Source organism: Lutjanus erythropterus, chromosome 6, assembly GCF_056507025.1.
Source record: "Lutjanus erythropterus isolate fLutEry1 chromosome 6, fLutEry1.hap2, whole genome shotgun sequence".
NCBI lineage: Eukaryota > Metazoa > Chordata > Actinopteri > Lutjaniformes > Lutjanidae > Lutjanus > Lutjanus erythropterus.
This window is the reverse complement of record NC_139322.1, coordinates 25896977-25953164: the sequence shown is the minus strand read 5'-3', so window position 1 is coordinate 25953164 and position 56188 is coordinate 25896977. Positions and strand designations below refer to the sequence as shown.

The 56188-nt window shown below is 39.3% G+C and overlaps 1 protein-coding gene across 1 annotated transcript; it reads left to right on the top strand.

Moving 5' to 3' along the window:
• Positions 1-2637: 2637 nt before the first annotated feature.
• Positions 2638-54423, top strand: cntn3a.2 (contactin 3a, tandem duplicate 2). The gene is made up of 23 exons (XM_084720019.1): positions 2638-3086; positions 6423-6560; positions 7977-8112; positions 14759-14934; positions 18150-18245; positions 19222-19425; positions 20307-20409; positions 20770-20954; positions 23412-23548; positions 25955-26084; positions 26569-26719; positions 28490-28617; positions 32210-32379; positions 33809-33926; positions 40750-40908; positions 43185-43334; positions 43807-43877; positions 44540-44774; positions 45286-45395; positions 48504-48690; positions 48926-49038; positions 49212-49380; positions 53437-54423. Exons 2-23 carry the CDS (start codon positions 6506-6508, stop codon positions 53532-53534), a joined length of 3081 nt encoding a protein of 1026 aa, XP_084576145.1. The 5' UTR covers positions 2638-3086; positions 6423-6505; the 3' UTR covers positions 53535-54423.
• The last annotated feature ends 1765 nt before the right edge of the window (positions 54424-56188 follow it).

The following is a 56188-nucleotide window of genomic DNA, read 5'->3' as shown; positions in this document are numbered from 1 at the left end:
CACAAAGATGAAGCCACACTCACACATTTTTGAGTAATTTTAACACCCCACTCTGCACAGCTCTATGTTTTCAGCCACTTGCAGCTCATTATATTGGTTTTCTGGTACATGTATACTTGAGTCCCAATGGCTCTCACTGACCCCACATATTATAACTGGCAGCCACTCCTAGCTCATAAGCTCACACAAGCTGATTTTATGCTGCCTGTCTAGTGAGAAATGAAGGCTTGGTGAAGTAAACAAGCGTCTGGTGAAGAAAGACAAAGCGAAGCAACCCCAAACCATTAGTTAGTTTTGGAGACTCTCCTAGTGGGCAGAAATATCTTAATATTGTTTTAAAACCTACTAGATAGTAGATAGTTATCACAAAAGGTGAGAAACGTGTGATATTAGAAGTTGCAGAGCACTACATCTCTTCACAGTGATTTTACAATCATATATTCTGTTCCGGGAGTTTCTGAGGTGTTCCACTATACATATATTTAGATGCATTTAGTGATACTTTTTTTATATTAACAAATAAAATCAAATGACAGGACAACCATATGTGACACTCATATGTTCCACTGAAGTGTCACAGAAAGTCATACCAGTGAGCTGTCATGCAAGGCACATAAAAACAGTTGCTGTGAATGAGGTTTATGTACTTTATGTTGTCAGTACCATTAAGAACCACAACTCTTTTTTTGCATGTCCACATAGCTTTTGATTACTGTTAAAGGAATAGTTACTCTGGGAATTAAATTTATTGACTTTCTTGCCTGGAGTTACATGACAAGATTGATACCGCTCTCATATCTTTTCCATCATATAAAGCTCAAGCTCGCAGTCTTTTAGCTTGGCTTAGCACAAAAGCTCCTGTCTCTCCTTAGCCTCACCCCGCTATCTTCCAGCCTTCATCTCGGCCTGCTAGCAACCAATCTGCACGCTTGTCAATTAGGCTCAGATTTTTGAGGCTGTACTGAGTCAGCTAGCTGCTACCTCCCTGTACTAATCTGGCATTCCCTGAACCCCAGGAGCCTTCTATGTAACAACTGTGGTACCGTCTTGATACCCACCCTTTGAAAGGACTCGCCTTGCTATTTTTACAAGGTACCATGAAGTCTCCATAAGGAAGTGTGGTCCCGGTTGCTCTCGATGCCACTGGCTCTCTCAACTGCCCAGCACCACAGAGACTGAGCCGTTCAGTGGCACAGAACCCCAGTTGGCCAGTCCTTATCAATACCTTGCTTGTGCCCCAGCTGACCATCCAGTCAGCTGTGTCTACTGACACCCAGCCAGACATCCAGTCAGCAGCGCCTGCCAACCCACAGCCGCATTTACAGTAGGTTGTCTCCAAGACCATCAGTCAACTGTTTCTGCTGACCCACAACCAAACGTCTAGCTGCCTGTCTGTCCTGCACCCTGCCCCGACCCTCAGTTGCACATAACTGTTGAAGCCAGTCCTGCACCCCAGCAACCAGCTTCTGGTCCTGTGCTCCAGACACTGGATGTTTATCCCACAGCTCAGCTCCAACCTGCAGCCATCTTCTTGTGACAGCTGCCTTTCCTGACCTCCAGTCTTCATTGCTGACCTCCAGAGCGGCCCAGCCTTAGTTTCCAACCTCCAGAGTGGTCCAGTGTTTGTCGTCAGCTTCTAGAGCAGCCCTGCCTTCGATGCCAGCCTCCATGATATCCAGCTGAGTGACTCCACCTATCTGGTCGTCCTTTACTGCCAACCTCCAAAGCAGCTCAGCCTCAATTTCCAACCCCCAGAGCGGCTCCGCCTACATTGCCCAGATTCAGGCTGTCATGCAGAGCCGCGCTGCCCTCTGGCCCTGCCTCCTGGTTGCCCTCCAAACCTGCTCTATCTGCTCTGTCTTGACCCTGGGTCAACCATAAGATCCTTGGCTCCGTTCCTCAGGCCCCAGGCCACTTCCACACTACACAGGCTTAGATTTGACTTTTTAATAATTTAACACTATTGGTCACATTTTGTGCTGATGAATCAATTGAGCCAAGCCTCAGAGGAGCTCCAACCGCCAAAATGACGTGACTTTTACTTCAGGAACTCCAGATGTCTGAAATAGCTCCAGTTTGTAACTCTACTGCTGTAAGTTTGGTTTGAAGAATATCACTCTTGTGGTCAAATTTGCTTATTGCAGCTTTAATATTCCACTTTTATGAACGAATCATTAATTAATATTAATAATTCTGCAGACTTGCTCGAAATTCAGCTCAAATTTCCATCAATTTTAGTCAGTGTATTATTAATTTACAATTCATAATCTGAACAAGAATTTAAAAAAAAAGTTCTGTAGGTCTTCCCTATACATGCGGTCTTTGGCTTTGTATTCCCAGACTGCAAGAGTGCCAGAGGGACCTCACCGAAGATTTCTACATGTATAATCTTTTGTTTTTTGACTTTTGTTTGTTAAACCTGGGAAAGACGCTCTAAAAAGAAAACACAAATGACCCCACTGACGGTGAAACGCTCATTGTTTCGTTGCAGTGCAATAATGCGGTCTGACGCAGGGGGGTGCAGTTCTCCGCCAGGTGCGTCTTCCTCCCTCCTGCACCTTCCCATCCCAGCGCTGCTGGTTGTAGCTGCTCCATCGCCTCCTCGCCGCCGTGCAGACCACTTCTTCTTCTTCGCAGGGGGATCCGACTTGATGCGCATAATAAATCATCTCTGCAAGATCCCTTCTTCAAGCCCAATTTCAGACCTACGCGTGTTGGATTTGAGAGCGTAAACACAGAGAGAGTCGAGCCTGTTAACTGGGGGATGTTTCAAATGTGATTCAGCACGGCAAACAACGTGGGTGTTGTGTGTGCGTGTGTGTGTGTGAGTGTTTTTTTTTTTTTTTTTTTTTGGTTGGTGGGGAGTGGAGGAGAAGGGGCAGCGATATGAAACGCGTGTGTTTATGCCTCCTGCGCTACCCGTTCTCTCTGACTGACCACCGGCTCTGTTTTTCACCTGTATGAACGACCTTGCGATTGTGACCGAAATTTTTCCTAACAAGGTTTCCATGGAGGATCAATGTGTCGCTTTTTCCGTGAGGGCTGAATTTGGTTCCTGCTGGTCTCAAGATATTTCAAGATAAGAGGTAAGATACACACACACACACAAAAAAAAAAAAAACAGCACATGGGCGCGCTTTGCAATTGTGATCGTGTACAAATACAGAAATCTAAATTATTTACACAGTGATATTGATATGCTAAAATATTTATTCACTCTAACAGGCTCACACCTCGGCCTGTCTTGCCTACTATCCCGAACTGGCCCATCCGTTCCTCCTGTATTTGATAATTGTTTATTTAAGGCTGGAGTAACGTGACGTGCCCTCCCAACTGCAGCCAATTCCTCCACACTGAGTTGTCTGCTTTCGCATCCAGACACATGCACTTTGATTTTTTTCTTTCCTCTTGAATAAGGAGTTGTTGTGGCTCAGCCATGCTTTTCTTTGTCAAACTGATGTAGAGATGCTGTTGCATTCCTCACACAGTGGCCTCTGACTGCTCCTCTGGCTTTCACCTGGTGTGATGCCACACTGCAGCCTGGTTTCACTTCATCCCACCCTCTCAGATGTGCAGCCACAGGCCAACAATATTGACATTTTTTGTATTTTATTCATGTCCATGACCAACACGTTTTATGGCTAAACCAGCCTTGGGTGCCTGAATAGTGTGTGCATCCAAAAGAAACATAAATGTAACACAGGTGTTCCTATTCCAAATGTATTAAAAGAAAAAAAAAAAACATCTGCAAACCTTGAGAAGTGTCACGGCAATAACTGGTTTTATGTGTCCTGACACACACTCACACACCATTTTTGACCTGCAGCATTCACCAGGTAATTGCATACTGGTATGCCACAATGTCAGCTGGAATATGTGTGATGAATGCAGCTCAGGCCTTCAAAGTAAGTACACTCCCACTCTGCCAGCTGGACTATTTGTTCAACCAGCGTGTTACTTGGATGCAGGCGTAGTGTGATGGAGGTGGTAGATATCGTGATTATACATTATTTTTTCGTGTCAGTTAACCCAGTGGTGTGTTGTTACAGGAGGGTACCCTCCTTGATTGAGAGTGATTCACCCTGCAAAGCTTTCTCACCACCTTTTATCACCGTCATCGTTAGCACCATTATCCATGAGTGCAAGCTGAGAAGGTGTGTGTGTGAGTGTGTGTGTGTGTGTGTGTTCATGTGGGTGGGTGCCTACGTGCTTGTGTGTGAACAGTCTTATACAGTACACACATGTGAATCACTGGGTGATCTGCCTCTGTGTAATATCACTGACAGGATTCTGTAACTCAGTATTTTGCTTTTGTAAATGATTTATTAGATCTTCTGCATAAAAAAGGAGCACATTGCATCCTCTGTTAGTAGCTGACAAAACCCCATTACAAATGCAAACCATAACATGCAAAGTCGACAGTAGTGTAATACCCACTGTACCTTCTCCACACACCAATCCTCAGTCCTGAGGTGCCAGCAGTTTGCACACTGTGGGCCTATCACTGAGGTATGGCATGCAGGACTCTTTTTGAGAGGAAGCGTACCAATCCAATTTTGCAGACTTTGGGGGAAGAGAAAGGACCGAGCGAACATGAAAGGTAGGGAAGAAAATCCTGGCTGAGACCCCACGTGTCTGATTTGACATCCAGGCAGCTGACAAACAATTAGACCCTCCATAAGTAGCGTTCTGAACCAGGCTCGCCCCGGGATTAGGCCACAAATGAGCCGCACATCACGGCTTATGTCTTCTAAATGGAAAGCGAGTGTGTGTGTGTGTGTGTGTGTGTGTGTGTGTGTGTGTGTGTGTGTCTATGTGTGTGTGTGTGTGTGTGTGTGTGTGTGTGGAGGCAGGGTGTTAAATGTGTTGTACACTGTGAGAAAGTGAGTTTGATATGTAGGTGTGTGTGGGCTGAGTGACATTTAGCAGATTGGTGTTATTATCAGTCTGTGCCCTTACTATATCTTGAACACCTCTTGGAGAAATTTGTGGGTTGTGTGTGTTTCCATGTGCGCAGACTGGCTTGTTCATGTGCATGTTTTCTAGCTGTGAAACTCATGAATATTTTTCCCATTAATTAAAGGAATAGTTTGGATTATTTGATGTGCGGTTGTATGAGATACTTATCCATAGTTAGTGTATTAGCTACAGTAGATGCCAGCCAAGTCACACAGTAGCACAAACAAACTAACAGATCAAGACAGTGGTAGTCAAGCAACTCCTGTGTTCTACCAGGCAAAATTAGTGATTTTGCTCATAAAGTTTGATTGGTTTGGAGAGAGCAACATTTGGCAAATATAATGGAGGTTTCCTGCTTTCTGACAGTAAGATAAAATTGTTAAAATATTTGAAACATAGCATACACAACAACTGATATTAATATTTTGAAGTGACCCTTTTTTAAGTAGGTAAAATGCCTTTTGTTGCTGACACCGTCTACAGCAGTTCATTGCTTAGGTTTTGTGCTGTTGCCCCTCCCTGCTTCAACTGACTGGGGGCATGTAGGTTAGGGTTAGGGTTAGGGTTAGGGTTAGTAATACACTGACTATCGTTAAGTACCTCATATAACCCCACATCAGATAATCCAAACTGTCTCTTTTTATTTAATTAAAAAATGACTCAAAATGATTAATCCATCATCAAAATAGTTGCCGATTAATTTGATAGTTGTCAACTAATTGACTGATAATTGCAGCTCTAATCTTTTTACGCAGGTTCATACTGGTGCACACAGATCTGCATGCACTGGACATGTGTGTGTGTGTGTGTGTGATTGCTCTTCTATTGCTGGTTCTCCATTGTGTGTATGTTTGACATTTCATAATTGCATCATTACTCGCTCAGTCTCCTCCTGCAAGAAGTGGGTGCATTGCAATTTGCAACACATGCTACGAGCAGACAGACACTTGCCCTTGATTATGGACCTGGGTGGAATGGCTTCCTCATCAGGCTGTCTTGATTCACCCCAGCATGTGGGGAGACACATGCTGCTGTGGGTGAATCTAATTGATTGGATGGCACCCAATTCCCAGGTCCAAGTCTCCTCAGGCAGCCAGAGTGAATCCGTCCAAGTGAAGGATGAGCTTAGGCGTTGGTCGCTCCCCTAATAGATTGGCATGGGCTTCCTCCCATATGCCTCTGGTATCACCCTCAGACATCTCCGGGTGCAAGTCGGCCAAACCACGGGGCACAAACTAGTGACACTGCCTGGATCTTCACTGATTAGAAATGTGAGAATGTGGATGGAAGAAATGTGACACATCCTGCACCAAACTCCTCATCCAATGTGATCGCAATCATAGTTACTACTAAATTTTAAACTTCCCCTTCTTCTCCAGATTCTTAAAAGGCAAAGTGGAGTAAAAATATGTTTGGGGTTTGCTGAAGTTGGTGTTTGACAACAAAAATTCTCGCTCCAACAGGTCAAGCTCCCCTCTCTCGGTGAACACGAGTGCCATTTCAAAGCTTATTGGATGAAAGTCTCATTTGCCCTTGGCTGCCAAAGATGACGTTGCCATGGAAACAGCTTCTACTGTTATCAATCATCGACTGTCTGGCAGGTAAACCACCTTTTTATATGAGTAATGATTCTTTCACGTTTGGACATTTACAGTTGCGAGATGATAGCTGAAGAGCCGAAAATCACGTCAGTGTCAGAGATGATAGGGTGGACCCGGGCTTAAAGGAACACTCCTCAGTATCGACTTCCATTCACAACACAGAGGCAATACTCTCAATCTTCCTCTCACCACTCTGTGATTGTAACCTGATGGAGAGATGTTAGCTGTTGTTTCCTTGTCTTTTATATTTTCTCCTGGCATCTAGTATAAAGTTTTAAGTATCGCAAACCCAGAGCAAATACTACCGCTTCTGTTACTTAAGAAATGTATTGTTAATAATGCTTTTCATTGTGCTTATCTTCAGAACAGAGAGCAAGGATTGCTCCTATAAATTCATGACAAAAACTTTTTTTTTTGACATATAGTGTACATCAGTTTACTAATGAATGATTAAATTAATGATTGTCTATTTTCTTCCTGATGAGAATAGGTACACAGCATCTATTTGGCTATTTATACCCATCCCCTTTGTTTTATCTATAAAGAGTGATGAATTCTTCATCAATGAGAGATTGCATTGGATGACTTGATAAGACAATGGTCTGTCCCATGGGAGATCTGGGTTTGAGTCCTGTCCTGGTAGACTTGGGTTCCGTCTAGTGTGAAATTAGAGCTATGTATATTTTTCAGTTATTAGCCTTAATGAAGTTTATTTACAGTGTTTTTAATTAGTATTTTTAGTTTTCAGTTGCGGTTAGGTTTAGGCAACTAAAGTACTTTGTTAGGTTTAGATACAAAATCTACTTGGTTATGTTTTTTGAAAGATCATTTTTTGTCTCTAGCCACATTGGTTATTTACGCCCAGGTTGCAAATAGTGTTTTTGGCAGTGGACACCTGGATGCTTGTCTGTGTCATGCTAGGTTATATAAACTCTGGTGTAAATAGCTACATTGGTTATTCCATCCCATGTGCAAATTGCATCTTCCCTAAAAAAAAAAAAAAAAAAAAAAAAAATCACCTTTTTTCTCTCAAGCAGTCAATCGGTCGTTTATTAATGACCTCATGACCAAGGTCAGTGGAATTGGAGTGTTTTCGGCACAGCATTTTCCATGAGGTCAAAACAAGCGTCAGTAACATCAAACACAGGCAGACTTCAACATCACAATAGACACTATATGAAAATACAATTATTTTTATTTCTGGAAAAACAACATACATTCTCAGGTGTTCATTTTAGTCGTTTTAGTGTTCATTCAAGTGACATTTCCCAAGTTTACTACCAACTTCACATTTACAAAGTGTCTCCCTGTTAGAACTGGATACCGTCTTTTGTTCAAACTGACGTGGAATTATTACAGAAAATGACACTTTTTTTTTCAGTCGTTGTGCTCAGGCTGTTACTGTTTCTCTGACAGATTGTCTGGACAGTGGATCATTCCATGGTCCAAGATGGAGGATGGAACCAGGTGACTTGTTCATTCCTGTGGACTCCATAGAAGAAGAAGCTACTCTGACCTGTGATGCAAAGGGAATACCCCCACCCCAGTACAGGTAAGAGCACATTCAAATTAAGTTGTGCGTTCATGTTTTAATAAAGGTGCAGCTCAGTATTTTAGGTTGTCAAAAAACCAATTTATGTTTATTTTGGCTATTGAAACAGGTGAAAATCTGATTTACAAAGATATAATTCACAGATCTGTTTGAAAACTTGATTATAAAAATACCATTTCCAGTACAAACACTCTTGTTTTTTCACAATATGTTTATTGTCACTTTCTTATGACAACTCATCAAGAAACATACTGTAACAACAGTTTAAGACCAGAAATACATACATTACATAGACACACACACATATATGATAACAGATAGAATACAAATAAAATGATACATTCCCCTACATGGTTTACAGTTTACATTCAGGTAAAGTCTACATTTCCATCTTTCATATATGGTTCCCAGAGCTGCACAAAATCCTTTTGCTTGCCCTTAGCAAAGTAAGTTAGTCTTTCCAGACAGACATAATCCAAAAGCTCCCGTATCCACATTTTCAATGATGGTGTGGCCATATTTCTCGTATCGTGCAACAGCCTTCTTGGCTTTAAGAAGTCCAGAGTCCAGAAGTTTAGTCAGTTTTGATGTTTGTGTAAAGCCCTTTGAATATATTCCGAGCACACAGATTTTGACATTCAAAGAGACTTTGATATTAAACATATGTGACAAATATTTTCTAACGTCCTTCCAGTAGTTTTGGATCCCTGAACATTCCCATAGTCAGTCAAATGAAATATCTTTCTCATCCAAACATGTAGTACACACATCAGAAATATTAGTTGACATACTGTATGTTGGAGCTTGACTGGAGTTATGCACTTTCTCAGCTACCCATCACCATCATGGCTGTATAATTTACCTATACATCAACCTAGCTAACGTTAGCATGAGTTACGCATCGTAGATGTAGTGACTTAGACTCATCTGCAAACATCTGAAACGTACTTCTCAGTGGATGCTGACTGGCTCTCACCAGACTTACAGTGTTAACTAAGTTTAACTCAGCTACAGCAACAGCTCACTTGTCCTCCTGAACCTCTCCGGAGCAACTGAAAAGAGATGCAGTTTACGTCTGCTAAAAAAGAAAGGCTGTTTTACCAATAGAAAAACACAGTGAGCAGGACTTAGCAAATAATAGATATTCAAATATTATAAAACTGAGTTAGAAACACATTAGGATATAAAATTGTCTTTACAACCATTTTATGTTTTTTTTTTTTGACAATTTAGAGGGACTCAGGCAGATCAACAGCTCTCATGCACTTTCTCTAATTTCCTCTCTTCATTTTCGTCACTGAATGCATTATCTGAGCTGTTAATGTCATAAAAGGACCTTGTTTAATGTCAAGTACTGTGATCAGTGCAAGAAATATAAGGCTTGGGTGCACAAGGACATAAAAACAGCGTAAAATCTCTTTAAAATGACTAGAGTTTGAACGATAAATCACTCAATTGTCAACTATTAAGTTAACCACCAACTCTTTTGATATCAATTAATCATTATGGGTCTTTTTTTCAATTAAAAAATGTCCAAACCAGCTTCTTACATTTTCTGGTTTCTTTAGTCCTCAGTGACAGCAAACTGAATATCTTTTGAATTGTGAACAAAACAAGATATTTGAGGACGCTCCTTGGGCTTTTTGAAACAGCGATTATCATTTTTTAAACTATTTTCTGACATTTTATCAGCCAAACAACCTCTTAATTAAATCAATAATAAAAACAGTCATTTGTCGCAACCCCAACTTTTAAAAACAACTGGATATTTTTTGGCGCAAATCTTTAAAAACCAAAACATATATAGATATATTCATATTGCTGTCAGTCTTGCTCATTTATATAAAGCCTATTTCAGTCATTACAGTACTGTAAATAAGGATTTAGAAATTCCAAGGTTTTACACATAGAATAGAGAGGTACTTAGACTGAAATGCAAACAGACATTCAAAGCAGTGGCATCATTATGGCTTCACTAATTCTTATTGACTAACACGTCGGCAATCTGCCGCTTGTCTCGCCAGATATTATCTTAGTGACACATGTGTAGCATCTTAATGCATCTCAAATCTCCCCTTATAGACTGATGCACGTTGGTAGACACCAGTTGGCACCAACAGACATTGATTACAAGTGTCTTTGGCGTTCAAAAGTGGAATTATTGCGGCACAGACGAGCTGAATGATAATCGCTCATTATCTCAGGTTTCTCACATTTCTTGCCTAAGACCAGGTATTTCCATGTACTGATTAAAGGTGAGATGAGCATGTTTAATGTGGCGTCTTCTCAAGCTGGCTGTGCTCGGCTCTGCATGCCCTCAGCACCTCTCCGGCTCCTCTTCTTGAAGTGTAAATGGGCTCACACTGCTGCCTCCCCCTTCTTCTCCTTTCCTCTGCCAGCCCTGTCACTCATAAAAGAGACGAGACCTTCATAGTATGCACACTGTAGCGGCATAAAAAATGCTCAGGAAAAAGCCACATCTTGCACGGAAGAGCATCCTCTCCGCAGCGGGCCGTAAAAGTGGTGCAGTTTTAAAAATCTAAACAGAGGGTGACTTTCCTAACCTTTTCCTGACCTGAGATTTGAAGCCTGTGGCTCTGGACTGCAGGATCATCTGGAATACTCAAGTTTCTCTGTGGTCAGATGGTCAGACAACATGTGTTCACAAAATGACTCTCAAGCAGAGTAATTCGGTTTTTGAGTGGCTATTCAATCACCTGCACGATGTTCAGGGGACCACTGAACAGCAGAGGCACTACAGAGCAGGTCAAAAAGAGGTGAAAGTGGTGAGGACAGGACACAAACAACTAAACACACACAGGCGTGTATCACAAGCGCATCCAACCTTTTAGATAATCATTGTGCAAACCGTTTCTCAAACTGTTGGCTTAAAGGGATAGTTTGGATTATTTAAAGTGGGGTTGTATGACAGTAGATGCCAGCTGGTACACCCCCAGTTTGGAGAAGCAGAGAGGGGCATCAGCATGGAGGCTCTGCAATGAACTGCTGTGGACAGGGTCAGCAATAAAAGGTGTTTTAGCCACTTAAAAAAACTCCACCTAAAAAAAACTCATTATCAGTTTTGTATTTATAATATTGCCACTGGGCAGCACGGTGGTGCAGTGGTTAGCACTGCTGCCTCACAGTAAGAAGGTCCTGAGTTCCCCCCGCTGGTTGGGGCAGGGCCTTTCTGTGTGGAGTTTGCATGTTCTCCCCGTGTCTGCGTGGGTTCTCTCCAGGTTCTCTGGCTTCCTCCCACAGTCCAAAGACATGCATGCTAGGTTAATTGGTGACTCTAAATAGCCTGTAGGTGTGAATGTGAGTGTGAGTGGTTGTCTGTCTATGTGTCAGCCCTGCGATGAACTGGCGACTTGTCCAGGGTGAACCCCGCCTCTCGCCCAATGTCAGCTGGGATAGGCTCCAGCAGCCCCGCGACCCTTACGGAATAAGCGGTTACAGAAAATGAATGAATGAATATTGCCACCACTTTACGTTGCTGTGAGACTGTCTTTTCTGATGGGAAACTGCAGAGACAAATATCGCTCTCTGCAAAGCAACCAAACTCCAGTGGTGAAATCAGTCATTTTACCTTGGAAGATGGGGGAGTGTCTGCTCTACTGTTGTCTCTATCTGTTAGTTTGTTTGTGCTATATCCAAACTGTCCTTTTAAAACACCAAAGTCACACAATAGCACAAACAAACTAAGTGAGATTGATTGAGACAGCAATAGATCAGCACCTCTTGTGCTCCGTGAGGTAAATCCACTGATTTTGCCTGTGGACTTTTATTTGGAGGGAGTGACATTTGGGTTATATAATGGTGGTTTCCAGTCAGTCAGAAGCTTTCTGAAAATATTTTAAATATAGCATACTTAGCTTTTGTTGCTGACCCCGCCCACAGCAGGTCATTGCTTAGCTCCCGTGCTGGTGCCCCTCTCTGCCTCTCTAAACTGGGGGCATGCCGACTAGCATTTACTGTAGCTAATACACTGACTATCGAAAGGTACTTCAAACAACCCCACATCAACTATTGCAAACTATCCCTTTAAGAATTAGTAGGGTTAATCTCAATTCATGCAGAAACACAGCTATCAGTTATAAGTGCCTAGAATATGGCAGCAAGCACTCATCAATATTCAATGGCTTGGATTATTCTTTAAGAAATTATTTTGGTAGTTAGACTTGAAAGCATTTGCAAAGTTGCCCACCATGGCCTCCACGTCTTTCATTTCCTCTTAAGGAAAGCAGAATAGAAAAATGTGGCTGAAGGAATAAAATTATTTTGTGTGCTTGCAGAGAAATGGGACTTTCTTGAAAAGTGCTCTGCCCTTGAACCCATCAATGTTCCATTTCTGAATAGCATTTAAAAAGAGACGGTGTGTTGTGGTGGCGGAGAAGGAAAGTCTTTTCTTTCTGAATAATAGGACTTGTTTAAATCAATGAATTAACCTCGTGTTTTTAAGAGTTCTTTTAGGTGTTTCATTTGTTTGATAGTGCAATCTGAACTTGGTGTGCAAAAGTATTATTTTTTAAATTCCCACGCCTGCTAAGTGTAGAAAAGATGTAATGGAAGGTGAAAAGGAGTGTAAAAGACATCCTTTGTTACATCAACCCACTGTTACCTCTTGCCAAGTACTAATGTCTTATCCTAATGAGAAGTCAAAGGTGGAATAATGTCACATTATGTAAATATAATGTGGCAGAGAAGGGGTGATTATGGTTAAGACTGATGATAATATCTAGGATGGCTTCTAAAACCTTTATCTTCGTCTTCCCTTAAATAGCAGAGGACAGCTTTGTATATGATACTCTAAGATTAAACTTTAATGATCCCTGTGGGGAAGATGGGATAGCTGCAGCAGGAGCAGTAGTGATAGTGCAAAATAAAGAAAACTAGAATAAAAGCAGAAACATACACTATAAATAAGGCATTTGCATGAGACACATAACCAATAATCCCGTAACATGTAAGTTAAACAAATTACTTAGAAGTATGGACACTGCAGCGTTCTGCATTATCAGATTAAATATACAATAAAAACAAGTATGAACAAATGCAGAATATAATAAAGGTAGAAGCTTCTGTGCAACATAATAAACTTTAGTTCATCAGTTAACAGATGCTTTTCAGTAGAGCTGCAACCAAAGGATTATTATCAGTATTGATAAATTTCTTGATTGATCAATTATCTGATTGGTCCATAAATTGTCAGGGAATGGTGAAAAATGTTGATCACTGTTTCCCAGAGGTGATGTCATCAAATGTCCTGTTCTGCCTACAACCAAAAGATATTCGGTTTACCTTCAACAGAGGACAAAAGAATCCAGAAAATATTGAATTTTGAGAAGCTGAAATCACAGAATTTAAAAAAAGTGACTCAAAATGATTAATCCATTATCTAAATAGTTGGTGATTGATTAATTGAGTAATCATCTGCTGCTTATTTACTTTTTAATATTCATTTAATGTTTTATTTTAATGTATTTCTAAGTTCTTGTAAAGCACCTTGAATTGCCTCGTGTCTGAATGGTGCTATATAAATAAAGTTGCCTTTGCCGTTGCCTCTGAAAAATGTATGTGCATTTATCGTCTGTCCTGTCTAAATAAATACTTTTGTACTTTTGTTTGAAATTTTGTTTGTTAAATTGAAGCGCTGCAGAAAAAAAAGTCAAAATTATAACGGCAAAGTTTGTGCTGTTGTGTCATTGTTGATCAATCTATTGATCCATTTCTCCATTAATTGTTTAGTTGTTTTGTTCATAAAAAAGACTACAGTGTCTTAAAGCCTAAGGTGATGTCCTCAAATGTCTTTTTTGTCCCCAACCCATAGATGTTTGGATTATTGTTTTGTCAAAGAGAACTAAAGAAACAAGAAAATACTCACATTTGAGAAGCTGAAATCAAAGAACTTTTTTTTCTTAAAGAATAACTCAAAATGATTAGTTGATAATCGTAATAGTTTCTTATTAATTCAATAGTTGATAACTAAATGATTAGTCAACTAACTGTTGCAGCACATTTATCACCTGTCTTCTCCAAAGCTCTGTTTCCACCAAAATACCAAGACTTTTTAGTCCCCAGGAAAAACTTTTCAAGGAACTGAACGGTTCCTTCAACCTGTCGTTGTCTATGTATTAAAAAAGTGCCAGCTATTTTTTTTTTTGCATGCATGAACAAGAAAAAAAATGGTTTGGGTTTCAGATTTTTTAAAATGGTGGCTAAAATAATAATTAAATCACTCAGCAGTGTTCTGTACTTCAAGACCCCCCCCCCCATCCCCCCACCCTGGTCCTTGCAAAGCTTTCTTGTCCCTAGGGAAAGTTCAAGTGCTGGAAGCTCGGCCCAAGATTCGCTTCATAACTTTATAAAAAAAACTTTTGTTTGAAAGTTTGTTTATTTGTCAGGAAAGTTGAAGCACTGCAGGACAAGAATTAATGATAAAATTGATAAAGTTCATGCTGTTCATGCTTCGAGCCTGTGAATTCCTCCACACCAGTGCAGCACAGCACATATACAGTATATTATCCTCGGTGAGTTACTACAGTGAGTTGTGTTCTCAGCTCACCTCCTGTCAGACCACCTTGCTTGGTGGAACGAAATGGACGGTGTGTTTTGCCAGGGACTGATGGTGTCTTTGCCCTCACAGATGGTCATTGAATGGGACTCTCATAAATCTGGGCCTGGATCGCCGGCGGCGTCTGTCTGGGGGCAACCTCATTATAAGCAGTCTGGACCGCTACCAGGATGTAGGGATGTACCAGTGTATGGCGTACAACACTGTAGGAGCCATCCTCAGCAGGAGAGCGAGTCTGCAGTTTGCCTGTAAGTCGAAGTCAGTGTTTGTCACTTTTTTTACTTTACTTTTCATGGAAGTATAACTGCACTCAGCAAATAATGCAGATACACACTGAACTGGGTGGGCGATATTTGCAATATTTATCAGGGCGCTGCAACATGAGCGCCATGAAACTACAGAACAGGTAAACGTTGAAGTGGAAGCAGTCTGAGTGAGACAACTGTTCTTTACTGATGCTCATACATGAAAACAAAGAATGGCTACTTCACTCTTTGTGGTTTAGCTTTATCAAAAGTCATTGGTGTACGTACTCTGTAGTCAACTAAATTGACTGTTCGCTAAACCCTTCCATTTCTTAGCAGCTGTAACTTTGCACCACAGGCCTGTCAAGCTTTGCATTTCTCTACAAGTTGAAGCGTTGTACATGGGGCTCTCATGAGTTTGGACAGTAGTGTCTGTTTTGTTGTCTTTCTCCAACCTAAAACACAAGCAAACGTGTGAGGAATAGGTTAAACTTTGTCTTCATCTAAATGTGAGCACAGTTTGTGAAACTCATACTTTTCGTAGTATCTGTTGCAGAAGGGAAGCATACTGTTTAATAATGCTAACATTAAGCATAGCCCAAATATAACCCATGTATTGCTTGTCCAAGTACATTTCTATGTAGTTAGCATAACAATTCAAGGGTTATGTTAAAATGAAAAACACTGTAATATTTTTACATCAAATTTTTAATACCATGCTATGAGGCTAACTGGCTCTACACTGAAATACACAATTCACCATATTCCCACAGGGTGGGAAATGTTCTAATCAAGAGGAAAATGGTAATTGCAGGTTGCAAGTCATAAACGCCACTCCCCTATTGATCAACAACTGAAGAGACAATGGATAGTGAAAATCTGGAGGGACATTGGGCCATATTTCAAGCTAAAAGAGCATATTAAATTGTTAACAGCTAATGTTAGCATTCAGCTACTTCCTAACTAATAATACCGTTTGATAGTGTGATCACATCCAGTATGTTTTACTTACAGGTTTAAGTGAATGCATCCAAGACGTGCATTGATATTTTGGCATTCATTTACAGTTTTGCTGTCATATCATGTAACAGTATCAAACAGTCATGTTAGCTTGGAGATGGCTGAGTGTCAATGTTAGCGGTTGTGTCACAATAGGTAATGGGATAATATATTGTTTAACTTGATGGCCTGATATTTCTCCAGATGTTCATGTTCCATTGTCTTCTCAGTTGTGGATAAATCAGGAATCAATGTTTGGATTCACTACGTTCATGCAATTTGCAACATGCAATTATCATCCTTTTGATAACAGCATTTGAGCTTCCATGTATAGACTACAAATACTTTACATGGATCAACAACTGGTGAGAATGCTGATGTTATGCTGGGACATTAACTTTAACCACAGTCCTTTAGTCAGCTGGCTTTTGTTTATTTATCTGTGGAATTGAAGATCTGCTCATGTCAATGTTAAATCTACCTCCGTTATCACTGTAAACTGTGCAGTGCGAAAATGGGAAGCTTGACATTCATGGCAACAGTAACTAAGGACAGCTTAACAAAGGGTCAATTGCTTGGTGTATGGAGAAAATTTGAACAATGACTGAATGCTGTAGAAACCGACGTTTACATTTATTGGAGCATAATATACTTGTACTTATAAAAAAGAAAGTGATTTAAATGAATAGAAGGCACTGCAAACATTGCTTTATATTACAACTGCATTGCCACAAAAATGAGATGTTGGACTGCCTATAAACTCTGATTTCTTCACTTCACATATCTTTGGTGAACAAAAACCTCCAATGAATAAAGTCACGAACACTTACTATTTAATATGCGCCATTCATTAATGCTTCTATTCATGATCTCAACAAAACATCTTTTCACACCTTCTCTTGGTGGTATCTGGCCATGTGGATATTTTTGGTTTTATTTGACAGGCTTTTAAATTATGCAAACCACGGCAGGGAAAATTGAATAATGACATTTAATAATAACTCAACAACAATGAGTCTTTGCAGAATTAATGTCCCGGTTACACTGGATAATCCACACACCTCACTGATAAGAGTTTTACCAATTTTCACCTTCAAATGAAAATAGTCCCAATTGAAAACTGACTGTAGTGAAGTCTGTGGATTATACAGAGAGAAGATACTTGCATGGCTGCATACCACACGGAATAAATGGGAAATATTTGTATGTTTTTCATGATCCAGACATTTTTGTCATTATTTATCAATGTTATTATGCAATGTGATGTTTTATCTCATTCTCTATCTATTTGGATGTAATGTCAGAGATTAATAATAAACTATAGTTACTTTTACACCATAAAATAGTTTCCTTTTAACCAAACACATCTCATAGTACTACTTTAAAGTATTTCTTTTGGGTATTTGATTTACTAATATGGTTAGTAAAGACGCAAATACTATACTTTTTACTCTAGTACATTTGTCTGACAACTCTACTTACAAGTTACTTTTGAGGTTACAATTTTTATACCCTTCCTGTTAACTGAAAACCATGTATCTCCAAATCTGAAAACTGAAGGATGAAGTGTTAATGGATTGAGATAATTCTCCTATTTCTCATGCTAAGTAAAGTCTCTCCTGGATTAGCTGGAAAATGCATCGACATAAAGCTGGAAACAGGGCTGTTTTTCTGAGCTCATGATAAGTTGACTTTTTAGAGATAAATGGTTCTCGCAGGACAGCAACACAACACACATATGATAATCTTAAAGAATATTATGCTTTTCTGTTGTTTAAACTACCCATTACTACATTTTGCTGATAGTATTTAAATACTTTCACTTAAGTGAAGTTAACTTAAGTTCTTATAGTGGAGTATTTTCACAGCGTGGTATTGCTACTTTTACTCCACCAAAGGGTTGGAAGATTTTTTTTTCCTCCACTGCTAGTTTTCATAGCATAAAAGTTTTATCCAATATCTAATTCAGGGCTAAGGTTCAAATGTCTGCACGATATTTTGGTCTTTTACAAACCCCCTCATATGTACACCCTCTTTTCTGTCTTGTCCTGACTCTCTCTGTCTCTCTCAGACATCGCAGAGGTGCAATTCTCATGACAATTTTCTTTATGGGCTTTTGTCAGTGTCTTGCTGAGAGCTTTTACTCAGCTCTGTTCCTCTCTGATATGTGAGATCCTGTGGTGATCTTTCTTCTTCTTTTCATTTTTTTTTTCCCTCAGATTTAGATCATTTCAAAGTCCACACCAGAAGCGCAGTGTCAGTCCGAGAGGGACAAGGAGTGGTGTTACTTTGTGGCACGCCCACTTCCTCAGGAGGTAAACTGTCTGGACTTTGTCTTAGCCTCCGACACTTGAATTATTTTAAGTTAAAGGGATAGTTTGGATTATTTGAACTGTAGTGTGTATTACCTACAGTAGATAGCTGGCATCCAAGTTTGGAGACGCAGCAGGAGCACTGGTGTAGGAGCGCTATAATAAAAATATCAATATCAGTTAAGGTTAACAATATATTTAGAATATTTCTACTGCTTTACCTTGCTGTCAGAAAGCCTTTTCTGACAGAAATCTGCCATTATACAAGCCAAATATCAATCTTTCTCACTCAACCAGAGTCCATTGGCAAAATCTGTAATTTTACCTCAAAGTACACTGGAGTTGCAGGTCTGCTGCTGCTTCAGTTGGTTAGTTTGTTTGTTTCATTGTGTGACTTTAGTGAATCTAAAATAACCTTTTAAAACACATACGTCACACGACAAACTAACCAATCAAGGCAGTGATAAATAAGCAACTCCTGTGTTCTGTGCAGTAAAATGATTTTTTTTTTTTAGCGTCACCTGTTGAGATTGGTTGTGTAGGAAAGAGCAATATTTGGCTTATATAACAGTGATTTCCCACCGGAGAAAAGCTGTCTAAAGCAGGGGGAATATTCTAAATATAGTATACGCTTAAACTGATATTGGTTTATTCTTAGACTGGCCTTTTTTAAGTGGCTAAAATACATTTACTGCTATCTTAGTTCACAGCTATTTTTTGCTTAGCTTCCATGCTGGTATTCCCCCGTGCTTCTCCAAACTGGGGGCATGTCGACCAACACCTACTGTAGGTAACACATTGACTATCAATAATTAATTCTTACAACCCCACTTCAAATAATCCAAAATATCCCTTTAAAGATTACTGTAAAATCTTACCACCATTGATTTGTCCTATTATAATCACACTTAAGACTCTTAATCACATTTAATATCACATTATTTGGTGTCAGTGATCTCCATCTTTGTTTGCCTTCCAGACCTTACTTATGCATGGGTCTTTAATGAGTACCCGTACTTTGTACAACAAGACAATCGACGCTTCGTCTCCCAGCAGACGGGAAACCTTTACATTGCCAAGGTGGAGCCCTCTGACGTGGGCAACTACACCTGCGTGGTGATGAACAGCATCACAAAGGGCAAAGTTCACAGCTCGCCCACGTCCCTGATCCTCAGGACAGATGGTAAGGCAACCGCGTCTGGCCGTGATGTGACAAGTGTGCCTTTCAGCCGCATGTTAAGGACCTTCCCTTTCAAGGTGGCTTTAATCATCATACTAGCAGGAGTGCTCTTTGTCCTGTCGTGCCTCACTGTGGTTGAGTCACCGTGTGCTAATGCCTGTAAGAAAATAGTTGCTCCTCAATGTAGGCCAGCAAACAAAGCACCCAAATCTCGTCTCTGCTGACTTAGCTTTCTTATAATTCGCATTCCCTTTAAAAGCTTTCCCTGTGCTTTCACATGAATTCTCAGGCCAGCCCTCAGTGCTCTGTTGTTCTATTCTCTGTTACGCTTTCATGGAAAGAGTGAATAAAGATTGCCTTCAGAATGAATTAAACATAAGCTATACGTCATTGGACCATTACATTGAGTGTTCTGGTGGCTCAACCAGTTAGTTTCCACTCAGTGTAACTGTACATGTAGCTGCATAAATTTAAATCCCATCGCATCACTTTCTGATCCAGAGCTTGCCTGTCTCCCCCTGAATACTGATATTAACAATAAAACAGCAGAGATTGGGAACTGCCCACTCAAGCTTTGAGATAATAGACAAACAGCCAGACTAGCTGAAAAAAAAAAAACCCACAAGATCTCAAACCTACTCCGTCTATTCCACCAAGCAGAGATTTAAATTATTCCTTGCTGGTATTTCTCTGCACTCTGGCGACTGCACGCTTAAGTGATGTACTACTTTGAGTTTACCCATGAGAGAATGTTTGCTCATGTGTCTTTTATTTCTCCTCTGTTAGTTTTACACTGCTATTGTTTGGTCCATAATGCGAGCCATATTGCTTGTAAGTCATGAATAATGGAGGACTGAGCAAGTTCTTGTGCTTGCTCTTCATAGGAGTGATGGGTGAATACGAGCCGAAAATAGAAGTTAATTTCCCAGACAATGTACCCGCTGCAAAAGGATCAACAGTTACGCTGGAGTGTTTCGCCCTTGGGAAGTAAGCTGGATTCCTTGAAGCATGTTTTCAATCTTCTGCTGTCTTTCATTCCAGTCGAGGAACCTCTGTATTTCTATATAGTAAAGTTACTGTGGCAATTATATTTCTTAGAGAGTGGCATCAAGCCATGATTGGTCTGAAAACCATGTGAGACGTTTTTTTTTTTTTTTTGTTGTCGTTGGATTGAGTTAACTCTAAAGCATTCATCCGCAAAAAATACAGTGAAAAGACTTTAAGCTCCATCAGACACTTTATTGCAGGATTATTTCAGACACCTGCAACCTGAGCGACAATTTTAAAAGTTCAAAGGAATGTGAATCATGATTTTCTGCTGAGCTTTCCTTCCTCTGTCTCTTACAGCCCCGTGCCAGAGATTACCTGGAAGAGGGCGAATGGCGTCCCCTTCCCCAGCAAAGTCAAAATGAAGTACTCGAACGCCGTGCTGGAGATCCCCAGCTTCCAGCAGGACGATACAGGAGGATATGAGTGTGTGGCTGAGAACAGGATGGGCAAGAACACAGCCACTGGTCGACTGGCCTTCTATGGTACCTTTCATTCATCCTGTTACGGATTTAAAGTTCCTCTCCTGACGATGATTAAACCCCTAAAAAGTAATCTCTGCTCATCAGTACTTTATATCTAAAAGTTTTTTTTGGCAATACTTTGTTTGAAGGGGTGTGCATAAGACTGACATCACATTGACATAACAATGTCATGACACCTATCTTAAATGTGAACGAGTGTTAATGAATGTTTATGACTGTTGTCATGGAGTGTTTTTTGGTCAGTTTGATATTGTTGACATTGTTTTTGAGATTTCTTTGTTATGACAACTTGACATTATGAAACATAAAGAAACTGTGACATTATTGGCTTAATTGATATCAAGTTGTCATAACAAAGACATCTCAAACTATGGCAACTTTGTACTTAAAGTGACATAACTGATGGAATGACACTTAATGACAACAGCCATAAACATTAGAATGTCATAAAGACCCCTTCATGTTCATGACAGGTGTCATGACGTGGTTATGACGGTCTTATGCACATCCTTTTAAATAAAGTGTTGCCATTTTTTTCAATGAAAAACACCCTTCATACATTAAAATAGCTTAGATATAACTCTGCACCTTTGCCTCAGTAAGTCTCCAGCATTGATATAAAACATATCTACGTCTATATCGATGATCTCCACTTCTGTCTCTACCCACCCCTCCACTGCCTGCACCTCAAACGTACCTGCTCAACTTCTGGTCATCAAATGCTGTAAAACTACAGTATGCTACACACACACAGGTTGTAATTTTAATTTAGCCATACATGTTTGAACAGAAAATCCCAGATTATGCATATGAATTCCAGAAAGCTCTCAGGACTAAATGTACTTGAATTATCTTAACTTGCTAATGCTGTACTAGCAGCTTATGAGGATGGCCTTTATCATGACATGCTCTCTTCGTGAACAACCCTAAACCCCACCTGAAGTCTTCTGTCAGAATTATCATAACAAATAAGGCCATCATCCATTTCAGCAGCATAGCTACCTGTCGAAATGTTCTGAGTAACGTTAGGTCCTGCTTCTTTCATCAGCATCCCCAAGGTATATAAAATACCCTGTCAGAATTTGAATGATGACGTAATATATCAGGCTAACATCGGCTAACGTTATCTACCACACTGCAGATTTGTTGGACACGTAAAAAAAAAAACTGGCAGGTTGACCATGATGGTGGGTAGAATAAATGGATGGAGCAGCGCCAGGCTTCAATATGTTTCAAAATGTGTAAAAATCCATCTGTTTTGGGGTAAAATTTTAAAAAAATGTTCAAACCTGACTTTGGCTGGAACATTACTATTGTTCCAAATAAACTGCACCCGTTTCTCACAGATTTTCAGATCCTTTGATAATAGATTAACATTCCTCCGTCTGCAACTGTACAACTGAAAACAACTTGTCCCTGCCAACAGTCAAATTTAGTTCGCAAAATGCCAATATGTCCTCCTCTCAATTTTCCAGAGAGGATAAGAAAAGCCCCATCCTGCAGGTTGATGGGATTTGTTATGTGGTATGTTTCATATGAAACCCAGGCTGTCTGTGTTTTTGAGTCGCTGGTACAGTGCAGTTTGGCGGAGATGCTCAGCCACAGCTTTGACTGCTTATTTTGCTCATGATATGACTTATATCCAATAAAAAGACACCATATGGACATGTTAACAAGCTTAAAAACTTAAATTTCATTGAAGAAGCTCTTTAATGGCAGTAAGATGTGACATCGACAATTGGTTTAATTGGTTAAGAATTGTTATTCAGTAATATGATAAATGTAATAAATTTAACAGCCCATTGTTATATATAGAGCCCCTTCTAAGCGGATAATAAGCACTGTTGGTTTTAATTTTACTGCAGTTATTACATTTCTGGGTTCTTGGCTGAGTGTAGCTGTGAATTTTTGTGAGAGTGAGGCAAAATGACACTTGTGAAATCGGAGCTGACGGTATGTACAGTGCCTGCGAAGTGAGCTGTGCTTATTATGGGCACAACACTCTACCCATGAAAATTCCTGAAAGGCTGTAAATATGTAAGAGGTAAGATGCAGGGGGAGTTGTGGGAAACAGACAGGGGTGATGTTTATTATATGCAGAATTAAGGTGACAGGTCGGGGTGAGCAGCGGTGTCGGCTGCACTTCAGCCATCAGGAGAGCTTCCTGCTTTGTGGCACAGTCTTCGGAGCTAATCTGAGGTTGCCACAGGCTGCTGACACATTTAAGTGATGAAACTGAGTGATACCCTACATTCGCTTGTCTCTCTTCTATTCTCTTTAAAGACAAACCCATTCTCCAAACGTTTTTATGATTTGCACTTATTTAAGCTGTCATGCATGCTTTTCCTTTGAACTATTTTGGATGCGGCATATTTAATGAGATCATTCTGCTCCTTCAAAGTCTGTCCTCTCGCTTCTCGTCAGATGTCTCACTAGAGTGTATTTCTGTTCCCTCAGCCAAGCCTCAGTGGATCCAGGCCGTGAAGGACACGGCCCTGGCTATAGAGGAGAGACTATACTGGGAGTGCCGGGCCAATGGGAAGCCCAAACCCTCCTACACATGGCTGAAGAACGGCCAGCAGCTGCTCTCAGAGGTAAATTACAGCCCATCTTCTGCCACCTACCAATATTTCATTTTAAAGACTTAATCTTCAACTTCAGCTCATCCTTTCATCTCAGAGAGCCTGGCGTCAAACACATTGCTGTTTTTCCAAGTGCAATTTAGAGTGAGATGAGAGGAGAGTGTAAACATCTTGCTGAGGTGTGCCAATGATGAGACATGGATGAAACTGTCTCTTATTCTGCTCTACCTTGGCAGATTACACAGTCTTAGAGAGTGGATCAGTGTAGTCCCTGGGAGATTGCTCCATTTCATCTGAATGGAGTCAGTGGTTGTTTTTCATTATTCATGGTGCATATTTAAGCTCCTCTAGATTTAGGGACAATGGACTTAATCTGCTGTGAAATATACTGTATATAGCAGCACACCTTACTCCAGACCACCAGAGACATACATGCTAGAAGCCTTGCGTGTTTTTAGATCCATTGCTTTAAATTTTCTTACCAGCATTTAATAAAGCTCAGGGTGGCTTCTTCTTTTGTGTTAGACTGCAAATATAACCTGTCCGATTTCATTTTTACAAAGACGTTTTTCTAAATGTCATTCTTTAATTTGATTTCAAGATATTTAATGTTGCAGCATATAGAATATGATTGGCATGCACTGTGAAAAGGGGAGTATCTCGTTTTCATGATTTCAGAGATATTAAGTGTAAGATTTATGGCTGTGAAAGTGTACTTTCCATACTTAATGAAGTTATTCTCAAAGGGGGGGTCTGGGGATTATATTTTAAATTATGTAATAAATCTCTAGCTCTAAGGCTGGGTTGTATTATGGTTTAATTGTAATTTATGTTGCACCAACCTTTTAAACTTAAGATTAAGAAAGACTAAATTTAAACCTCCCTCTAAACCACAGTTTAGTTTTTACTCTAACCATCAATTATCACTCTGTTGTCCCCAAGCTTTAAACTGTGAGCCAGTATTGACGTTAAACGGACACTTTAGGAGGTTTAACTTTTAAAACGTCTGCCTTTTTGAGACAGAGTAAGCAAAGTAATTGTCTGCTAAGCCATCGTGAATAGACTGACTTTGCTAACCAAGTTTTTTTTTTTTAAAATAGTTAGCTTAAAACAACAGGCTGTGACAACAAAAGAATTACCATGCTGAGCACCACCAATATGACTTTATGCCTGCAGTGTCTTGCCAATGAAGCAATGGAGGCTGCCAAATAATGTTTTTTTATTTAGCTAATTTGCAACATATGTGCTAAGAATGAAAGCCTGTGTATGATTTACAGCTGCACTGATTATTCACTTAGTTTTCAACGATTAAATTAATTGACAACTCTTTTGATAATCAATTAATTTGTTTGGGTTTGATGTTTAAAAAAAAAAAGTAAAAATCATCTGATTCCAGCCTCTCAAATATGAATATTTTCTAGTTTATTTACTCCACTACAACAGTAAACTGAATATTATTTGGTTTGTGGACGTTTGATGTTGTCATCTTGGGCTTTTGGAGACACTGGTTGACATTTTTCACAATTTATAACATGTTATTGACCCAACAACTAATCAATTAATCAAAGAATAACAGATTAAGCAATGTAAATAACTGTTAGTTGCAGCCCTAGTATGTCCTGAAATACACTTCAAATTAGCCCTCCTCTCCTGATCTGCCTTTAATATTTTGCTCAGGTACAGTATTAGTTGGAGCTAACTGAATTAATGTCAGTTGCATCATTTTATGGATATTCTGTATTTTGACGGTGCAGATATGTTAAATAAATGTCTGATATTTTTCTACTACATTTCTTTAGCGTTGTACTTTCACATAACTAAGATTGTAGAAGTGTAATAAAAAAAAACTACTTGAGAGGGTCCCCAGTATATTCTTTATCTTGTAAGGAGTCTTTGACTTAATTAAAATGATGATAATGAATGTGAGAGCGTAATGCTCACAGGCAAAACATAAACAACATAAGATGTGTTTTGTTTTATTGATCAAAGAAAATCTGTTCTGGATGAATCATTCATCACAAATGTTTGATGATGCATGTATATGGATCAAAATTGAACTTTTATGACAGGCTGATGATTAATTTACCCACGCAGACACAAAGAGAGACAGGCTCAGTTTTCACTGCCGGATGTTAGTAATAAGAACGTCCCTTTAGCTCAGACCAGCAGGACCAAGCAGCACGCTGTAGTTTACATGATGGTGAGAACAAGCATACATGGAAAACCGAAGTGTGTTTTTTTTTTTGTGCTCTGTCTGATTCATTCCCTGCAACATAATCCTGATTTGATCTGCACTCATTGACAATGCCTCTAACCCAATCCGATGGCGACTGAGCTTCGCCAGAGCGCTCTGAGCAAAACCAAAGCTACCTTTAAGTCTTAAGCAATAATTGCTTTCTTTCATCCTTTTCTTCACAGGATAGAATCCATGTGGAGGATGGAGTCCTGTCAGTGTCGGTGCTGACACTATCTGACGCTGGCATGTACCAGTGTGTGGCCGAGAATAAACACGGCATCATATATTTTGCTGCTGAACTAATGGTTTTAGGTAGGATGGCATTTATCTGTCCCTTAAATCCTCAAATCATTGTTGGCAAAGAATCTTAAAGGTCAACTTACTGTCATTCTTAAAGGTTGTCTGGATTAGCGGATAATGGGGTCAGGCAGGATGGTTTTGTGGGGCCAAACGCATTTAAAAAATAAATTTTCCCCTGGTGATATCCTGATTTACCTTGATGTAATGGTGGGGATGTGGTGATGGATACAGAATTCTCAGTTGAATAGTGTGATATTTTACAGAATTTTTTTCCAGATAGTCTTCATTTATCCATTTCATACATAGATAATAATAGAAAATCATCAGTACTGATTAGATTTTATATTTACTTGATTCCCATTACAAATGTTTCAAATGTCAGTCTCCATTTCTTTACCATTTGATGGTTTTCACAGATCAAACTGGAGCGTGCTTCAGATGTCCAGTGAGACTTGCTGCAGTCTTGTACTAAAGTCAGTTTACTGTTTCCCATCAGCCTCTCCTCCAGACTTCACAGGGAATCTCCTCAGAGCTTTGCTCAAAGCCAAGGCAGGAACTACTGTGACGTTAGAGTGTAAACCCCAGGCCTATCCCATCGCCAGCATCTTGTGGAAGAAAGGAAACCTGCCTATCCACACCAATGACAGGTAACGACTGAGTTGAAAGTTGCTGTACGTGTTCAGAAACCGCTTTTATCACGGTTAAAAAAGCAGTGTACACACAAAACTCAGTCAAAGTGGATGAATGTCACATAGATTTGATTTTATTACTGCTGTTTTGTAATCTTTTTCGTTTGTTTGTTTTGTGTTGAGTCATTTCACCTGTTCTCTGATCTTTATTATCTCCTTGGGTTCTGTGTATGAGTGGCTGAGTAACCCACTGTTCATTTTGTCCACAGTTAATCTCACATGTTAATGGACCCATCAGCCTAATATTTTTGTGCACAGTTATGAGTGCATACTCAAGGACCTCTCCTGGTGGCGATTACTGATGATTTTTGAGAAACCTTGAAAAACCTATTGTATGGAGTGTTCTGTTTTATACTGACTGCTGACTCTCCTCTTAACTGGTCAGTAGGGACCCTGCTGGTGATAATCAACTGCTTAGCTAAAAACAAGGTATTTTGGCCTTTGTTGTGGCTCAAAAAGTGACATTTACTGAAAAGTTTTGTTTCATCTTAATCTGGAGCATCTGCAGATTAATTCCATACCTGATATGAATTCCATGCCTGAATTCCCCGGTCCAATAAATCCCTCTTTGGTTAACTTCTCCGCCATCTTGACTGTGAGGGAATTGTTTTGTGTCTGCATGGTGGCCATATTGGAGCGTTTAAGGTTTGCTGGGTAACTAACACAATGTGTATTAAGAGATACAAATTTCACTGCAAAGTCGGCTGTAAGTCGCTTAATTCTGTACTGATTTTCATGACATTTAGTTTGTTATTGGCAGGGGAATTTCCAACAAAAATGCATAAAAATGAACCTGATTGTGGTTACTTGTTGGAATTAAATTAATCTAATCAGATCTACACCAAGACATTAACCTTCTGAATATCCAAAACTTCCACTGGGACATGCAGACCATTAAAAATGCCACATCGAGTGTAAATTATTCAGAATTTCAGCTTTTGCGAGTTTCTAAAAAAAAAAGTAAATTTCATTATGTATTATATTTTTGTAAAGTCGCCTTGTTGCTTGTAATGCTCTAAACAAATAACAAAATATTCTAAATAAATAACAGGGTTTAAATTGAGAAGTTTGGACTTATCATCCTGTTTATTGTCTCCTAATTAAGTTTATACAGTTACAGTTAGATAAACCCGGGATGCTCGAGTACAACACATGACACTTCTCTATGCATCTTAAAGAAAGCTTTATTAAAAACTTTGCATATATTTGGAGAAGAAAATTTACACTGAACTCGGAAAAAGTTTTTTCAAAACTTTCCAAATCTCCGCTAGTTGCATTTGGCACTTGTGGTGGCATTGCAGTAGGTGCTTCACCATCTGCGGCCTGGTGGAGACCTGCAATCTACTGAGTACACTCTTCTAGTGTTTGGCTTATATTGTCTTGCTAATACTTTGTGATTTCAAGTGGTTGTCTTTTTTTTGTTGTTGTTCTTGTGTGGATCCCAGAAAGACCTGTGGCCACTTTGTGGAAACTAATGGGGATCCAAATAGAGAACAAAGAAATCATTGTTTTCTCTGTGTAGATATCAGAGCAGGTGTATTATTCATCCCAGCTGTGTTTCTCCAAGCTTTGTTTGGCCGCACACACAAACAGCTTAACTGTTTGATGTCCGTGATCATTGACATGTAGGCTAATCCAGAATCAGAGTTTATCTCATGATGAAATGATTCTTTGATCTGTGAAGTTGGATTGTAAGCCGCTGTCTCTGTTTGTTCACTTCTCCTATAGGATCACACTTTCCCCAGATGGAACACTGAGGCTTGCCAACGTGAGCAAGTCTGATGCAGGCAGCTATACGTGCTTCGCTCGGAATAGATTTGGCATGTCGAGTACAACTGGAAGGCTCCTTGTTACCGGTAAGCTCTGTTGTTAAATAGCAGAGTGTTTGTGCGTCTCACTTAGTAAGCAGAATTTGTTGCTCAGTATGGATTAACGCAGCAGAGAGTTGCTGTGCTACGAGGACTTGAGTCAATAACTGGTGGGCAGAAAACATAAACAAACTTTAGGTTTTGCTCTGAGGAGGGTGTCAAAACTTTGGGCAATCTCTTTTCTTGAGTGGCTGAACATCTTTGAATAATAATTCAAATAATAATGTGATTATTTTGCTTATTTATTTATATGAAAAGTTGTAATTGTTACCAAAACTCAACTGCAACTCGAGAGAAAAAAAAAACTGTTGTCTCTTAGGGTCTTTTTATTGAATTGTTTTGTTTGGCTGCATTTTGCAGCGCCTGCAATAACGCACTTGGAAGGTGTTTGAGAAAATACTCAATCATTGTTTTCCTCAAAGCAGTTGAAACAACCAATTTACTGCAACAAATGAAAGTGCCCTGAGTGGAAGCAATGAAAGCGTTAGCAAGGAGGTGTTACTGATGCTGTTGTTGTGCGGCGGGTGTTTCCAGTGGAGTGACAGTTGCGTATTCTCTTATTGGTTTTATTAATGTGTTGAATGCTGTTGTCTGCTGCTGTAAGTGCCAGGCCAGTTATATTTTTAAGTGACTGTTTTTCAAGGCCATAATTCAGTCAGCGACATAGAGCTGTGACCCAGACGTTGATTATTACCATCTTAAGAATTGAGGGGACACGTTTTAAAAACTTTTTTTTTTTTCATCCCGTGACAGTCAATATAAGGTAAGATGTAAGAGTGCAAATCCCCATCCTTTGTGTTCTACCTTCTTTATTTGATTCTAGCAGATTCATTATCTTGACTTTTGAAGCACGGCAGACTTAGCCAAATGATTGCTATTGTAGACTTTGAAGCAGCGCCCCTCATTTTTGTTCTGGGTGCACAGAGAAGCCCATTACATGAAGTTTTATCTGATCCACAGTGTATTATAATTGCTATCAGGATTTCAGAAGATTATTCTAGCTCTGTCAGCCTGGAGTATTAGGCCATTTTAGTAGTGGCAGGCTTCATGTTATCACATTATTCCACTAAGGCTTTCATGAGACCTTCCTCTATGTAGATAAAACTGCTCTGCCTGTGACTTAGTGTATTACAGAGCACATTCTTATGATACAGCAAGGGCCGTGTCACGCAGAGCTTTCCATAAGCCCACCAAACAGCTGACTACTCATTTAAGTCCAGCCAGCTACTCAGGTATATTAATTTTTGATTCTAATAAAATAGTTTTGATTAAAGATATGTATGGCATTGTTTGTAAACACACCATTCAAAGTTGGCCCCTTCTCCAGCTCAACATAGAGAGGTAATTTAAGTTACGATATGTAACATTTCTGCATTAAAATGTCTTAAATAATGGACATATATTATGTATTTTGTTGAGTTGTGTTATTACGTTATTCCGTGTGATGGTTGGGGGAGTAACGGATTACATGTAATGGGATTACATAATCAGGACACAATAAAAGGCAATTGTATTCCCTTACAGTGACAGATAAAAAAAATGCAGTCAGATTACAGATACATTCAGTAAAAACAGGGATTATTATCAAGATTACAATTTTAAATGTATTTAAAACAAAAAATAATATGCTACCATGTGCACATTACAACGCCTCAGGAGTCTCACAACATCGCTACTGTCTCGAGTCAAACCAGTCGAATGAATGAATGAAAATGAATGAAAAAAATGTTTTGTGGAAACTGACATTTTTTGTCTTTAAATCAGTCAATCAAACAATAAATTGCATACAACCAAGAAAGGAATAGCTAGACAAATTAGTAAACCTAACAACTAACATAAAACACTATATTAGGCTAAATAATGTCATCATCATATTTTATATTGAAGTAATCCAAAAGTAACGAAAAGTAATCAAGTTACATTACTTTAATATTGTGGTACTTGGGTTACTGACTACATTTTTAACAGGTAATTGGTAATTGTATTGGAATACATTTTTAAAGTAACCCTCCCAACCCTGCCCAAATGTCTAAAAATGTCTAAACATTTCATCAGCAACTCCCACAATCCCATTCCAGTACACAACATCATTAAACTACATCTTTTGTTAATGTTTTAATGTGAGCGAGATCCCCAGTGGGGAAACTGACATATTGGGCCCTATCTTATACTGATTAAAGCGCACGAGGTGCACTGGATGGATCAGAAAGTCGTCTCTCAGCACCTTTAAGAAGCAGGTGCACCAGTCATAACAATATGAGTGCGATGACAGAGAACCATGCTGTCTGTATTAGTCCCGCCCCCACATGCTCTATATCAGAGGTTTTCAAAGTGGGAGGTGGTCCTCACCGGTGGGGGTTTCAGAGGTGGTTCAGAGAGTAGAACTGGAAAAAAATTACATTAGTTGTTACATTGGATATCAAAAGGAGATCACATAGAATAGCCTAAATATGTGTGATATGGATAAAAGAGATGGTTCACAGATACTGTAGTTTGGGGGAATTTGACTGTTTTTCCCACGGTCCCAGTCAGAAACTAATAAATGCCTTAGGGTAAACCTTTTTTTTAATGTTTTTTATGTATTTGGTAAAGTCTGAAATTAATAATCACAATCCCATGGGCATCCAGGTATCGACCGAAATTAAGCAAGTAAACTAAAGGAAGCAGGAGGCCGGCTTTTCCCAAGCTTTGTCTGAGGGGAGACCCGCTCAGCTGAGAGGTTGTGTCCGGAGAGTGTAGAGTCGTCTTCAGCATTTGACAGATATTAGCAAAATAATTGATGATAAAACGCATTGAGATTGTATTGATTTCACAGACAGGGGACGTCCTCATTAGAGCGGATTCTTTAGAAAACACTGGTAGCAGCAACTTGACGATTGTGCAGTAAGCATTAAAAAGTCTACTGAACGCGCTGCATTTTCCATATACGCCACACAGACATTTATGGGCTTAATTAATGAATTAATTCATTATCGTTATTTAAATTGCACTTTTTAGAGCAGAGTCATCTCTAAGACTCACAGCAGACATACACTAAAACAGCCAATGTTATGAGAACTAATATCAGATGGCCCAAGTAATGTTTTAAGAATAAAATATGATGTGATGGACCTTGACTTAGTAATATATATGATAAAGTATACAGGTTTTTTAACATCATACATTTCATCCAGGCTTTACTTTTTTTGGTATCCTGTCACTGAGTAATTTTCTCCTGCTTTATGCGTAACAAAATAAATGTTCCTTCTTAAATCATAACTGTTTACTGCCCATAGGCAAACTCATTAAAAAATGCAGTGATTAAGATCTGTGTATTTGATGAAATGAATATGCGACATGGACTTTTACAGGGATCCAACTACCTGGCTACTTTTTCCCCACTGGCTGTTTACTCCATATCCTTGTGGAAAGCTCTGATCTGTAGTGCGCCTCTATTCCAGGAAATCAACGAAGCTCTGCTCATCTCACAATGAAATGTCTCATGTTCTGTTTGAGATTGACAGCTGTCCCGGTCAGAAATAACTCCTTCTCTCACAATGTTGTTTTTTTGTTTTTTTTGTTTTTTTTGTTTCTGGTTCAGATCCAACCAGAATCACCCAGGGGCCGGTGGACATGGAGATCATTGTGGGTGAGAGCATCGTGTTACCCTGTCAGGTCACTAGTGACCCCGTCCTTGACGTCTCTTTCTCCTGGGCCTTCAACGGGCAGCTCATCGCCAAGGGAGACAGTCACTTTGAGCTCGTGGGCGGGGTGAGTGACCCACAGTCATACTTCTTCAGAACGTGCGAATGGGCAGTTGGCACCTCTCTCCCATCTTGCTTCACTTCATCCCTGCCATTAGTTAAAAGAGACAGCTTGTGGTTTGACATCATGCTATCTCTTGGACAGATTTACTGCGGCTAGTTTGTGCTGCGCCGGGTGTGATACCAACCTTCTCGCCATTCTGAAAGTCTCCTCTGAGGCATGATAGGCAGCAGGAATGTGAAAATCTTTGGGAGGAAGCACCATTAGATCATTCAGCCCCCTCTAAGCTTCCAATTGTACTTTTGTGAATGGAAACACGGCGGTCGCTATGTCAAAATACACTTCCTACACAGAAATCATCATGTAGGTAATGCGTTAGTCGCTCAGCCATTGTGACAGGTTGTCATCATTTTGAGGACACTTCTTCTACTGGGGCTTAGCCTTCTGAAGTAATTTATTTTTTAATACTTCTTGCTGGTCTTGAATTCTTTTCAAATCCTACTTTGACATAGCCTGCTGCACAGCTCCTTGTACCAGAAAGGGGATACACATCATTAGAGGTGTCTTTTAAAGGAGTGAAAGCATGGCAGAGCCCCAAATGACAAAACACTTTGAGAACACCCTCGCACCCTTCAAGATTAACCATTCTTCCCGTGTGTGTTTGACTGACAATGTTCTTATCTGCAAAGAGACTCCTTCCCCAGAAATGCTAGGATGTCCCCAGTCCAAAGAGATTATCAACTTAACTTTGCTGCTTCAAGGAATTTAATTTCCATAATTAAACCATGTTGGCTCCGCTGCCACGTTTCCCTGCCAATGCCGAGAGAACGATTTCACCACTAATTTACCATTTGCTGCTTACGGGTGTCCTCTCAGATGAGAATCTAGAGGGCCTCTTTTCCCTCTCCGATCGAGCAAAAAAATCCAGCTGAACTCAGTTGTAATGACATATTTGTGTAGTTCCTCACAACAGGTCTTGAAGGTCATGGCGGTGACCTCTCCAAAAAGCAAGTGAAATAACGGTGGCTTTGTCAAACACAAAAACTCCATTTGCTGCGCACCGTTTTTGTGAATTCTGGCCATGATCCTTTTCACCTGAGCTCATCTTGGACAGCAGTGTGTGACTAAGAGATTCTGTCATATTCAGAAATTTTTCATTATTTTTGCCTTTATGGCTTTGACTGCACAAACTGTCAGGAGATATGTGTAAAATATCTTTTGGTGTGAAATATCTTTTTAGAAAAACAGGCCTGATTTTTTTTTTTTTTTTTCCTCTGCAGCAGAGTCTCGGCTAAATAACTGCAGGATCTCTCCGCAAACGTTTTTGGCACCGCTATTTACTGCACCTTATATATGCTTCACTACATTCTTTAATAAGCTGTCACAAGGTCTGTTATCTTTCATGCTACATAAAGCTTTCTTTCCTCCTTGGTAGAGAGCAGCAGGAGATCTGATGATCAGGAACATTCAGCTTTACCATGCCGGCAAATATATCTGTGTGGTAGACACGGACGTGGAGAGCCTGTCAGCCGTGGCTGTATTGATTGTGAAAGGTAAGAAAACCTCCTCTCTGCTCTGCAGTCACTAATTAAAACATGGCTCACAGCCAGGATTGTTTCTGGATTTCTCTTTTTTAAAAGGGAAATTAAAAATCTAGACTTCACTGTAAATGGCAAATTGACAGCACTTATATAATGCTTTTCTGCCTTAATGGACAAAGGGCTTTACAATTTGCCTCTCATTCGCCCACTGAGAGCAACATGGGGTTCTGAGTCTTGCTCAAGGACACTACCAAATAAAGCTGTATCACAAAAAATGATGACAAAAGAAAAAAAATGGAGACAAAAAATAAACTATTTGTTTTAACTTAACAAAATGTTGGTTTCTGGGCTGTCTTGAAGTTATAAGATGACTGAGTTGGAATAATTATGTAATGATTCAAAACAAAAAAAAATTACCTGAGAAAACATCTTTAATAAGCTTAAGATATTAATTTGAACCGACAGCTCTTCGGTCACGCTGATGAACATTACAAACAGTTTTTGCATTGTTGTCTTGTGAAAACAAGAAATCGTGACTGATCTTCCAGCTTTTGTCTTCAGTGGGAAAAGGTGCAATCGGGTCAGTCGGTCCAATGAGTCTGTAATAGTCAGAGGTATTTATTGGCTCCAGCTCTGATTGGCCACGGTCATGGATACATGACACCCAGGTGGACACTTTCATTTTTGACCCTTTTTGTGCAGAGGCAAGGAAGGCTCTCATTAGAATCCCATTTTCATACACATGTGCTGCTTGGCTTGATTTCTGAGTGTGTCAGCACAGCAGAGTTTACAACCGCTTGAAGGTGTGTGTTGTCTTCAGTCAACCAGCTGTAAAACGGTGGATAAACATTTCGTTTCCTATAAATTCTTCACAATAAAAGTCCCCCATTATCTAAAAGCTTTTATTGTGAAGCAACATGTTGGATTTTATGCAGTTCCTGTGCAGTGAGTCATGAGTGCATGCTGGAGTTGATGAAACTCTGTACAGTACATTCATTCAACTAATCATTTCATGTCAAAAGACTTCATGTTAGAGAAGCTCGAGTCTATGAGTTCTGATGTGTAGATTGTCAAACTGTGTTCGAGTGTACTGAAGCTCCCTCTAGTGATACACTGAAGAATCTCTTAATTTTAAAATGCAATAAATTTATTTTAAGATATACTCAAAATACTATGATAGTTCAAATGAAAAAACTTAAACTATAAGGTTGATGAAATGTAATTTAAGATGACTTATGACTTTCATCCTACTACATCATGTTCATGCACATAGTGTACGTATCCATCATCCATGATTAGTTACGAACTAAACTGTGACGGCATTAAGCCACATCCTTACTATTAAGGTCATGTGGCTGACAACAGTCAATAATCAGTAAACTTCTTGTCAGGAATAAACCTGCGTGAACTGTCTGTAGCTGGATATGTTAGGCCTACACTGTGGTATTTTAACAACAAAATGCTGGTATTTGGAGAGCCCAATAGTGTTAGGTGATATAAAAAATTTGAGAAATACAGTTTTGATGTATTCTGAAAATATATATTAGGAATTTTTAAAATTAGATAAAACTTGTATAATTTACATTATGTTAAAAAGGAAATATTAGTTGATTCCTTTAATCCCAGTATGTTTTTTTTTGTTGTTGTTGTTTTTTTGTTTTTTAACAGTATGTGCATATATTTTACTGAGAATACAAAGCTGACTGTCAGAGCATATAATGTTCATTTAGGCTTTTAAACTCAAATGGGCTTTGTTTCAGCCGGTGATTGCAATGTGACCAAAATGCCCATATTCTCATGAAAATCATTCTGGATGTCATCAAAGAGTACACAGTTTTCAGGTCCTGCTTATTTCTAGTAGCAGTCGCTTGATTACATCAAATATTGGAGGCTTGCTTGTCTTCTATATTGCATTCAGTTTGTGGAAGTAGAGAACCGGACAAAAACTGTGTGAAATTATAGGAATATCAGCTATTTGTGTTTTCTCTCCCTGTCTCTTTGTAATGACCAATTTCCAATATTGTTGCAGTGTACTTGACAGTGGACTGTTTAGATGCCTGTCTGTGCTCACTCATGCAGTATGTTTAGCTCCATAGAGACACAATTGTCAAGAGTTACATCGGGCAGAACAAAATAGAACAACTTTTGTTATGTGTTTCAGGGAGTGGCAGGTTTGTACTGCATGCAGAGTGTGAGAGGCTTTGATCAATACGCCAAATAGCCCAGCAAATTGACACTACACAAATATGTTAAATGTCAGATGAGGTGAGGGATGATTTTGGTGTCAAGATTTGAAATGTTTGGATCCATATCTTCATCTTGTACGGATACCCACCAGTGATTCAGGCTGACATACTGAAGATCTTCTACGCAAATAGCATTAATAAGCACTCTGTTCCAAACGGCTGAGGACTAAGTAGAAATATGGCTGTTTCTCGAGTAGAAGAAATATCAGGGCCATGGAAATGGATTGGCCCCAGTATTGACTGCAGAGAAACTTGTTTGCGAGTCAGATTGTGCATTATTTACACTTCCTGCTCACGGCAGCTGTCATGGATGTCTCATTGTTTGGATTGACTGGCTTCAAATGTTGGGCGACAAAGCATGAAGCTGAATAGAAAACCAGTCATGGAGAGAGAAGAATGGCTTTACTTGTTCACAACTGCGGATCTCCAACAAACATGCGCTAATCTATCAGCTGGACAATTATTATCCTGTTAGGAAACCAGCACTACTTGTATACCTGTAATCTATGAAGGTCACAAGATATTTCATCTCTGTATATACACAGGAGGAGATTTTTTACATTTTGTGGTTGTGGTGGTGGAAACACTACCATTCCTTGTAGTTACTTTAAGTGAAAGTAATAATACAAAGATGTAAAAATACTCCATTATAAGTAAAAGTCCCGCATACAACATCTTACTTAAGAACAAGTAAGAATAATCAACAAAATGTGCTTAAAGTATCAAAAAAAAGACCTAATTTTGCAGCACAGTGTTCCCTTAGAGTGATATGTTATCACATGTGTCTGTTCTTCCTGGTCAAGATGGAGGTTAGGCTGTTTTGTCCAGTGGTTCCCACTCTCGGGGTCAGGCCCCTCCAAAGAGTCACAAGAAAAGTCTGAAGGGTTGTAAAATGATTAACAGGGTAAAGAAGAGTATTTTATTTTGTTTTGCATAAAGTGTTCATCTGTAAAGTAACTTTAACTGACAGATAAATGTAGTGGAGTACAAGATTTCCGCTTTAAAGGTGTGCTAAGTGATTCTGGATAAAGATTGTTGATTGAGTTTAATTTCCAGGTCGTCATACAGACGTTTTTGGTTGGCCAGTTCATCAAATGGTCAAGTTCGAGCGACCAACACAAAGTGTCTGTATTTGACGGCCTGGGAATGAGTCTCAACAATCAGCTTTCTTTATCCAGAATCACCTGCTGCATCTTATGAGTTAGAGTAGAAGAAAAAAGTCCAACACGATTGAAATACTCATGTGAAGTACGAGTATCTCAAATGCAGTACTTGAATAAATGTTCTAATAGGGCTGCAACTAAGAATTATTTTCGCTGTTGATTAATATGCTGGTTATTTTCATGATTAATCATTTAGTCTATAAAATTATATAAATAATAATAATAACAAAGAAATGACAAAGAACAACAGCAAATAATTGCATTTAAGAAGCTGTGTTTGCCATTTTGCTTGGCAAATGATTATGAATCAAAAAATAGTTGGTGAATAATCATCTACCAATTGACTAATTGACTAATTGTTGCAGTGTTATGTACTAAGTTGTTTTCCACCACTGACAATAACTAACACCGTCTTTTCAGAAAACGTGCCCCTGGCAGGATAATGGACCGAGCATGTTGTTTTCATGGAGCTACTTTCTACCAGACAAATTGCCCTTCTGTGTCGAGAGTATTATCCAAAGCTACGGGGACAGTGAAAGAGATGTTGCTGCTGAATTTTTTAAAATGTCAGTTTTCAATGCCAATGCCCCCCCCACACACACACACACACAGTTATTTTGGGATGGAGGCAGAAATCTGAGAGATGGATCGTTCAAACTTTTGACAAATAGAATCGAAACTATCTGCATGGCAGGTAGCTGAGAAAACACCATCTTCCATCGGTGGCTGGATTTATGATTGCTGAAAAAAAAATGCAAGACAACAATGTGAATAATGTAAGACTCATTTAACTATGAAACCGCTTGTGTCTGTGAGATTGTGCTCATGGTTGCTGCACCATATAATGGACATTTATGATCATATTACTGTACAGTAATTCTGATTATTGGTAATTGGTGTGTTATTGCTTTCATGTAGTGTTAGTGATAGTAGCTCAATGATTTTGCAGGGTGCCGTTTCCCATCCTGCCACACTCCGCTCCTCTGGCAGCGCTGAAGGTCAATGATAATAGCTCCTGACACAAAGACTCTTGAGTGATCATCTGGGTTCTTGTTTTTTTTACAGTGGCAATGGAAAATGTTTTAGATGCCACTCGTTGATGCCTCACAAACACTTCACTGGGTGTTGGTGGTGGTGGTTATGGAGAAGGTCATGTTATACAGAAAACATCATGGTCATTAGCATTCAAACCACTTGGCGAGCACAGGTGCATCATCATCATCATCATCATCATCATCATCATCATCATCATCATCATCATCATCATCATCATCATCATCCTGTCACTACAACACTGTACAAGTTTAATTGATTGAAGTTCTGATGAAAGTAATATTACTGTGTCCGTAAATATTCATAATCGGGCATGGAAGTAACCAAATTACAGCTTACTTTCTGGGGGATATGTGTACTTTTGAGTATATTTCTCAAGTCTGTAATTTTACTCCTGCTAAGAAGGGTCCAACTGATGATGGATTTTTGGGGCAGATACTGATATTTTAGGGAATAAAAAATTCCAGATATCGATATATTGGCCATTATATAATACACATATATAGAAGTACATACATGAGTGCTCATTTTTTGGAATAATCCCTCAAAAGTGGTTAACAATTGTAACAAATATATAACGAAATGAAGGCAGGATATATTACAGTTTAACAATAAACATATTAAAAAATACAAATTGACCAAATGTATGTATATATTAAACCTGAATTGAGAAAAAGGTTCAAATACACACAGATTGTTGCCTATATTTTTGTCATTGAATCTTATTTAGAAATGGTTCTTGATGCCCAACCCTGCCAATATAACTTCAATAGGCCAATGTCAGGCCAATAATGACAGTCACCAATAGATCAGTCAGATTCTATACTGTAGTATGTATCACACAATGTAATCTACTTATGATTTTATTTACTTTTAAAATCATAATTGAGTATTGAGTAGGCCTGCAATTTGAATTAATATCCAAACCTTTCATCTGCTGCAGCAGCCGCAGGTTTAGCGAGGTGACTGTGACCACTGAGCAGAGCAGCACAGGAGCAGGAAGTCATTTAGACACAAGATTTTGAGAAAGTGAAACCCCTTTTGATTAAATGCTGCTAATGCATTAAACATTAAAGGTTAAAAAAAAATAACTAATACACTGAGCAGTTTTTGAGAAGAATACTTAATTAATTTTACTTAATTATTTTTTTTAACACCAGTAGTTTTACTGGTAATTGAATATTTCATTAGTTCTACTTGAGTACAGATTTTCACAACTCTTCCCAGCACTGTTCATAATACAGCTAGATATTAATTTGCCCTGTGCCAAGTTCACAATAAAAGCCCAGACAGGCTGTCCATATTAATAACAGATTATTTGAACACCCACAAGACAGTGACAGCACCCTCTTGCCTCAGCCAATGAAATATAATTAAGAGGATAAGGAATTGATCCTTGATTGTGTGTTCCATTAATATGTATTAATGAGGCCAGTGTATTAAAGGTTTTTTTTTTTATCAAGAGCTGCTAATGAGTTTTACAAAGATCAATATCTCTAAAGCCAGGGCTTTAAGGCCAAATGCATGTGGGCAGCACGTTAAAAGCTTTTGTAAACAAGAAAATGTAGTCCAGCAGTTACTTGTTCACATGCATGTCGAGTGTTTTCTGCTAAATGTTTATGCGCACACACATTTATACATACAGCACGTACGCAGTGCATGCACCATAAACACAAAATCAGTTGTTTGTTTTTCCGAAGCATTGATTGTTTATTAAAATAGTAATTTAATGCTTTAATAATTAGAATGTTTTGCTTCAGATTAGAGAGCACTTCAGAGACGGTGCGGAGCGTGAGCAGAGCTAGGGGCGTTATTATTCTGCGGTCTGTCTCACAGCTCTCCAGTGGTCTATTATTTCTGATGAGCCGACACGTTCATTAGGACAGGAAACAGTAGATGAGGCTAAAGTAAAACATCACACTGCTTAATTGGCAGGATAATGAAAATAAATGATAAAACTCTGCTTCTTCAGGGCTATGAGGCCCTTTTTTCATCTTTTACCTTTTAATTTGATGCCTTGCATCTACTTACGTCTGCTGTTTCATCGATCAATTACCAGGAGGACCATGAAAGGGAGGGATTACAAGTTGTGTGAATATTGGAGGATAAATCTTGAATTAAGTTTTAATTCCTCTTGAAGGGCATAACGTCTCCTCAAACTCGAACCTTTTTGAAAATGTTTTTCTCTAAAGATATAAAGGCTTTCAACTCAACAATACTGTCCTGCTCAGTGTGTTTTTTGTGCAAATATATCTACTGTTCTGTTTTTCCTGCAGTATGTGCGCAGACACAGTTACATCCACATTTTGTAGTCTCGTCTGTGCCTCTGCATGTGCGAGTACCTCACAGCGTCTGTTCCTATGATTGAGCCAGGCCCCCCCAGCCCGCCAGACTCTGTGACGGTGGAGGAGGTGACAGACAGTACAGCCCAACTGGCCTGGAGCCCCGGAAGAGACAACGGCAGCCCCATCACCAATTACCTCATCCAGACCAGGACTCCCTTCACCGTGGGTTGGCAGAGGGTTAACACAGGTAGGCAGCGCTGGGAGATGAATTTTCATCCTATACCACATGTGATGTTATTCAGATAATTCACAGATACCCGCAGGGAAATATTCCTACAGCTGGGAGGTCAGAGTGTGGGGTCAAATACAGAACGAAGGCTCTGGAGATGCGAGGGAATTCAAGGTCTCACTCAAGAGAACTAGAGGTCATTGTTGCTGCTTGTACATGATCTCATTTAAACCACTTTAATGACCTTTAGACCTGCCTCAGTCCTCAAACTGAAATCCTTTTCATCTGCTTAATCCCTGGTTTAAGTGACCGGAGGGGGTTGACCAGGGGAAAAATACAGCGTGAAACAAAGCTGAATGAATATGATTTATATAAGGAAAATAACCAAACAACAGTTTGTTGATGCTATAATGCTGACCTTTATTTTCACAAAAATTCAACCCGGTTCTTTTTTTTATTGTTTCTTCCCCTATTATTGTGACTGATTGATAAAAATTGTGGTGGGGGACATGAACTTTGAGAATCATTTGCATAAACTAAGTCAAGTCTTTTTGTATGACATCTAGCTCTTGTTCCCATCATGATTTATTTTACTATCGTAAGTTGCTTTATCTGGCAAATGAATGTAATATAATGAAATGTATTTTTTATTTATGAGTTTATTTGACAGGGGCAGTACACATTGATGTATGGGAAAAAAACTGTAAATGAGCCACAGATAGCCTGAAAGATTCATTTGTATTGTTGGTGCTTCAATTTATGTTAATTAGGCACCAAATATATCTTTATTTTTCATAGAATTCTTGTACACAATATAAAAGAATGCACAGAAGAGTATAGTGCACATCCACCAATAAGTAATGCCACAATATAACACAGCAGTTAGCGACAATCCGTACCAATGAAGAAGAAAAAGTGAGAAAAAAGGAAAAGTTAAAGCTGCAATAATCAATATTTTCACAGTAACAAAGTATGAAATGATTATGTGTAATGTCAAAAGGGGTCACTGGTAATGATGAACCCAAAACTATTTATCACCCTCAGCTCTTGCACATCTTACAGCTCAGTGTTTTGGTTTTCTGGCTCACAACTTTACTGCATCAGTCAGGTGTTTTCAGCAAAAAAAGGTCAAACAAACAGTGGATATTCTGTCTGATTTTAAATATTTTCCACCAAAACTAGCTGATGGACAAAGTGGATCATTTAGCTGGTAAACAGCCAGATATGTTGGTAGAGTTGGTAGAGACCAAAAACAGAGCTAAAGGGGAGAGAAAATACTTGACTTAGATTAATCAGATGGCAGATGATCAGCAACACAACTCCAAATGATTTCTAATGTTGCTCCGTACCTGCTGGATGTGTAAATATCAAACGGTCTAGATAGGTGGTAGATAATATCTGTATCAGTCAACATTGTATTTCCAGCTGGTTTCAAGTTATCCAAAAACGTCTTACCATGAGAACCAGATTAATTTGTACGCTCATGTTTCATTTGCTCTGGCAGGTACGTCTGCCCCGCTCCAGTTCAGACAGATTTCCACCCATCCTGGATCTGCTCAGGCCAATTAAAACCTTTGATCTAAAATGCTGCAGGTTTGATACGATGACTGTAACAAGGAGCATGAACTTACTGACCGTTGAGGCATTTTCATAAACAATCAAGGTGGCTGCTGCTAATTTGGAACTGTTTCTCTCAAACTCACTTTCACATCAGTATAAACGAAGTGGATGGTATATTTTATCTGAAATCTTGATAAGACAGATGTGTTCGCTGTACTTCTGACAAGCTTTGGTTAATTTAATTCATAGATACCAACAATTCTGTGTCACATGTTTCGTTGCTCTGATTGGTTGTAGGTCTATCCAACTGTGTCCAGAGGCATTTTGGTCTCCACTTGGAAATCGACAATGCTCCAGACTAATTAGCATTTGTGAATTAGCCTACTGATGCCAGGCCAAAAAGATGTTGATGCAGGTGTAAAGCCACAATGTCTAGGATTTGAAAATTGCTTTGGCAACCCCAGTGTTGGTATCAAAGAAGGCTCTTTTGCAACCAGCAATGCTCACAGCTGACTTTATCTCACCTTTCCTCACTTGTGTTCTCAGCATTTCACACATCTTTAGTACTTGAAGCAGACCTTTGACAGTCTAGACTCAAAACCAAAACTCACCTGACATTCACCATATGGTGCTTACATAAAGGACCGGCCTTTCATTTTATCATTTTTCACTTATGAATAGATTTGTTTTTCTTGCTTCGTCTATAAACTTTATGTTTTCCATTTTTTTCCCAGTCCCTGAGATAATCGATGGGAACACACTGACAGCCACTGTAGTGGACCTCAATGCCTGGGTGGAGTATGAGTTTCGGGTTTTGGCCAGAAACAGTGTTGGGGTTGGAGAACCCAGCCCTGTGTCAGTAAAGACCAGGACAGAGGATGCAGGTACAGTGAATGAAATTCACTATTTTACAAATCATTCATCCTGATCAGATAGAAAGTAATCAACACTTCAAAGTAGAGCTGTAGTGATTAGTCAATTAATCAATTAGTCAATTTAAAGAAAATTAGGAGCCAACTTTTCTTTGGTTTGGCTTTTCTTTATCTATGATAGTAAATGAAGAGTCTTTGAGTTTTGGACTGTTGTTTGGTCAAAAGAAGCAATTTGAATGTGACACTGGGCTCTGGAAAATTATGATGATTTTCACATTTTGTTGTCAAAACACTTAATCTATTAATCATGAAAATAATTGTCAGATTAATTCACCATGAAAATAGCAGTTGCAGCCCTCTCTCAATTTATGATCTGCAAAAAGACAAATGTTTTAGGATTAGTCTTCCATATCCTCCTTGTGCAGCTTTCCAAAGCCTAAAGGGTTTCTTATATGGAGGTGTAAACATGGTCTGTGTTGTGCAGTTCCTGATGCAGCGCCAGGTGACGTGGGTGGAGGAGGAGGAAGCAGATCTGAACTGGTCATCACATGGGAGGTAAGTCATCAGTCTTATGTTCTAGTCTGTTATTCAAAGTGGCTGCAGTTAATCTTTTTTATCCCTGAGTGACGTGCTTAATATTTCTCCCTGAATTAAAGCCCCTGCTCTGTTTGGCTTGTGGGTGTCATAAATTTTTGGTCAATTGAAGTCTGGCGTTAAAGTCATTGTAATTTCTTAGTTACAGAGTCTGCATGTGAGGCAGCAGTGATGTATACACAAGCAGAGCACTGAACCTGACAGTTATTGTCATTTATGAGGCTTTGATCTGTGGTGAATTGCTGCTGTTGAGACAAATCTGAATTGCTCAAAAACGACGAAACGAAGAACCAGTCTGGTCATTGAAAAATAATGTAGATATTGAAGAAGTCATTAGTCGGCTCAGGCTATCTCATTATTTGAGTTTTCTCATTTCATTAAAATCAGAAATACCTTTTCATTTTAAAAGCTGCACGGACGTTCTGTAATGAGCTTGGATTTTTTTAAATGGCATTTTACTGCTCATTTCATTTCGTCAGGTGGGTCACAAAAGCAATTTGTGGGTCATGCACTTCTTTTGGCACCATGAGAGTGGGTGGTGATTGTGTCAGCCCAGCGGCGGGGTGAACGTGAGTGGTTTGTATATGTTTTAATATCACTATAGTTTTGTGTTTCACTCTCAGCCTGTCCCCGAAGAACTGCAGAATGGTGAGAGCTTTGGTTACATCATTGCTTTCCGTGCCTTCGGAGAAGTTAGCTGGACTCACGTGGCCACCTCCGCCCCCGGTGCATCGCGCTACGTGTACCGCAACGACAGCATCGCGCCCTTCTCTCCATTTCATGTCAAGGTTGGCACTTACAACAGCAAAGGACAGGGTCCATTCAGCCCTGTGGTCACCATCTACTCTGCAGAGACAGGTAAGGGAATGACCGTGAGTGGGATTTTTTGCAAAGCTACACTGCTTTTTATGTTTTTGAAAAGGACAAAGATCATGAAAATGCTTTTCAATGAAAGACATTTATTTTACTGCATGAAAAGAAGAGACATGCAGGAAAATAAATCTGCAGAAATCTTTTTATGAGTAAAAAAAAGGGTTGAAAACTGGAGGGGGAAAAGATTGCAACACATTTATGTAAGGAGAGGCTGATTGCCTCCAAATATCAACGCTCTTTTGAATGGTGATACCAAAGTGAAAACAGGCTGGCATTTAGATCTATGCTATCTCTCAGCCTGCAGAGAGGGGGTCAGTCTATAGTGTGGTGTTGGTCTATTTCCCAGCACCACCTGTGTGTGTGATGATTCATCCAAGCAGGGATCAACAAGAATGCAGAACTGTTATAAATGTAAAAATTGAAGAGATTTGTTCCGCTTGTCTCTGTGCTGTTGGAAGAAGGCAGCGGCGCTCAGTCTCCTGTTGTCTGTTTTCAGAGCCAAGTGGGATGCCAGCGGGAGTCTGGGCCAGAAGTGTCTCAGCCTCTGAGATTGAGGTGAATTGGCAGGCTCTCTCCTTCACCCCTGAAAGGGTTCTCGGCTATGAGGTACATTTTACCCTTTTAAATGGAAATAGAAATCACACGCACAACACAATTCAAATGCTTGTCATCGCCCCTGTTGTACCTCAAAGCCATCACTTCCAAAACTCCAGCGTCGCCATGGAAATGGCTGTTTCAGTCAGGCGACTGTTACAGCCAAAATTATACAGTTCTTTGTAGCGACACGACGGGAAAACATGTCAGAGCGTTTACAAGAGAACAAAAAGAAAATTGCCTGTCCACATGCCTTTTCATGTTGCTGTCATTTACAGGGTATCATGATACAGAGCTTCATGATAGTCTGTGCTGCAATGTTACACCAGACCTCATGTCAGAATACCAAGAAATGCAGAAAACTTACTAAAGTATGCACATCCGAACATGATAAATACAAGGTGATGGACACAAGTGACTCTCAAACAAGGAAAATAGAGTCACACACTAGATCCCATGAACATTCAGGGTTTGGAAGTAACAGATTCCATGTAATTGGATTACCTAATAAGAGCAAAAAAAATAACCGTAAAGATTTAATTTGAAAAATGTGTAATTAAAGTTGCAGTGATTACTTGATTACATTTTCATTTCATCTTTAAAATGTGGCAATTTTAAAATCTTACAACTTTTTTTCACAATCTATAAACTCGTGAAAAGTGCTTTACAAAAATGCATTTTATTAGCACTGAAAATTCTGAGACGTTTAGAGAGAAAAAATATTTGTGAAAGTCAAATATTTATGGATCCATCCAGTGTTTTAGTATAAGATGTAATATTTTCAATACTCTTTTACTTTTTAATTACTCAGATTAAGTTACATTTTGTCATAATCCAATGGATTACTTTACAGATAACAAAAATTGTTATGTAATTTGTATTCACTGACTACATTTCATTACCTCTGACCGAAACCTGTGAACATTTATTGTTATACCACATTGTGACATTTTGCTTCAAGCCCTTCTCCAAACATAAGACAGTTTACACAAACAACTGTCCGAGGGATCACCTGACAGGCCATGCGATTACAAAATGGTGAATTTACAAAAATCACCACAAATCAAAGTCCTCATTTAACCCTTTTGGAGCCAGCACGTCCAAGAACACTTTTCCTTTGAGTAACAAGTCACCTCTATGATGGGGATATTTAAATAATGTGAGTATTATCTACACAGTACCAAGACATGTTATCATATCACATCAGAAACTTTGTGAACATACTGAAAAGTGTTAACAGTTAAACGTTTTTGCAGTCTAACACAGCCACACCATGGGAATCCATCTTTAGTCTTCAATCGCTGTTCACTTAATAAAATATGAATATTAAACTCTTACATTTGAGAGCTGAAATAGTAGATTGCTTTTTATTTTACCTTCAAAATCTGGGACAGGCTGATTGCTTCACCTGCATAATTCTGACTGAATAATCAGCATGATTAACGAGCTTTAATGCAAGTTATTCTCTTGCTCAGTAAAATCAAAGTTGTTTCAATATTTCCATCTGGGAAAATAAGTCTTTGTGCCACTTCATATCTGAGCCTCCTCAGAGACGTCAGCATCAGCTAACATTGAATAATAATGACAGGAAAAAAAGTAGACTGGGTGGGGGCGGATGTCATTCTCGGATCATTTATTTTCTGTTTGATGTTGAGAGGGCTTGATAACAAAATGGTCACTTATTTTCTGATTGGTAACTAGTTGGTATTTGATCTGCAATATTTGCATTTAAATGCATATTATAATTAGCTAGATTTCATTAGTGGAAAATTAAATATTACATGTCGCATGATGCAACATAGATTGATGTATTGTAGTGCTGAAACGATTAGACAATAAATCCACTAGTCAAACAACAAAAGAAATAATTGATGAATCATTTTAGTTGAGCGTAACTGCAAATCTGGTCCTCACTTCTCACATGAGAGCATTTTCTGCTTTATGTTTGTAAATTAAGTAAACTTTGTGATTTTGAGTGCTAGTTGGACAAAATAAAGATTTTGATGCTGTCACCTTGGGCTTTGGGGAAATTATAATGGGTAGTCTATTAATTTTGACATTATAATGATTAAATCATTTATTTATATAATTATTTATTTAATTACTTAAAAATCTGTAGATTCATTGATAAGGAAAAGGATAATAAATTTCTTCCCCATTATGTCACTCTTTCAGTTGCAGAGAGGGGCACCAACAAAAAAGCTAAACTGTACTGCTATGGACAGGGTCAGCAACAAAAGGGTGTGGTTTTTTCCACTTAAAAGAGGACGACCTAAAAAATCTAATATCAGTTAAGGCGTAACTTAGATTTACAATACTGTCATTGCTTTACCTTGCCACCAGACTCCTTAAGCAAAACCAGTAATTTTACCTTACAGAACACACAAGTTGCTGGTCTACTGCTCCCTCGATCGGTTATTTTGTTTGGGTTATTGTGTGCCTTCTTTGAATCTGAACTAACCTTTTAAAACACCAAAGTCTCACAGTAACTTAAACAAAATAACAGATCAAGGCAGTGATGGACCAGCAACTCCTTTTCTCTGTGAGGTAAAATGACTGATTTCATCAATAGGGTTTGGTTGGTTTGGAAAGAGCTATGTTTGGTTTATATAACAGCAGTTTTCTGTTAGAAAAGGCCACCTAATGGTAAAGTAAAGCAATGGAAGTATTCTAAATATAGTGCAAAATCCAACTGATCTTTTTTTTAGGTGACTAAAATATGTTTTGCTGCAGACCCTGTCCACAGCAGTGCATTGCTTTGCTTGCTACACAGCTACGCCTGCTGCTTCTTGAAACTGGGGCTGTGCTGACCATCATTTACTGTAGATAATACACTGACTATGGATAAGTACCTCATACAAACCCACTTCAAATAATCTGAACTATCCTTTTATTAAATGCTTTGTAATGTCAGATCAAATATCCTGCTGGAAAGATAAAAGAAAACTGTGATCTTTCTTATACACCCAGAGGTGATCATTTAACATCACGTTTCACTCAAGACATCAAAAACAACTACAAACGCTGCGTTGTGCTGTGTATGAGAGAAAAATGCACACATTTTGCTCCAGTCCAAAGCCATGTATCCCAGCTTTAATCCACGCTCTCCATCTCAAACAGGTGGTGTACTGGGAAGATGACACTAAACCTGAGACCATGGGGAAGGTTAGGGTGCCTTGGAACCAGACCTCGGTCACAGTGAGCGGCTTGGCAGGAAACACGCAGTATTTCCTGACAGTCAGCGCTTTCAACACAGCGGGCACCGGCCCTTTCCTCCCTGCAATCAACGTGACCACAAAGAAGCCTCGTACGTTGCAGCACCCAAGATGTCCTGCTGCTCAAGTGTTTGATTTTGTATTGAAACTGATTATAATTCAGAGGTTTTATTTTTAGCAACAACGCAGGAAATGCAATATCTGTTTCTAACCTCATTCATTAAAGTCGTATTATCCAATGAGAGGAATATGGTAATTTTTGTATAATGATGTGACAGTAACATGTTCCTGTGCTGACATATAGCAATGAATTTTTATATCATGCAGCTCCGGCTCAACCGCCACTGAATGTGGAATGGACCCTAATTGGCTCTCAACTGTCTCTTTACTGGGAACCTGTGGTGGCGATGGAGTCAGAGTCAGAAGTTACAGGCTACCAAGTGAGTTTTACGTCGTCAGTGAGCTCCACAGTTGCATGTTTTTCCCATTATGTATCAGACTGAGTGAAAGTGTGGACTATATGTGTGCAGCGGTGCCTCACTCTAAGCTGTCAGGCTGTAAGAATGCATGTTTACAGTGTGTCACCCACCTTGTTTCTCCCTCCCATATTCAGTTGTCATACAGGAGACAGAGACACAAAGAGGTAAACACGCTCACAACAGCTAACTCAACAGCAGAGCTGACCCTCCTTGAGGAGGAGGACGACTACATCATCCACATCCAGACGCTGAGTGAAGGAGGGCTGGGCCCGGCCTCGGATCCCATACAAATCCACCAACTGAGTAAGCTCCCTCTGGGTTGTAGTGATTGATTGATTCATTGATTGATTGGTTTAATTGATGGTAACTAAAATCCAAAGAATAACATGTTAAAGGGGTAGTTGGGATTGTTTGATTTAGGGTTGTATGAGCTACTAGTATTAGCTAGAGTAGACGGTGGTCGTCACACCCCCAGTTTCAAGAGGTAGAGAGGAGCACAGAAGCTAGACGGGGCCAGCAACAAAATGTAATTTAGCCACTTAAAAAAGGTCCCCCTAAAATAAATCAATACCACTATAAGTGTACGCTATAGTTACAGTATTCTTGCCGCTTTACTCTGCTGTCAGGTAGTGTTAGGTAGAACTTTCTTTTTCACCCAAACTCCACAAGTAGCATCAATAATTTAACGTGACAGAACACAGGAGTTGATGGTCTACCACTGCCTCTGTTAGCGCCTCTGTTTGTGTTATTGTGTGGCTTTGACGTTTTAAAAGGTTAGTTCAGATTCACATAAGTAACACAAGTAAAGTAACAGATCGAAGCAGTGGTGGACCAACAATTCTTGTGTTCTGTAAGGTAAAATTAATGATTTGGAGTTTGGTTGCTTTGGAGATACTGATATTGGGCTTATATAAGGCCAGTTTTCCCGGACCTTTTTTAAGTGGATAAACTTTGTTTTGTTGCTGACCCTGTCCACAGCTGTATATTGCCTAGCTTCCGTGCTGGTACTCGTCTCTGCTTCTCCAAACAGGGGGGCGTACAGCTAATTAAAGAGAGACTATTAAAGAGTACTTCATAGAACCCCACTTAAAAGAACCCAATCTATTCAAAGTAAAAATGTTTATTTACAACTTGGTCCTGAGATATTAGACGAATGAAAGAAATGAAAGGAAACAAGATATTCAACATGAAGACTAAACAAAACAATCCTGAAATCCAAAAACACATCACCACAGTTTAAGAAATAAAAAGATCACTCCAAATCCAAAACTAACTTCTGTATGCCCCTCTTGTATTTACAAACTTGATTGGTAGCGGAAAGGCTGTTCCACAGCATGGCAACAGTGCAAAAAAACAGATTTTCTGACTACATTCACTCGAGGTGCTTCACATGAACACACGCTGGCCCTGTTATTATAGTTGAGTGTTGTGTTGTTGTCACAGAATTAAAAATAAAAAGTTCAAGAAACAGTTGGAGCTGGGCTTGGCCTTGTGTGAAAAAGACACAGTGGCTACAAGAAGTGCAAGAAAAGAAAACCCTGTAACTTCAAGGTTTTCAGTCTACAGTCGTGTCATTGAAATATGCCAATGCCACCATGTTGTCGAGAAACACAACAGAATGGAAACATCTGACATAAATTCATCTCTCACGGCTTCTTTTTTTTATTTACCTACTCTCATAAATGAAGTCACTTAGCACTCCTTAAACCTGACAGGGACATTTTGTCCTCCGTTGACTCACCATTACTTGTGTCCCCAGCCACCCCCGTTCGGCTCTTCCTGGCTTATATTTTGCTGAAATATGCAGCGCAATCCATCTCTGTCGCAGGGGTTGACTCTCTCTTTTACTAGATGCTATTACTGTCCTGTGGGACTCCAGGGGGCTCTTCTCCTGCTCTAAATGCTAATTTGCATTGTTGATATTCTGTGTTGAATCCCTGAAAACAGCAGTTGAGAGAGATAGAATTCCATGCTGGCTTTTTCTTTTAAATTTCATTTGAAAAATAGGCTATTTTTTCTTTCGCAGAGATTCTTTGGATATTGCAAAGAAAAATATGTGGGCAAAACGCATTAGCAGGCCAAACGGAGCGCTGTGTTTATAGAAACTAGGAGCTCTGAAACATCAGACGTGGTTCAGGAGGTTTCTTGTGCATCAATAATATATATTTTATCCAAGAATGGGTTTTATATGGATATTATGTCATTACAGGAAAATAGTCAGTGATGCATAAGAGTTAATTGAGTCACTTGAATCATACATGAGAAAGTGGTGATGAGGGGAAACAGCATCAGGCTCCTGGTCCCTTTACACCAGCTCCCTTAATACATATTTTACTTCCACCGCAGTCATAAGCCAGGACATAAATTGTTTTTTACCATATTTTAAGAACCCCTGTGAGATGCCTGTTTTATGTTTTTGAAATTTAAGTATATAACTTTTAAGTCAGAATCTTTTTTGCTGATCTGCTTTTTTCAGTCAAGACCTTATCATTTCAGATTGATGTCCTGCTCTGTTGGTGCTGCTGCCAGAGGTGTGGATCCGAGTCACCTGACTTGGATCCAAGTCAGACTCAAGTCACAAATCAGATGACGTTAGACTCGACTGACAAAATCAAAAAGACTTGCAACTCAACTTAGTAGCACTTAATACTTTAATACCAATGACTCATGACTTCACTTGGACTTGAGTCTTTTGACCTAAAAATACTTGACACCCCCCCCCCCCCAAGACCAAAAATGAAAAAGTATGTTTTTAGGAGTGTGTTATTTAAAAAGAGTGCCATGAATCAATGCATTTCATTCCCAGGAAGTAGACACTGTAAGGGCCTGTGTGTAGGATTTAGTGGCATTGAGCAGTGAGCTTGCAGATTACAAACACCTCATGTCACTCTCCCTCAGAGCTGCCAGGTGTAACAGGCAAAACCAGCCAATTGGCAGATCAAAACCAGCCCAACAGCCAATAAAACTGGCACTGGTGGGTGGAGAGCATTAGAGACGTCGTGTGTGTGTGTGTGTGTGTGTGTGTGTGTGTGTGTGTGTGTGTGTGTGTGTGTGTGTGTGTGTGTGTGTGTGTGTGTGTGTGTGTGTGTGTGTGTGTGTGTGTGTGTGGGGCCCTGCAAGTGACATGTCCCATGTCCATGTGCGTACATGACGATCTGGAGTAGGATTTGGGTATAAAAAATCAGTTCATTTAAAAAATTATTTTTATTTATAAATATTAGAAGGTAATTCAACCTGCAGCAACACTTCAAAAGAAGCCCAGTTCTGCTGGAAAACTGCAATTCCTAGTGTGTAGAAGAAGCTGAATGATGGCCACGACAGTGTGTGTCTAGAGACAGCGTTTGGTTTGTCAATTCTGGGCTACATGTAGAAACATAGCAGTGCAACATGACGATCTACATACATATAAACGGCTCATTATAGAAAAAAACACAGCAATTCATATTTTTAGTTGATTATGCATGAATTAGAACTTATAAATATATCCCATTTTTGCCATATTCTTCCAGTAAATCCTTGTAAATCTTACACACTGAACTTTTTATGGTGCATTCTGTTTACCTCCGAGGTCACCCGAGTTGACCGTGTTCTAGCGCAACAAGTTGGAAAAAACTTTTTTGAGCTTGATTCTGCAATATTTTGTGCATACAAAACAATGTCACAGTACGTCTACTGAGAGCCCATTGTGTACAATTGATTTATTGAGACAGAAGTGCTAATAAACAGCTTTACTACTGTTGATGCCACACTGGATTTCAACTCATCAAGTTGGAAATCAAACTTCACGGGGCATTCTGGTTGAATTTTACAACTGGGAACTCAGAAATTCTGACTTTCCAGTTCAAATGGAACGCACCATCAATTCATCAGATCCACTTTGTTTGGACTGCTCCAACAGCATCCAACCAAGTTGGAGGAGAGAACCATGAAGAACTAAAGTTATGATCCTGAGCTCCAGTAGGAAAAATTTATACCAAGGATAATTTTGTTTTTGTACTAAAACTATCAACAAAAAAACAATTGCTGTATGTAAAATGTGCAGAGCAAAAGACAAGAGATACAACAACTTCCTGCTCCGTTCAACATTTGAAATTACACAACAAAAAGTATGTTGAGTCTCTGTTGTTTAAATGGCATTGCATTTGGCGAAGAGCACATTATGACTTGTTTAGGTCCCAAAACTGTAAGTTTAGGACTCAGGACTTGTCTATCTTGACTTGAGACTTGAGTGGAAAGATTTGAGACTGGACTTACAAAACAATGACTTGGTCTCAACTCTGGCTGCTGTCACCTGCCATTTCCTCCTTCAGTTTTAATATCAATTTATTGTGTGCTTCTTTGTGTGTGTTTGTGTTGCAGGTATGAGTGCCCGTGGCTCAAGAGCCTGGAGCATGGACGTCTCCCCTGTCTCCCTGTTTATCGCCATCGCAATATCAACATTCAGGTCAACGTCGTGACACCATGACAAACTCTGCTTTGTTTTTCAGCATTCTTATTGGTATGTTTTTTTTTCTTTAATTCGTGAAAGTTGCTGAGTTTTTTTCCCCCCTCTCATTTTTGGAGGTGACCACATACTATTTTGCAGTGTTAGTTTGCGGGTATGAGGCAACACGAAGCGGAGCGTGCTGTCAGACACTTAATTAAGGGGCAATGCTTGAGCCTTTTTTTTAACATAGGTCTGTTTTGACATTTCTGCCGGGTTGGAAACAACGCTCCATTTCAACTCTTTTTTCGAATGATACAGATGCCTTACTTCCATTCATGTGCCAAAGTAGTTTCAGCCTTCTTGTTGTTATTGCTAAAATAGCTACATGCTTTTCCTCAACATTTTATTCCTCACACTTTCTTATTCTTGAAGGTCTCGGTGTACCTTGCAGAGGGCCGTGATGAGAAGTTGTATTTTGTATTTTTGAATATTTTTCAGTTTTCCTCATCACATCTGAACTGGCGAGTCGGAACATATTCATTCACCCGTGCCCGTGCCTTTGGAGATTCTTGTAACGCTGTCACTTATAGACACTAGTCAGTGATACTCAAGTGTTTCAGAGCTTACTACAGCCACCTTCATCTTTACATGCCCCATTAAAAGTTGGTTGTGTCCCAGATGAAACCCATAAAACAGCTCACAGTGCCAGTGTTAGCCCATTTACCTTTTATCATTTGATTGTGGAGAGCTGAATGTACCACGAGGACTCCTTAATGCCTCACAACAATTATTGGAACAGCCCATTGATTGATGGATTGGACTTTTCTCTGCATTCACAAAGTTTACAGCAGCAGTGGGAGAGGTATTTAACCGCCTGTGTATTTCCTTTAACACTAATGCTGAAACAATCAGTCAGTTGAGAGAAATTTAGAGAGAAATTCATTTCATTTAAGGCCCAAAAAAGCGTCAAACATACCCAACAAGGTGTACATTCAATTGCAATCCACTTGCCTCCACAGAGTCCAACTTCGAGGCTGTTATCCCATGTTATACCATGGCCACATGGCAACAAACATCAAAATAAAAATATCTATCATTTAATAATTTTTACATTTGTATTCGACTTTTACTGTTGTTTTTCAGTAATAACATGAAATATACAGTAATTCTTGTATCTTATAATCCCTGCTGCTTGTGTTGCTAGGCAACATGTGGCTAAGCAACAAACAGCTGATAGCAGGAATGGTTTCGTTTCACGAGGCTGGGTTGAGAGTTTGAGCCTGGTTACAGACCTTCTTTAGAATGAAATGTGATCGCCCGGCTACAGGAGACTCAAACGCTATAAAATCATGTTTAAAGGAACAGTCCCACATTTTGGAAAGGACACTTACTCGCTTTCTTGTGTTAGAAGAGAAGATTGGTACCACCCTCATGTTGGTGTGTTAACAAGGAACGGGAATCATGCAGCATTCTGTGGCAGCACCACCAATTTTAGAGGAGAGCATTCGTAGCTGTCATTTTCACTGTCACCAGTGATTTTTTTTTTATCTGTCATCTGTCAATCATGTATGCAATGTATAAAATACACAGTGAAGACAAAAGCCCATATAAAGTGAGGCTCTCAATACAACGGCGAAGAAGATTTCAAAACTGAAGTCAGATAATGATATTAAGCCTTACTAATTAGGAGACAGTCTGGCATAGCCAGACCTAACACTATTTCGACAGTGCTTTGTCAGCACTGGAGAGACATATGGTCAAAGGATTACCTCTGTTTTTGGCTGATGAGTGAAGCAAATCTACAGCCACTTACATATTTATTTTCCAGTGTTTGGCTGGTGGCTGGTTCTGATTTTGTACTCTGACTGTCAGGAAGGATGTTCACCGTAAAGCTCAGGATACAAAAACTAGTTAATGAATATTCACAGAGACAGAGGGAGAGCATGCAGAGAAGGTAATGTTAAACACACCATAAAGTTGTGTTAGGTTAATTGATCAGTAACTAAATCTGTGGTTATAAATGTAAACATTATCCCCTCTTTTCAGCTGCCACTCAAGTGTCTCTTTGTATTGTTGGTCTCATAAGTTTCCATCTTGGGAAAGACTGAAATGTAATCCTATGATTTAATTTCTTTGTGGTTCATTGGTCGTGCAGTTAATGCCACATCTCATTGAAATTACAGTGTTTACTAGCCATGTTGAAATACATTTAGACTAAATTGAACAGGTTGACACTACCTAGCTAGATGGGTGGTGACATTGTACAGGTCACAGGGTGGTATCCTCCAAAAATGGCAGACTCGCCGTTGACAACATCACATTCCTATTCTCTATGATGGAGCTACAGCGAGGAGTCACTTAGAGTGAGTGACTAAATGACTTCCAGGAGAGACTGTCTGAAAATATGTCCCATTATACACATTGTTTAACTATTATCACGTCTCTCTAGCTTTTCATTTCATCACCTTCACCTTTCCACATTCAGAACGCCTTCTGATGTTGCATCATAAAACTATCCCTTTTTCTACCATAACCCAGGCTATGGATTCCTTAGTTAAGGCCCAGACACAAGAGTGTTAATGATTTTCTCATCTAACTCTTGGCCAAAAAGTGAACAAGCTTTCCCAAATGTCAGACTGTTCTTTTAAAGAGTCATTTCACAGACTGCACTCAAATCATGAAGAA

Coding starts and splice junctions, on each gene's coding strand:
- cntn3a.2 (XM_084720019.1), top strand. CDS start 6,506: ATGACGTTGCCATGGAAACAGCTTCTACTGTTATCAATCATCGACTGT. Junction 20,955..23,411: donor TGGTCGACTGGCCTTCTATG/GTACCTTTCATT, acceptor CTGTTCCCTCAG/CCAAGCCTCAGTGGATCCAG. Junction 32,380..33,808: donor ACTTTGAGCTCGTGGGCGGG/GTGAGTGACCCA, acceptor CCTCCTTGGTAG/AGAGCAGCAGGAGATCTGAT.